Source organism: Lactuca sativa, chromosome 3, assembly GCF_002870075.4.
Source record: "Lactuca sativa cultivar Salinas chromosome 3, Lsat_Salinas_v11, whole genome shotgun sequence".
In the NCBI taxonomy this organism is placed as follows: Eukaryota; Viridiplantae; Streptophyta; class Magnoliopsida; order Asterales; family Asteraceae; genus Lactuca; species Lactuca sativa.
In genome coordinates, this window is record NC_056625.2 from 285276904 (window position 1) to 285348992 (window position 72089).

A 72089-nucleotide genomic window follows, 5' to 3' on the forward strand; every position below is an offset into this window, starting at 1 on the left:
GTCAGGGTCGTAAGAGGCTTTGCTATTCGGGAGAAGTTCTGAATGAACCTACGGTAGTAGCCAGCGAGACCTAGAAATTGGCGAATTTCTGTAGGTGTCTTTGGTGCTGACCAGTTCTCAATGGCTTTTATTTTGGAAGGGTCCACGTGGATTCCTTCTTCGCTAACCACGTGTCCTAAGAATTCGACCCTTCGGATCCAAAATTCACATTTCGAGAACTTCGCATAAAGTTTCTCCTTTCGTAGTGTCTCTAGAGCTTGTCGTAGATGATCACCATGCTCCTTCTTACTTCGGGAGTAGATCAGGATGTCATCAATGAAAACGATGACGAACTGATCTAAGTAAGGTCGACATACTCTATTCATTAGATCCATGAAGACTGCGGGCGCATTGGTTAATCCGAATGGCATCACCACGAACTCGTAATGTCCGTAACGAGTTCGGAAGGCTGTCTTCGGCACGTCCTCCTCGAGCACTCGTAACTGATGATATCTGGATCTCAGATCAATCTTGGAAAAATAGTTCGCCCCTTGCAGTTGGTTGAATAGATCATCTATGCGTGGCAGAGGGTAACGATTTTTGATCGTCAACTTGTTGAGTTCTCTGTAGTCAATACACATACGGAATGATCCGTCTTTCTTCTTAACGAACAAGACCGGTGCTCCCCAAGGTGAGAAACTTGGTCTTATAAAGCCCTTGCTGAGCAGTTCGTTAAGTTGACCAGAGAGTTCTTGCATCTCGGCTGGTGCTAAACGGTAGGGCGACATGGCTACTGGGGTAGCTCCTGGGACTAAGTCTATTCTGAACTCGACTTGTCGTTGTGGAGGTAACCCGGGTAGTTCTTCTGGGAAAATGTCGGGGAAGTCGCTCACTACTGGGTGGTTCTTTAGTTCTTTCGTTTCTAGGTTCGTGTCAACGACGTGAGCAAGAAATGCATGGTGTTCTTTGCGCATATATTTATGTGCTTGAATACTAGATATAATGCGAGGACTCGTACCCGGTTTGTCGCCGTAGACTATAAGAGTTTCGTTAGACGGGAGGTTTAGTCGGACTGCTATCTCGTAGCACATGATGTCGGCGCGATGAAGACTTAACCAATCCATGCCGATAATAACATCGAAACTTTTTATCGAGACCGGCATAAGGTCAATTGGGAATGAATGGTTATCTAAGGTTAGAAGACAACCTAAGTATATGCTATTAGTACTTTCAGTTTTCCCATTGGCCATTTCTACTGTGAATTGTTCATTAAGTGCGTGTGGTTGTTGATGGGTTTTGAGCATTCTAACACTTCCTAAGTGTACATGCAACCCTAATAACCTTGGATCTATGTTTGTCTAATTATCATGCAAAGTTGAATTCCAAGGTTATATTCCTATCTAGCATACATGGGGAACAATTTTAACTTGAATCATAGATAGAATAACTTACCTTGTTGTTGCTTGTGTTCCTTGAAACCTTGTGAGCCTAGCACCCCAAGTGTGATGCCTCAAATGCTTCACACAACACCAAATACTCTTGGAAAGACTCTTGAGATAACACACACTTCTCAAAATCGGCCAAGCCCTCTTGTTTCCTTAGTAGTGCCGATTTTTGGTGGAGAATATGCTTCTTATATAGTGTTGACACATCTAGGGTTACACCATGTAAACCCTAATGTGTCATGACTCTTCATTTCCATGACCCATGGGTTTGTAACTCCCATGGAGCATCCATGGAGCATCCTATGGGTAGAACCCAACTTGATAATCCATGGAGCCTCTTAGCCCACTATACAAGATATGGATGATTTACATAATCAACCCATATATTTAATTAGTTATCCTTTGATCACTTAATTAATTCCAAATTAATTCTTTGATCAACTAATCAAATAATATTATTAATATATTAGAACTTATAATATATTAATAATCTCCAAGTGTTATTTCTCTCATTTAGTCTATCCAATTGCATGGTGTCATGCAACCCAAATGGACCATGCCGGGTCGGGTCAAGTACAAGCCCGAAATAGTTATGGACTTAGACACCTTATCCAACAGTCTCCCACTTGGATAAGTCTAATAACTATATCTCTAGTACTTCAGGAACCGACCGGCAATCGTAGCTCTTTCAAGGTTTCTCGGAACTGAGAAGATGATAGTACGCCATTTAAGATAAGTGATCATATAATCCTCCGTTCTAGATATCAGCCGGACAAATACATGGAACATTGTCTTGCTTATTGTCCAGCATTTGTTTCCCGATTTCCGATTTGTTTGACATAGAACTTAATTGAACACATCAACTTAGTTCTGACCGGGCCCGGTACATGGGTCAAAGAAGGAACAGATAAACTTCGACTCATATGTTTGTTCTACCACTCATTGAATTACACACAAAAGTACGTTTTATAACATCGAGTTACCAATGCGGTTTCGTACAGTCAATGCATAACCAACTCGTAAGTAACAAATCATATCTCTAGGTTTGAAGACTTATATGATATTACCGTCTCACGATCACTCGAGATAGAATTCCATGAAGTGATTCCAGTGAGCGTGGGTTGAGTCCAATGCTCAGAACTTATGAGCACTCATGATTGTTGTAGCCTTGTCCAACACCTTGGACATCTACAACCCATCATGACAGTCTTGATTCATACCTACTTCCGACATATGACCGACTGTGGAGGTTTGAATAATATGTTACACCAAACAAAATTATTCTGGAAGTCAAAACATGCAAAAGAAATATAGTAAACGATTGACAAGAGATAGCAACACTTTACTCATAAATAAAACACCTTTTATTCATCATCAAATGTCAATTACACTTTACAAATTTCTGGGTTATCTAACTACTAAAACTTATATCATCCTTCAGCCCTATGCTCCGAGCATGCTGGAGATGCTTAACCCTACTCAGTCCCTTCGTGAGGGGATCTGCTGGGTTCTCATCCGATGATACCCTCTTTGCCACGAGGAGTCCTTCTTCGATCCGATGTCTAATGAAATGGTATTTTCTGTCGATGTGTCTGGATCTCCCATGATCCCTTGGTTCCTTGGCTAAGGCAACAGCACTTTCACTATCACAGAAAATTTCCATTGGCTCTTTAATAGCTGGTACAACTCCAAGGTTTCCAATGAAGTTCTTCAGCCATATCGCTTCCTTTGCTGCTTCACTAGCTGCAATATACTCTGATTCACAAGTAGAATCAGCCACTGTCTCTTGCTTGGAACTCTTCCAAGAAATTGCTCCTCCGTTTAGGGTAAAGACCCAGCCCGACTGAGAGCGGAAATTATCCCTATCAGTCTGGAAGCTAGCATCACTATACCCTACAACTCTCAAGTTATCACTCCCACCGAGGGTAAGGACCCAGTCCTTAGTCCTCCGTAGGTACTTGAGGATATTCTTTACCGCAGTCCAGTGTGCCTTGCCAGGGTTCGCCTGATACCTGCTAACCATGCTCAAGGCAAAAGCTACATCGGGTCGAGTACACGTCATAGCATACATGATCGATCCTACAGCCGAAGCGTAAGGTGTTCGACTCATTTCTGCTATCTCAGCCTCAGTGCTAGGGCTTTGTGTCTTACTCAACCTGGTGTTACTCTGGATGGGTAACTCTCCTTTCTTGGAGTCCTGCATGCTGAATCTTTTCAGCACCTTATCCAAGTAGGTACTCTGACTAAGTCCAATTAGTCTTTTACTCCGATCTCTCAAGATTCTTATCCCTAGAATATAGGCAGCTTCACCAAGGTCCTTCATAGCGAAACACTTCCCAAGCCAGGACTTTACTTCCTGCAGGGTTGGAATGTCGTTTCCTATGAGTAGTATGTCATCCACATACAATACCAAAAAGCTAACTATACTCCCACTAGCCTTGACATACACACAAGATTCATCTTCACTCCTAGAAAAGCCAAATTCCTTGACCTTTTCATCAAAGCAAAGATTCCATCTGCGAGGTGCTTGCTTCAATCCATAAATGGATTTCTCAAGCTTACACACTCTATTAGGGTACTCGTTGCTGACAAAACCCTCTGGCTGACTCATGTAAACATCTTCAGCCAACTTCCCATTAAGGAAAGCGGTTTTGACATCCATCTGCCGTATTTCATAATCATGAAACGCAGCTATGGCTAACAGAACCCGAATAGATTTAATCTTGGCTACCGGAGAAAAGGTCTCATCATAGTCCACTCCAGGAATTTGAGAGAAGCCCTTTGCAACCAGTCTAGCCTTATAAGTGTGTACTTTACCATCCATGTCGGTCTTCTTCTTGAAGACCCATTTGCACCCTACTATCTTACGACCTGGTACATTCTCAACCAAGTTCCAAACTTGATTGTCATACATGGATTGTATCTCGCTATCCATAGCCTCTTTCCATTTAGCAGACTCGGGGCCTGCCATGGCTTCCTCGTAGCTGTTAGGGTCATCTTGACTTACTAGTGTTTCATCACTAATAAGTGTCTCACCTTCTGCAGTAATATGGAATCCATAATAATGCTCAGGTGCACTCCTAACTCTCGTGGAACGTCTCAGAGGTACAGATTTGTCAATTGGCTCAACAGGAGTTTCCTCCTCAAGTTGAGGGCTAGAGTTTGAAGTTCCTTCACCGCTTGATTCTTGAATTTCTTCAAGATCAATTTGCCTCCCACTGTCTCCTTGGCTTATAAACTCTCTTTCTCGAAAGACTCCTCTTCTTGCTACAAAGACCACATTGTCACTAGGTCTGTAGAAGAGGTAACCAAAGGAATGCTGTGGGTAGCCGATGAAAATACACCTCTCGCTTCGAGGTTCGAGCTTATCATGAGTTTCGCGTCTCACGAAAGCCTCGCAACCCCAAATCTTGATGTGGTCTAGTTTAGGTACTTTACCAGTCCACATCTCGTGAGGAGTTTTGGCAACTTTCTTTGTAGGGACTAGATTGAGGATATGGGCGGCAGTCTCTAAGGCATACCCCCAGAATGAGATTGGTAGCGTAGCTCGACTCATCATGGAACGAACCATATCCAACAAGGTTCGATTACGCCTCTCAGCCACACCATTCAACTGTGGTGTCCTGGGAGGTGTCAATTGTGAGACTATCCCACATTCCCTTAGACAGTCGAGGAACTCTGAACTAAGATACTCACCACCACGATCGGATCGAAGCATCTTAATGTTCCTGCCCAATTGATTCTCGACTTCCTGTTTAAATTCCTTAAACCTCTCGAAAGTCTCTGACTTATGCTTGATCAAGTAGACATATCCATATCTACTATAATCATCAGTAAAAGTCAAATAATAACGATTAGCATCCCTTGTGGCATGTTTGAATGGTCCACACACATCCGTGTGTATAAGGTCCAACAAACCTTCACCCCTCTCACATGAACCTTTGAAGGGTGACTTTGTCATTTTTCCAAGTAAGCATGATTCGCAACTATCATCTGACTTTAGGTCAAACGACTCCAAGACTCCATCCTTTTGGAGTTGGCCTATGCGTTTCTTGCTTATATGTCCAAGTCGACAATGCCATAATGATGCTTTATCCAAGTTATTATTAGTAGAATCAATACACAAAACATTATTTCCCAAGTTATCTATAACAGATACAGCTTCATACACACCATCACAAGGTAATGCTTTAAAATAAAAGACATTATTATAGAAAACTTCTATAGAACCAACTTCATTATTAAATGAAAAGGTAAACCCTTGTTTGTACAAATCATGAAAGGAAATAATATTTCTTGCCATTCCTGGCGAATAACAACACTTATTCAAATCTAAACTAAACCCACTACTTAGCGATAAAGTATAAACTCCAATCTTGGTAACAGGTATAGCTTTCCTATTCCCCATGATCAAGTTTATCCTTCCTTGCTCCACATCCTCACTTCTTCTTAGTCCCTGCAAGTCACAACAAATGTGAATACCACAACCGGTATCAAGGACCCAAGAATTAGAATGGGGTGACTTATTAGAAATGATAGTGTAAATACCTGCATGGTTGGGTTTAACTTTCCCATCCTTCACATCTTGCTGGTATTTTGGGCAGTTCCGCTTCCAATGAGCTTTTTCATGGCAATAGAAGCATTCAGCCTCTTTTGGGTCAGAAGAAGGAGTAACGAAACCTTTCTTGGTTCCACTTGAAGAAGAGCCATCAAGGGTCCGAGCCTTGGTACCCTTAGAAGAGCTCTTTCTCTTCCTCCCTCGATTCTTCCCGATTGCCAAAACCGGAGTAGAGTTTTGAGTAGGAGTGATAGCAACCGACTTCCCCTTAAGACCTGTTTCTGCGGCCTTGAGAAGTCCCTGAAGTTTGCTGAGGGTGACTTCTTCCTTGTTCATGTGATATGTCATGCGGAATTGATCATAGCACGATGGTAAGGAATGCAAAATAATATCTATTGCAAGATCCTCTGGGAAGTTCACATTAAGCTTCAGCAAACGATCCACATACCTTTGCATTTTCTGCATGTGGCTCGTGACGGATTCCCCGTCCTTCATCATGGTTGTTATCATGGAGCAGATGATCTCATACCTCTCTTGTCTTGCACTTTGATGGTATCTTTCCATCAAATCTTGGTGCATGTCATAAGGGTAGAAATCTTCATAAGATTTTTGGAGTTCTGCTGTCATCGTGGCCGTCATGATGCAAGCCACTTTCGTAGCATCCCTTTCATGTGCCCGAAATTCAGCGATCTCCTGAGGAGTTGCAGTGGACTCATTAATCTCCTTAAGCTCCTTGTCAAGGACATATTCTTTGTCCTCGTAGCAGGTAATCATCCTGATGTTTCTGATCCACTCATTGAAGTTGGATCCATCAAAGGTGACTTTCCCACACAGGTTCATAAGGGAAAAGGAGCCATTAGGATTAGAGCCAGAAGCATTGTTGAAAGACATCTGAAGGAAGGAGGGCAAGATTAGTTTAGATATCAGAGAGTCCTTAATAAAACACCCAAATGTAATATTAAGGCTAGGATCCAATCACAATATAATATAACTTAGAAGAGGTATGCCGTAATCTAAGCTATATCATATTTGAAAGGTAGGTGAATGACGATTCACCAATTTCCACCACGAAAACCGCAATATTTTAGTATTAGGTTTTTGAATGGTTCTTAGAAATTCCTAGATTCTTTGAGATTCAATGAACTTTTCAAAGGCATGTTTCAATCTCGAGTGTGCCCTCCAAGTTTTGTGACTGGGATACCGAGGATCACAAAACGAGGTGTGAAGTAACCATGCAAATCACTTGGTACCCTTAAAGTTTATCACTCAATCGATGTGCCGGTTAACCACACACGCTCCATCGATACTATAATAAACCCTAAGTCACCCTTTACCTACCTTGTTAAGTCCAAGTTAGTGTGCCGGTTAACCACACACGCTCCACCAACGACTTAATCAAAGTGTAAAGTGTAATTTCATGGAATAGCACCTTATTCACATTTTTCCTAAAGTAACTAAGATTGGGAATTTAATAAAACATTTAGTTACTTTATAATATTCATCATACTTTGAATGAGAATTAATAAGTCCTTGTCTTACCCGTTCGGCTAACGACCCTCCACCGATCAAGCAAGCGGTGGGTGAGAGTGGACACCCATTAAGTCACCATTTTATAGGCAACAACCTTATACCCACCTTATAGACCGGCTTCGTGAATGAGGCGTACTAGCGGTAAGACGACTTTGTTCTTATACATATATATATAATTATTAAATCATAATAATATAAGTATAAGGGTTGAATTTTAACTTTTAAAATTCTAGGGGTTGGAACTAAAGTTTTAACTTAACTTTACTTGTTCCAAAACTTGAGGGCAAGTTTTGTAAACTTTCAAAACTTTTCATTTCTTGTAACTTATGAGTTTAATAGAGTAATAAAATGAGGACTTTTCATTTTTCTAACTCTTGTGTTCTTTTAATGGTTTTTTTAATCCAAGAGACTTTTGGTTTTCCATAACTTGAGGACAAGTTATGGACTCCATTAAAACACATTATGATCATGAATTAATCTACCACATAGGTTACAAATAATTCCTATGATCATCTAAACATCATAAGAACAAGAACATGAATATGAACACTTTCAAGAATCAAAATCACATTTAATCTTTGTAATTTTGATAACTAGTTGTTGTAAATGAGTTAGAAAAGACATTACACCTTCTAAAATAAGTTTTCAAGTACCAAAACATTTTAGGGTAATGATTCTAATCCATTTCCAGCAACACAAGTCGAAATTCTGCACTCTGTCGACCCTACTCGCCGAGTGCATAAACCTACTCGCCGAGTAGGTTGAAGATACACGTGAACTCGTCGAGTCCTCCCCATGGACTCGCCGAGTCCATCAGTCAGACAGCAAGATTTTCGACTTTCTTCAACTTTTAAGCACAACTAACAAACAAACAAGCCTAGGCTCTGATACCACTGATGGGTTTTGATCATTCTAACACTTCCTAAGTGTACATGCAACCCTAATAACCTTGGATCTATGTTTGTCTAATTATCATGCAAAGTTGAATTCCAAGGTTATATTCCTATCTAGCATACATGGGGAACAATTTTAACTTGAATCATAGATAGAATAACTTACCTTGTTGTTGCTTGTGTTCCTTGAAACCTTGTGAGCCTAGCACCCCAAGTGTGATGCCTCAAATGCTTCACACAACACCAAATACTCTTGGAAAGACTCTTGAGATAACACACACTTCTCAAAATCGGCCAAGCCCTCTTGTTTCCTTAGTAGTGCCGATTTTTGGTGGAGAATATGCTTCTTATATAGTGTTGACACATCTAGGGTTACACCATGTAAACCCTAATGTGTCATGACTCTTCATTTCCATGACCCATGGGTTTGTAACTCCCATGGAGCATCCATGGAGCATCCTATGGGTAGAACCCAACTTGATAATCCATGGAGCCTCTTAGCCCACTATACAAGATATGGATGATTTACATAATCAACCCATATATTTAATTAGTTATCCTTTCATCACTTAATTAATTCCAAATTAATTCTTTGATCAACTAATCAAATAATATTATTAATATATTAGAACTTATAATATATTAATAATCTCCAAGTGTTATTTCTCTCATTTAGTCTATCCAATTGCATGGTGTCATGCAACCCAAATGGACCATGCCGGGTCGGGTCAAGTACAAGCCCGAAATAGTTATGGACTTAGACACCTTATCCAACAGTTGTTGCTTAAGCATGCGAGCAAATTAGTGGTTTACGAAGCTTCGCTCCGCTCCACTATCGAACAGAATGCATGCATAGGAGTTATCAAGGAGGAACGTACCAGTCACCACTGTCGGGTCAGCAACTGCCTCCCCGTGGCCTATTGCTAGTACCCTCCCTGCTCCTCCAGCATTCCTCGCCTTTGGGCAGTCCCTTTTAAAGTGGCCTGCTTCGCCACATCCATAGCAAGTTGGGCTCACGCCAGAGCCAGGAACTTGGGAGATCGGTTGCGCCGGGAACCTACAGAATCGGACGGTCTGTCCTTTCCTGTGGCAGTTAGTACACTGCATTTCACGGCAGGCGCCGTTGTGGTGGAAGTTGCATTTGTTACATTTCGGCAAACTTCCAGAATACTGCTTCCCCGGAGCAGTAACAGCAGTAGGGGCTACCGCAGCATGTACTGCTATGATTTGCTGTTTCTTTGAAGCACGCTGCTTCTCCTTCTCGTCCCAGAACTTCCGCTTGTTGCCAGCGGGTTTAGAGGGTTCCGGGATGGCTAGGGTGGTTGTTGTTGCAGGGGTCTTGACTCCATGGTCAATAAGTCTTTGTGCCAATCGCTTGGCACTGTCGAAGGTAGCAGGGTTGGATGCTAAGACATTCCCCTGGTATGGAGGTACTAGCCCCCATACATACCGTTCAATCTTTTTCCCTTCAGTGGGAACCATGTTGGGGCATAGGGCCACCAGTTCGCTAAAGCGGGCAGTGTAAGCGATCACGTTGGTGCCCTTCATTGTCAGATTCCAGAGTTCATGTTCCAACTTCTGGACTTCGCCCCTAGGGCAGTACTCCTCAGTCATGAGGTCCTTCATCGTTGCCCAGCCCATGTCGTTAGCCACGACGAGAGTTAGGGCTTTGACGTGGCCGTTCCACCACGTTAGGGATTTATCCTCAAAGGTGCATGCGGCATATTTCACCTTGAATGTTGCAGGGCACGAACAGATTTCGAAGACTGATTCAGTTTTCTCGAACCATTGTGAGAGAGCAATGACTCCGCCGGTGCCATAGAAAGGCTTCGGCTTGCAGTTTGTGAAATCCTTGTAAGAGCACTCCCTGGAGCGCACTGGGATTTCAACTGGGATAGATTCAACAAGGGTTCCACCTCTGCTAGCATCCGATGAGTGATACTGAGCCATGGCAGTTGCCACTGCTGCAGCTACGACAGCATTCAGGGCTGCAGTATCGATGATTGCAGGTGGTGGAGGCAGTGGAGGTACAGGATTATTCCTATTTCTGGGAGACTTGCGAGGAGGCATCCTTCAGCTATAAGTTTATAAAAACAAGAAGGATGATAAGAATCAATTTGTAAGCAATGTGAGAGTGACTCATGGACTAATTACCCATAGCCCAACAGTTGAATGAGTGTTAGAAATCACAATAAGAAATGTAGTAGGAATACACAAGTGTACAAATTTTTCCCACAGATTAGGTAGATTTCAATAGTACGGGTATTACTGATGTAGTAAGTTTAAGGAAAATCGACCGAACAGTAGGTCTTCCATCATACCATAAGGACAATACTGACAGTCCTAGATTCCTAATTAGAGTACTGAAAGTTAGGAATATTTTACAGACAAGTGCTACTTAGAGCATATAGGTTCAAGGCTATCCCTAATTCAAAAGACAGAGATGTACTAGACATCATCTAATGGCGATGGGAATTCCTCGGGCGATCCCTGAGGTCGGACACTTGGCGAAACACCTCTTGAAGGTGTCGGTCCTGAGCTCTCTGATGAGCTCTAAGTTCCACGACCACAGCTCGGGAGGCAGCCAGCTGTTGTTGTAGAGTTTCGTTGGTTCTCCGGGTCCGTTCCATGTCCTCTTCGAGGCGGCGAATGCGGACTGTATTGACACCTGAATTGGCATCAATCTCCATGACCCGGTCGATGGCTGCTCGAATCTGCTCGTCATTACGAGCTATTCTGCGGATGATTACCGGCAGAGCTCTATCAACAGATCCACCATCGCTAACATTGTAGAAGGTTCGGTCCCCAAAGTATGGTAAGGGCTGACCCTGCTCATCACTCTAGCGATTCAGATTGTTTGCCCACATGGGTGTAGGACCTGGAAACGCTGGTCGAGGGTTGTTGTTCGGGGCTTGACCTACTAGCGGTAGGTTGTTGACTTCAGGCTCGGAGTCAGATCCATCTGAAAAACCTTCTGCGAGGTGATCATCCAAAGGGATTGGATGATCATCTTCGGGCTCTTCATCGATCCACCCGACATTGCCTTCATTGGGAAAGTACGGGTCGCCATGATGAAATCCAGCCATCTAGATCTACGCGAGAAGAGAGGTTTAAGAATATAGTATACGTGTAACTAATAGCAGAAAATACTCCTATAGTATTTTAAGGTTAAGTTCTACTGATCTTCTTGTGGTATTGTTGGTAAGTTTTTAGACTTGTTAACATATCACAACCATTCTAGGGCATATGCTAATCACTCCTAGGACCAACATAGTTGATCAGGCTATGCCATTCCCAGGACTGACCATACATCCCCGAGCTCACTTGTGATATTCAACAATCGTAATACTTTTGTTCTTGTCATTGTGACACTGATTTTAGTATGAATGCAAACTAGTATACTTAATTAAATATTTTATTATTTACAGTATAGACTCTTGGTCAGAGTGTTTTAGTCCCTTTTGGGTTTATAGATTAGTATATCTTTTATGGGTTGATATACTTGATTCACTATAAACAATGGTGTGATACCAATCTGTCTCACCCCAAAACCAAGAACGGCGGAAACGTTCTGGGGAGGAGGATGTCATGTATAGTATCACAACACAGTAAATGTAAATAAGCAAACAACATCATCCATTGCATTAAATATATAATTTCAATACAAGTGTTTTGTACAGTTATAGACACCAAAAATAATGTATAACAAAATAATATGAGATGAGTCTTGAATGCACTCCATCTTCTCAAAAGCTGGCCTCGGTACCTGTCTACTGATGACCTGAGAATACAAGTTATTTTGAAAGAGTTTATCAGCATTAAGCTGGTGAGTTCATAAGTATTTTAGTGCCAAGGTTTCTTGTAAAAACGTTTGAACCTGTCTCAATGTATAAGTTGTAAAAATGTAAGTAAATGTTTGAAAGTGTTTGTAAAAGTTTGAATCACTTTGAAAATCCTATATTTTCTATAAAAGTAACCTTCTACCAAGGCTAGGCTGTTTTGTAAACTTTTCTGTTGTAAAGTGTGTGATTTCCCAAATATAACTATCATTTGTTAAAATATAGCTTGTACATTAATGCTTAAGTGAGATTATCACTAAAATATGTAATGGGTAAATCATTGAAGTACTGTAGCTTTGTATAATAAGACTACTGCTGTACTAAATACTACTACCTTAAACCGGATTTATATTAAGGTATATTGTGATTAATTGCACCATGCTATCAACTGAAAATCAACGACATAATGAACGGTCGTAATAAGAAATGACGTTTGGCACCCGCAGACCTGCAGGTCCGGCTGTAGCTAGCAACAAGGTGTAGGATAGTCAATCCAGTATAGATCTATACGCGAACTCATGCTCTCCCTCCAAGAGAATTCTGGCTACAACTCGGGCCATGACATTTAAGGCATGCCCGATACAGTGGATCACAATTATTACGTATTTATGTATATGTATTGTTTCTCGTATATCTGTATATGTATTGTTTCTCGTATATCTGTATATGTATTGTTTCTCGTATATCTGTATATGTATTGTTTCTAGTATATCTGTATATGTATTGTTTCTAGTATATCTGTATATGTATTGTTTCTAGTATATCTGTATATGTATTGTTTCTAGTATATCTGTATATGTATGATCCTGCGTTACCTCGATGGTAACCAGCTAATGATGTACTGATGAGTATGAATATGGAAGTACTTTTATGTCTATATATGTATATATGATGTATAAGTAATATTGAAACGACCTTCGGATGGTCACCCGAAATCCCACCAGACCACATCTCAAGGCGCGAAAAGGAAATAGGGCGGATGGCCTTCCTAGGTCCTTTAAACATTATTTATACATCTATACATATATGGGCATGCAATTGAATATATAAAACATAAGTAAGTTTTCATAAAACATTTGAAGCATAAATATTGTATCAAGAGGAGATCGACTTGATGTCGATCTATAAAACAATTTAAAGGCATAAGTAAAATAAAACAGTTCAAGTATAAGAAGCATTTGTTTAAATCACAGTCTATAAGTAAGTTTGGATAGTAAAACAATTTGTAAAACATTTCAAAGTGAAGTAGATTGAAAAACAGTTTGAACAGTGGTAAAAATCGTTGTTTTCCTAGTTATTAATCACATGTGATTAAATACAATCACATGTGATTGAAGCAATAACTTATAAGTATTTGACTTGTATTCCCCCCCCCCCATAAAGTGTTATAAAACATTTAAAATCAGTTCAAAGGTTGATTCAAGGGGTATGAACTCACTTGTGGTGAGTCGTTTGAATTGCAGTGTCGGCTACCGTGCTAGGTGACAAACGGAGACTGGTTTACATGTACGAGCCTAGTTATCATATAATAAGCATATATATAACTAAATAGATATATAATAACTTAAATAAATAAGTTAAGACACTTAGAAAACATTTAAACACTTTTATGAGTGTTTAAGGTCCAAATGGTTGCATCTAAGCTGCTACGGGACGAGGCAAAAGGGTTTGAAACATCAAAGGGCCTTGTATAGGAGTTCACCACCCAACAAACCCCACACCTTGGAGTTTACGGCCGTAAGCTCATAGGTTTATGGTCGTGCACTCCTCAAATGGTGTTTTTGGGTGTTTTGTGGTGCTATCTTGATCCTAGAGCACTCCTAGCTTTATTGGAATAACACATGAAGTAGTTTAAGGCTTTAGAACACCCCATATGGGAGTTTACGGCCTAAGGTCCTTCACCTTAGAGTTTACGGCCGTAAACTCTAGGAATTTAATTGATTTGAGGCACTTAGACATCAAGGATTGCTTTCATGAATTTATCTAAGGCTAATGGGGACAAGAGACACACTTTGGTGCCTTCACTTGGAGTTTACGGCCCAAGTCATGTTCCTTGGCCATGAACTCCTTTCAAGGAGTGGTTTAGATGTGTTCTACTACCCATTCTAGTCCCAAGGGTGCAAGTTAAATTGTCTAAAGGCTTAAGGGTTGCTTGGAATGATTTTTGTCCCACAAAAAGTGGTTTACGGCCCAAGAGGAGTTCTTGGCCGTAAACTCCTAGAAACTTATGGTTTTTATGGGCTTTTGATGTTCTAAACAAGCACAAGTACTAGTAGTTAAAGTCCTTAAGCATTTGGGGAAGATTTGGGGCACTTTAAGCCCTTGAAAAGGGGTTTACGGCCCAAGGGAGTTCCTTGGCCGTAAACTCCTAGAACTTATGTTTCTTGGATGATTTCTAGGCTACAAAGATCATACTCTAACCCCTAAACAAGTTTTCTAACAAGGAATCGGGACTAGGAAGCATTTATGTTCCATTTTGGAGTTTACTCCCCAAGAACGTTCTTGGGCGGTAAACTCCCGGATCTTGTAATCTAAACATGTTTATTGTTGTTAATAAGCATTAAACAAGTATTGAAACACATATAGAAAAGTAGACTCACAATCTGGGATGAAAACCCGAAGATCCGTCAGAGAGAATATGGCTTTTCTCTATTTGGAATTGTAAATAATGAATTAATTTCATTCAGAAACTATTTATAGTCCTGGAATATTTTGGCAGAAAATATTTTTATTCCTGGTGTTGGACTGTAACATGATGAAACTTGAAATGCCCAAGTTTCACAAAACCAGGAGTATCCACTCTCCTGATATTATCTAAAACATAAACCCTAATGTACACAAATTTGTTCGGAAAAGCTTGAAAATCACAGAAACTGAACTAGCTTCTATTGAATAGATGAGGTTCATACATTTGGAAATTTCAGGTTGTCACATAGAGTGAGTTAGCCTTCCTAAGTCCTTTAAACATTACTTATATAGCTATACATATATGGGCATGCATTTGATAATATAAAATCATAAAAGGAGTTTTGTAAAACCTTTGAATAAGATTAATATCTAAGAAAAGATCGACTTGATGTCAATTTATAAAACGGTTTGAAAGTATTTTGTTTGAATAAATAGTTTAAGTATAAAGAAAACCTTTCTTTGAAATACATTTGTATTAGAGTTTGAAAAGAAACATACAGTGTATAAAGTAGTTTGATAAAGAGTTTTAAACATATAAAAATGTTTAAGCAAGTGATTTGAAGAAATCTATTTAGTAAAACAGTTAACGTATAGTAAATCCATTTGCATGCTAGTTATTAATCACATGTGATTGATATAATAACTAGACATGATTTAACATCTATTCCCACCCCCTAAAGCATTTAAAAACATTTAAAACATTGATTAAGGGGTATCAACTCACTTGTAGTTGATGGTTTGGATGTATTGACTGACGTAGGATGCTAAGTGTCAAGTGAAGACTTGTACACACACAAGGATCCTAGTTAACATATAGTAGTACATATATGTATCCAATTAGTCTTTAAAAAACTAATTAACAAAGTCAAGACATCGTAGGACATGATAAACACTTTATATAAGTGTTTTAAGTGCTAAGGAGTGCATCTAAGTGTTATAGGACAAAGCTATTGAGTTTAGGGTTCAATAGAACCCCCTTTCATAAGTTTAAGCCCTAAAGACCATAACCCATTGAGCTTAAGGTCATAAAGCCTTGAGTTTATAGCCGTAATCTCATAATCTTTTGATCATTTGTTGGTTTGAAGCCTCATAATTCCTTAGAAGTGTTTCCACTTGATGTATAAGCCTAAGGAATAAGTTAGGGCACCATTTCCCTCCTTTGAGGGGTTTACTGCCGTAAGACCATTTCCCTTTCGGTTTACAGCCGTAAACCCTTATGGACCATGGTATTTTTGTGTTTTCAAGTCCTATACACATTAAGGTATGAGTGTAGACTAGTTTCACAAGGGAAGGAAGGGACTAGGGCACACTTTTGGCCCCTAAAGAAGGGTTTACGGTCCAAGGTGTTCTTGTGCCGTAAACACCTTTGATCTTGGTGTTTCCTCGTGATTTCATGATCTAGTGATGTGTAACAAGCTTTAGAATACACAAGGGTAAGAGTACTTAGATTAGTGAAGCTTGAAATGAGCCAAAAGTCCAAGAACACTAGTGTGTGTTCTTGGTGAAACTAGAAGAATTAACCTTTTGGAACATTTTCACGAATGGATGTGTGTTAAAACACTAGATTAGGTGATATACTAACTTGAAAGAGCTAGAAATACACACTAGATTGAAGATCGTGAAAAAAACGGGGATGATACATGAGAGCGTTTGGGAGTTTACTCTTGGAAAGGTGGAAAAGTGATTTAAAAGGCAAAGCGTCACTTATATACCCCCTTCCTTTGCGTTTGCGGCCGTAAACACCATTGTTTAGGCATCCACACTATTGGTGCTAGGCTCTAAAACTCAAAGGAATCAACTACAACTACAAGGTAAGTATTTCTACTAGCTTTATTTGATTCAAGTTCCCCATGCCATGCTAGTTTGGATATGAACCTTGGAAAAATAATTATTTTCATGTATCTTAGACAAACATAGATCCAAGGTTTATTAGGGTTGCATGTACACTTAGGAAGTGTTAGAATGCTCAAAACCCATCAGTGGTATCAGAGCCTAGGTTTGTTTGTTTGTTATTTGTCCTTAAAAGTTGAAAAAAGTCGAAAAGCTTGCTGTCTGCCTGATGAACTCGCCGAGTCCATGGGGAGACTCGCCGAGTCCACTTGTATCTTCAACCTACTCACCGAGTAGGTTCATGCACTCGGCGAGTATAAGCCACAGAGTGAAGATTTTCGGGTTTAGTTGCTGGAAATGGACTAGAAACATTACCCTAAACTGTTTTGGTACTTGTAAACTTGTTTTAGATGGTGTAATGTCTTTGCTAATCCATTTACAACAACTTGTTATCAAAATTACAAACGTTTATGTGTAATTTTTGACTCATGAAAGTGTTCATATTCATGTTCTTGATCTTATGATGTTTAGATGATCATAGGAATTATTTGTAACCTATGTGCTAGTTTAATTCTTCATTAGAATGTGTTTTAATGGAGTCCATAACTTGTCCTCAAGTTATGGAAAACCAAAAGTCACTTGAATTAAAACCATTAAAAGAACACAAGAGTTAGAAAAATGAAGAGTCTTCATTTTTATTACTCTATTAAACTCATAAGTTACAAGAAATGAAAAGTTTTGAAAGTTTACAAAACTTCCCCTCAAGTTTTGGAACAAGTAAAGTCTTGATTAAAACTTTAGTTCCAACCCTTAGAATTTTAAAAGTTAAAATTCAACCCTTAAACTTATAATATTATAAGTTAATAATATATATATATATATATATATATATATATATATATATGTATAAGATTAAAGTCGTCTTACCGCTAGTACGCCTCATTGACGAAGCTGGTCTATAAGGTGGGTATAAGGTTGTTGCCTATAAAATGGCAACTTAAGATACCCTTTGACCTCTATAAAAGGCTGTGAAACTGCATTGACACCATAAAATGTTTTACAAAGAATTTTCTTGTCCTTTATTTTGGGGAAAAGACATTCGTACTTGCCTTATACAAGCCTTGTACTCGCCTTAGTATTTTGGTATGATAAACTACACTAATCTACTTATTCCTTACTTCTTAATCTTCCATCGAAGAGTTATTTCCTTTCATCGTTTTTATTTATAATCGATAAAATAATTTAAAATAACTTCATACAACTTACTAGACCCTTCCTAACAATTTATGCCATATTCTCGCTAAAAATCTTTAGACAACTTTGTTTAACTTAACACTTTTCTTCAAAACTCAATTTAACTATTATTGGTTTTAAACTTGCTATTTCAATTTCATTTCAAACTCATTTGAATGGAAAGATATGCTTTTAAGGGCATATAAACCATTTAAAACCTTGATTACCATTTTGGCACGTATTCGAAAAACTTAGAAAAATTTTGTTTTATAAAAGTGTTTAGAGTCTATGCTATAAAACTTAAACATATGACATTGAAGTTCATATTATGCGTAAAAGCTTCACCGGATCTTTCAAACCACTTTTGTTTTGATAAATTTAACCGCTTTCTCATTTAGACATTGTAATTTACTTAAATGTGTTTTCTTGTAACCTAGTGTTGTATTTTTACAACTTTCTAATCCAAATGTGTTTACAAGACATCACTGATGCTTACATTTCAAAACACACCTTATTTTTTTATTTTATTACAAATTAGTTTTATAATCTCTGAAGTTTCAAAATTTACAACAATGCAAAACTTAGTGTTTACTTTTAAACTCCCAGTGACGCACTTTCAACAAATGTAATTATTCATTTAAATATACCGAGTTTCACCTTATCCATTTTAGCCATTGTTGTATTCAAGCCTAAAAGGTCAAAACTGGCGGATTTTTAATTAACAGTTGTAGTACTTCTTTTTCACAAATGGAGTTTAACACAATAGATAACTCGTGAATTTCTACATTTCTATGTAACCATCGAAATACATCAAGGGTTAAAGTTGAAATATATCTCAACCTAAGATTTAGATCTACTTACGTATATTATCCTTAAAATTTTAACTATAGCAATCACTGTCGCCGCTACCTTCATTTTCTTTCCCCCAAACTTGAATTCTCGCTCTCCTTCTGATTTTAGATCTCCTACGCCCATAATAATGACATTATACATTGTCTAACTTTATTTCTGTCTATTTTGCTTCTCTAAATATATATTCTTCGAATTTATCATAAAGTTTCAAGCATAAAGGCGATTAATATACAGACTAGAAGTCACCTTGTGTATAGTCGTGGACCATTTAAGGAGTTTACGGCTGTAAAAAAGGAGTTTACGGTCGTAAACTCTCATGTACGCTTTCCTTAAGTGATTTGGTGGTCCTAGGTTAAGCACAAATGTTTCTAGTCCAAAGTACAAGTCATGGAAGGAAGTTAGGGCACCACTTGACCACCTTATAGGAGTTTACGGCCCAGGAACCATTCCTTGGGGGGTTTACGGCCGTAATCTCCTAAGGGGATGGTTTCTTTCATGTTTAAGGTCCCTAACACAAAGGTGGATGGTTCTAGACATTATTCCAAGGTTTAGGAGGTGTTTAAGGGGCATCTTAACACCTTAAAAGGTGTTTACGGCCTAAGAAAGGGTGTTTATGGTCGAAGCATGTTATTGGGCCATAAACTCATGTTTACCCCTCAAATGTTAAGGTTTTGGTGTTCTAAGTCCAATCTTGTAAGCCCTTAAGTCATATCTAAGCTCCAGAAGTGTTTTGGAAGGGTTTTGGGGCTCCAAAACCCCATTTAAGGGTGTTTACGGTTTGGGATTGTTCCTGGGCCGTAGACACAAGTTCTTGGTCCTATTTTATGATTTAAACACAAATTTGAAAGCTAAAAATGTTATACTATGAGCTAGGATGGGTTACATACCAAATTGGAGCTTGAACGGGGTGATTTTTGGATCAAAGATTGAGTTTGTAAAGAGAGAGTAGTGAGAGAGTGGAAAAGCCTCAAATGAGGTCCACTCAGCTTTATATATGGTTTGATTTTGAGGCTCGATGGAAATCTACCCGATACTGACATTAAACGAGGCTTATGGTCGTACCCGATTTAGTTGTCGTAACCGGACGTGGTTGTAACCAAAAACTTTCCAATTGAGTATCGAGGGTGTTTTCACGCGTTTCTAATGTGTTTGGACACTCATGAAGTCAAGATAAAAGTCTCAAATTAAATAACCTAATTCAAGATGTAAACGGAACAATTCGATAAAGACAAGTTTTATTGACGGAAACGGGTTACAGTGACGGAGTAAAGTTCGGGTTGTCACATTATCCCCCCGTTAGAGGGAATTTCGTCCCGAAATTCAAACATTAGATACAAATCTTGGATTTGGAAAGAGATACGGATACTTCTGCTTCACCGAATCTTTGAGCTCCCAAGTGAATTCAGGTCCCTGCTTGGCATTCCAGCGAACCTTCACTATCGGGAGGCGGCTTTGTTTCGTACGTTTGATCTGTCGATCCATGATCTCGATTAGTTCTTCCAGGTTGTTCAGGTTTTTCATTGATCTCAGTCTCATCAAAGTGATTACTAGGGTTTCATCAGCTAGGCACTTCTTAAGATTTGAGACGTGGAATACCGGATGGATGCTGCTAAGTTCTGAAGGTAGTCGGAGTTTGTAGGCTACGGGATCGATCCTAACTAGGATCTCGAAAGGTCCTATGTACATCGAGTTAAGTTTTCCGCGATTTCTAAAGCGCATCATGCCTTTATAGGGTAAGACCTTTAACAGGACACAATCTCCAACAAAAGGATACACCTTTCTGTGTCAGACTGGTTAAGGGTTTGGCGATTCTGGAAAAATTCTGGATAAACCTGCGATAGTAGCCAGCGAGACCCAAGAATTGACGGATTTCTGTGGGTGTCTTCGGTGCCGACCAATTCTCTATCGCCTGGATTTTGGACGGGTCCACATGTATGCCTTCCTTGCTTACCATGTGACCAAGGAAAGTGTTTAGACCGAAGGACATCACTACGATTTCTTAGTGATCATATCGAGTCCTGATTGTCGTCTTGGAAACGTCATTCTCGTGAACTCGTATCTGATGGTACCTTGACCTAAGGTCTATCTTCGAGAAGTAGCTGGCTCCCTGAAGTTGATCAAAGAGGTCATCTATTTGAGGAAGAGGATATTGGCTTTTGACAGTTTATTTGTTCAACTCGCGGTAGTCCATAACTATATTTGGTATGTACTTGACCCGAACAATTTATGGATAATCTTTTGAGAATAGTATAAGTTATGATTTATTAATATATTATAAGTTCTAATATATTAATATAAGATCATATTATTTAATTAGTATTGATCTATAATTAATCTAGGAATAACTTAGAGATCAAAGATAATACTAACTAAATATGGGCTTCTGTATTTATATAGTGTGGGCTAAGGCTTATTTGGAATGGGCTAGGCTTACATGGAAAAGTCCATGGATACTCCATGGAGCTTTAACCCATGGATCTCATGGAAATGAAGAGACATGGGTATTAGGGTTTACATGGATGTAACCCTAATCCAACACACTATATAAAGGAGGCTTTGGTTCTTGAAATCACACTAGTTGACACTTGTTGAGGTGAGGGCCGATTTCAAGATAGTAGTGACTATTCTCTCAAAGTTCCAAGTTTGTGGTGATTTGTGATTTCCATTTGAGGCATCCACACTATTGGTGCTAGGCTGTAAAACTCCAAGGAATCAACTACAACTACAATGTAAGGATTTCTACTACCTTTATTTGATTCAAGTTCCCCATGCCATGCTAGTTTGGATATGAACCTTGGAAAAATAATTATTTTCATGTATCTTAGCCAAACATAGATCCAAGGTTTATTAGGGTTTCATGTACACTTAGGAAGTGTTAGAATGCTCAAAACCCATCAGCGGTATCAGAGCCTAGGTTTGTTTGTTTGTTATTTGTCCTTAAAAGTTGAAAAAAGTAGAAAAGCTTGATGTCTGCCTGATGAAATCGCCGAGTCCATGGGGAGACTCGTCGATTTCACTTGTATCTTCAACCTACTCACCGAGTAGGTTCATGCACTCGGCGAGTAGAAGCCACAGAGTGAAGATTTTCGACTTTAGTTGCTGGAAATGGACTAGAAACATTACCCTAAACTATTTTGGTACTTGAAAACTTGTTTTAGATGGTGTAATGTCTTTGTTAATCCATTTACAACAACTTGTTATCAAAATTACAAAGTTTTATGTGTAATTTTTGACTCATGAAAGTGTTCATATTCATGTTCTTGATCTTATGATGTTTAGATGATCATAGGAATTATTTGTAACCTATGTGGTAGTTTCATTCTTGATCATAATGTGTTTTAATGGAGTCTATAACTTGTCCTCAAGTTATGGAAAACCAAAAGTCACTTGAATTAAAACCATTAAAAGAACACAAGAGTTAGAAAAATGAAGAGTCTTCATTTTTATTACTCTATTAAACTCATAAGTTACAAGAAATGAAAAGTTTTGAAAGTTTACAAAACTTGCCCTCAAGTTTTGGAACAAGTAAAGTCTTGATTAAAACTTTAGTTCCAACCCTTAGAATTTTAAAAGTTAAAATTCAAGCCTTATACTTATAGTATTATAAGTTAATATATATATATATATATATATATATATATATATATATATATATATATATATATATATATGTATAAGATTAAATTCGTCTTACCGCTAGTACGCCTCATTCACGAAGCCGGTCTATAAGGTGGGTATAAGGTTGTTGCCTATAAAATGGCAACTTAATGGGTGTCCACTCTCACCCACCACTCGCTTGACTGGTGGAGGGTCCTTAGCCGAACGGGTAAGACAAGGGCTTATGAATTCTCATTAAAAGTATGATGAATATTATAAAGTAACTAAATGTTTTATTAAATTCCCAATCTTAGTTACTTTAGGAAAAATGTGAATAAGGTGCTAATCCATGAAATTACACTTTACACTTTGTCTAAGTCGTTAGTGGAGCGTGTGTGGTTAACCGGCACACTAACTTGGACTTAACATGGTAGGTAAAGGGTGACTTAATATTTATCATAGTATCGATGGAGCGTGTGTGGTTAACCAGCACATCGATTGAGGGGTAATTTATTAAGGGTACCAAGTAATTTGCATGGTTACTTCACACCTTGTTTTGTGATCCTCGGCATCCCAGTCACAAAACATGGAGGGCACACTTGAGATTGAAACATGCCTTTGAAAAAGTTCATTGAATCTCAAAAGAATCTAGGAGTTTCTAAGAACCAAATTAAATATTTTAATATTTTGACTTTGGTGGAAATTGGTGAATCGTCATTCACCTACCTTTCAAATATGTTATTACTTAGATTATGGCATACCTCTTCTAAGTATAATATATTGTGATTGGCTCCTAGCCTTAATATTACATTTGGGTGTTTTATTAAGGACTATCTCTATATCTAAACTAATACTGTCCTCTTCCTTCAGATGTCTTCAAACAATGTTGCTTCTGGCTCTAATCCTAATGGCTCCTTTACCCTTATGAACTTGTGTCGGAAAGTCACTTTTGATGCATCCAACTTCAATGAGTGGATCATAAACATTAGGATGATTACCCGCTACGAGAACAAAGAATATGTCCTTGACAAGGAGCTTAAGGAGATTGATGAGACCACTGCAACTCCCCAGGAGATCGCTGACTTTTAGGCGCATGAAAGGGATGCTACCAAAGTGGCATGCATCATGATGGCCACGATGACAGCGGAACTCCAAAAGTCCTATGAGGATTTCTACCCTTATGAAATGCACCATGATCTGATGGAAAGATACCATCAAAGTGCACGACAAGAGAGGTATGAAATCATCTCCTCCATGATAACAACTCGCATGAAGGATGGTGAACCCATCACGGGCCACATGCAGAAAATGCAAAGATTTGTGGACCGTTTGCTGAACCTAAATGTGAACTTCCTTGAGGAGCTTGCAATAGATATCATTTTGCACTCCTTACCTTCATGTTATGATCAATTCCACATGAACAAGGAAGAGGTCACACTCAGCAAACTTCAAGGACTCTTAAAGACCACGGAAAGTGGTCTTAAGGGTAAGGCGATTGTTACTCCTACTCCTACCAACTCTGCCCATGTCCTGGCAATCGGGAAAGGACGAGGGAAGAAGAGAAAGAGTTCTTCGAAGGGTACCAAGGTTAGGACCCTTGATGGCTCTTCTTCAAGTGGAACCAAGAAAGGTTTCAGCACTCCTTCTTCTGACCCAAAAGAGGCTGAATGCTTCTATTGCCATGAAAAGGCACATTGGAAGCAGAACTGCCCAAAGTACCAGCACGATGTGAAGGATGGGAAAGTTAAACCCAACCATGCAGGTATTTGCACTATCTTATCTAATAACTCACCCCATTCTAATTCATGGGTCCTTGATACTGGTTGTGGTATTCATATTTGTTCTGATTTACAGGGAATAAGAAGAAGTGAGAATGTGGAGCAAGGAAGAATAAACTTGATCTGGGAAACAGGAAAGCTTCACCTGTCACCAAGATTAGAGTTTATACTTTATCGCTAAGTAGTGGGTTTAGTTTAGATTTGAATAAGTCTTGTTATTCACCAGAAATGGCAAGAAATATTATTTCCTTTCATGCATTGTACAAACAAGGGTTTACCTTTTTCATTTAATAATGAAGTTGGTTCTATTGATGCTTTCTTTAATAATGTTCTTTATTTTAAAGCATTACCTTGTGATGGCGTGTATGAAACAGTATCTGTGGTTGATAACTTAGGAAATAATGTATTGTGTATTGATTCTGTTAATAATAATAACTTGGATAAAGCATCATTATGGCATTTTCGTCTTGGACATATAAGCAAGAAACGCATAGGCCAACTCCAAAAGGATGGAGTCTTGGAGTCATTTAACCTAAAGTCAGATGATAGTTGCAAATCATGCTTACTTGGGAAAATGACAAAGTCACCCTTCACAGGTTCTTGTGAGAGGGGTGAAGGTTTGTTGGACCTTGTACACACAGATGTGTGTGGACCATTCAAACATGCCACAAGGGATGCTAATCGTTATTATTTGACTTTTACTAATGATTACAGTAGATATGGATATGTCTACTTGATCAAGCATAAGTCAGAGACTTTCGAAAGGTTTAAGGAATTTAAACAGAAAGTCGAGAATCAATTGGGCAGGAACATTAAGATGCTTCGATCCGATCGTGGTGGTGAGTATCTTAGTTTAGAGTTCCTCGACTATCTTAGGGAATGTGGGATTGTCTCACAATTGACACCTCCCAGGACACCACAGTTGAATGGTGTAGCTGAGAGGCGTAATCGAACCTTGTTGGATATGGTTCGTTCCTTCATGAGTCGAGCTTTGCTACCAATCTCATTCTGGGGGTATGCCTTAGAGACTGCCGCCCATATTCTTAATCTAGTCCCTACAAAGAAAGTTGCCAAAAATCCTTACGAGATGTGGACTGGTAAAGTACCCAACCTAGACCAGATCAAGATTTGGTGAAGGAAGTTCAAACGCTAGCCCTTAACTTGAGGAGGAAACTCCTATTGAGCCAATTGACGAATCTAGACCTCTGAGGCATTCCACAAGAGTTAGGAATGCACCTGAGCATTACTATGGTTTCCATATTACTGTGGAAGGTGAGACACCTATTAGTCATGAGACACTAGTAGGTATGAATGAGCCTAACAGTTTCACGGAAGCCATGGCAGGCCCTGAGGCTGCTAAATGGAAAGAGGCTATGGATAGCGGGATATAGTCCATGTATGACAATCAAGTTTGGAACTTGGTTGAGAATGTACCAGGTCGTAAGACTGTAGGGTGCAAATGGATCTTCATGAATAAGACCGACATGGATGGTAATGTACACACTTATAAGGCTCGACTAGTTGCAAAAGGTTATTCTCAATCTCTGGGAGGTTATTATGATGAAACCTTTTCACCAGTGGCCAATATAAAGTCTATTAGGGTTCTGTTAGCCATTGCTGCATTTCATGACTATGAAATGTGGCAAATGGATGTCAAAATCGCTTTTCTTAATGGAAATTTGGCCGAAGATGTTTACATGGTTCAACCAGAGGGTTTTGTCAGTACAGACTACCCCAATAGAGTGTGTAAACTAGAGAAATCCATTTATGGATTGAAACAGGCACCTCGCAGATGGAATCTTTGATTTGATGAGAAAGTCAAGGAATTTGGCTTTTCAAGGAGTGAAGATGAATCTTGTCTCTATATCAAGGCTAGTGGGAGCATAGTCAGCTTTTTGGTACTATATGTGGATGACATAGTACTCATAGGAAATGACATCCCAACCCTGCAGGAAGTAAAGTCCTGGCTTGGGAAGTGTTTCGCTATGAAGGACCTTGGTGAAGCTGCCTATATCCTAGGGATAAGGATTTTCAGAAACAGGAGTAAAACTCTAATTGGACTTAGTCAAATCTCCTATGTGGACAAAGTGTTGAAAAGATTCAACATGCATAACTCCAAGAAAGGTGAGTTACCCATTCAGAGTAATGCCATATTGAGTAAGACACAAAGCCCTAGTACTGAGGCTGAGATAGCAGAAATGAGTCGACCACCTTATGCTTCAACTGTAGGATCGATCATGTATGCTATGACGTGTACTCGACCTAATGTAGCCTTTGCTTTGAGCATGGTTAGCAGATATCAGGGGAACCCTGGCAAGGCACACTGGACTGCGGTAAAGAATATCCTCAAGTACCTGCGAAGGACCAAGGACTGGGTCCTTACCCTTGATGGGAGTGATGACTTGAGAATTGTAGGGTATAGTGATGCTAGCTTCCATACTGATAGGGATAATTTCTGCTCTCAGTCGAGCTAGGTCTTTACCTTAAACGGAGGAGCAATCACTTGGAAGATTTCTAAGTGGGAGACAGTGGCTGATTCCACTTGTGAATCAGAGTATATAGCAGCAAGCGAGGCCGCAAAGGAGGCTATATGGCTAAAGAACTTCATCGGAGACCTTCGAGTTGTACCAGCTATAAAAGAGCCAATGGAGATTTTCTGTGACAGCAATAGTGCGGTTGCCTTAGCCAAGGAACCAAGGGATCATGGGAGATCCAGGCACATTGACAGAAAATATCACTTCATCAGACATCGAATAGAAGAAGGAATCCTCGTGGCAAAGAGGGTATCATAAGATGAGAACCCAGCAGATCCCCTCACGAAGGGACTGAGTAGGGTTAAGCATCTCCAGCATGCTCGGAGCATAGGGCTGAAGGATGATATAAGTTTTAGTAGATAGATAAATTATGAAATTTGTAAAGTGTAATTGACATTAGATGATGAATAAAAGGAGTTTTATTTATGAGTAAAGTGTTGCTATCTCTTGTCGATCGTTTACTATATTTCGTTTGCATGTTTTGACTTCCAGAATAATTATGTTTGGTATATCATATTATTCAAACCTCCAAAGTCGGTCATATGTCGGAAGTCGGTATGAATCAAGACTGTCATGATTGGTTGTAGAGGTCTAAAGTGTTGGACATCGCTACAACAATCATGAGTGCTCATAAGTTTTGAGCATTGGACTCAACCCACGCTCACTGGAATCACTTCATGGAATTTTATCTCGAGTGATCGTGAGACGGTAATATCATATAAGTCTTCAAACCTAGAGATAAGATTTGTTACTTAAGAGTTGGTTATGCATTGATTGTACGAAAACGCATTGGTAACTCGATGTTATAAAACGTGCCTTTGTGTATAATTCAATGAGTGGTAGAACAAACATATGAGTCGAAGTTTATATGTTCCTTCTTGGATTAGAAGCTGATATTTGGGCCCCTCGATGATTTTGTTTTGACCAATGTACCGGGCCCGGTCAGAACTAAATTGATGTGTTCAGTTAAGTTCTCTGTAAAATAAATCGGACATCGGGAAACAAATGTTGGGCAATATGTAAGACCATGTTCCATGTATTTGTCCGGCTGATATCTAGAACAGAGAATTATATGATCACTTATCTAAAATGGCGCGTTCTAATTCAACAGAGTTTAAAGAGCTACGATTGCTGATCGGTTCCTGAAGTCATACTTGCAACTATAGTTATTATACTTATCCAAGTGGGAGACTGTTGGATATAGTGTTTACGTCCATAATTATATTTGGTATGTACTTGACCCGACCTGGCATGGTCCATTTGGGTTGCACTTCACCCGAACAATTTATGGATAATCTGTTTAGAATAGTACAAGTTATGATTTATTAATATATTATAAGTTCTAATATATTAATATAAGATCATATTATTTAATTAGTATTGATCTATAATTAATCTAGCATTAACTTAGAGATCAAAGATATTACTAATTAAATATGGGCTTCTATATTTATATAGTGTGGGCTAAGGCTTATTTGAAATGGGCTAGGCTTGCATGGAAAAGTCCATGGATACTCCATGGAGCTTTAACCCATGGATCTCATGGAAAGGAAGAGACATGGGTATTAGGGTTTACATGGATGTAACCCTAATCCACCACACTATATAAAGGAGGCTTTGGTTCTTGAAATCACACTAGTTGACACTTGTTGAGGTGAGGGCCGATTTCAAGATAGTAGTGACTATTCTCTCAAAGTTCCAAGTTTGTGGTGATTTGTGATTTCCATTTGAGGCATCCACACTATTGGTGCTAGGCTCTAAAACTCCATGGAATCAACTACAACTACAAGGTAAGTATTTCTACTAGCTTTATTTGATTCAAGTTCCCCATGCCATGCTAGTTAGGATATGAACCTTGGAAAAATAATTATTTGCATGTATCTTAGACAAACATAGATCCAAGGTTTATTAGGGTTGCATGTACACTTAGGATGTGTTAGAATGCTCAAAACCCATCAAATAAGTATGATGTTGTTCCATGTATTTGTCCGGCTGCTATCTTGAACAAAGGATTATATTATCACTTATCTAAAATGGCACAACTTAGTTCCAAGAGACTTTTAAGTGCTATGATTGCTGGTCGGTTCCTGAAGTCACTATTGGATAAGGTGTCTAAGTCCATAACTATATTTGGTATGTAATTAACCTAATTTGTCATAATCCATTTGGGTTGGATGACATCGAAAAAATTCGGATAGACTTTTGTGAGAAGAGGATATTTATGATTTATTAATATATTATAAGTTCTAATATATTAATATGAAATCATATTATTTAATTAGTATTGATCAAGAATTAGTTTGGAATTAATATTGTGATCAAAAGAGACTAATTAAATAAATGGGGACTGATTTGTTAAATCATTCATTCATATAAAGTGGGCTTATGATCCATAGTTCTTCATGTCGGGCTAAACCCATGTGGCAACCCATGGATACTCCATGGAGGTTAAAACCCATGGATCATGAGGAATGTGGATAGTCATGAGTTACATGGTGTAACCCTAATGAGCACACTATATAAAGAAGTCTCATACTAGCAAAATCGGCACCTAAGATACACAAGTGAGGGCTAGCCAATTTTGGTGCAATATAATCTTCTCTCAAGTTATTCCAACTATTGGTGGTGTTGTGTGAAGCATTTGAGCCATTACATTATGGGTGCTAGGCTCACGAAGTCTTAAGGAATCAATGCTACAAGAAGGGTATGCCATTCTACTAGAATTTTGTATTACATATAACCCATCATATGCTAGTTGGGAAGAAACCTTGGAAAATGAAAGTTTTCTTGTATGATAGAGATAACATAGACCCAAGGTTTCTAGGGTTGCATGAACACCATAGGAGTGTTAGAATGCTCAAAACCCAGAAGTAAGCCCATTCAAGGCATGATGGCAGGAATGGAGAGGAAGTTATTGTTTAAGTTGGGGTTCAGAGGATGTTGAATTCAAGTTAGAGATTGTTAAATGTGACTTGAACATTTTGTGAATTCACATGGAGAATTTGAGTTATATGGAGCACTTGGAATTCATGGAGCAAGTGATAAAGGAACGGGTCACTTGAAAAGGGAATGGATCTTATGACAAAGGAATAGATCAAGTGACAAAGAACACATATTCTAAAAGGAGGCATGCAACACCTAGGTGTTGAATACAGAATATTGGTGATCGATGTGCCATCTATGATATAGATGTTTTGTCTTTATCTTGGATGCCCTAATTTGGAGACAAGGTGTGCCACTTAGAAGCAAGGTGTGCCACTTTGGGATACAAGTCTGCCATTTGTGAAAGAGGTATTGCAACTAGAAGGAAGATGATCCAACTTGAAGGAAGGTTCACAATTTGTGAAGAATAACATCTTGGAGGAAGGTGTGACACCCATAGAAAAGGTGTTCCATTCCATGCATAAGATGGTTCATCCTTTTCCAAGGTGTGCCACTTGAGTTCTTTGATATGCATGATATCCCTGATGTGCCACTTATGTTGTAATATTCACTATGATGCTCAAGATTGTCTAAGGATACTCAAAAGTTGAAAATGCTCAAGGATTGTTGCGTGGTGTAGCACTATAATGGTTTACGTGTCATTGTGCTCTTTATGTGTCAATCTTCCATCAAGAGGTGCCACTATGGATCTTGATTTACCCTCCTGTACCATGATATCTAACTATAGATCATTGTTGCACACCATTCATGGGCCTATAGGACGATGGGCTTCAACCATTTTGCTTTTAGGTATGATCCCTTCACTATAAATAGGGATTCATGCTAAGTTATTTGAAGTTTCTTTTGTTTCCTTAGTGAGTGGAACGAACCTTTACTGAGTTGTACTTGTAATCTTTGTTTGAGAACTATGTGAATAAACCAAACTCCCATCCTGTCCATGGAAGTAGGTCAGCTTTACCGAAGCATGTAAATACTATGTCGTGTGTGCTTTTAGTTTTGTGTGTTATGTGCATTACTTCCTAACAAGGTCCATCAATGCTTGGCAAGTGGCATAAGATTTTTTCTGATACTAGACAAGCATCTTCTGGCTTTACGTCACACTGAAAAAACTCTTTTTATTACCATTTATAAAAAATAGTGTTAGTCATATCTTATATATAAATAAGATTCAAATATTTAAAATAAATTATATTTATTTTTAGTGAAGAATCCATTCCTTGAAGTTGGAATATGCATATCTTGTTTGTAAGATAAAAATGAGAATGTCCTAGATTAGTTTTATTCAAATCATATTTTAGTCTAAAAGTGTTTTGTTTTAGATCTTATTGTTTAGAAAACCATTGATGTTTATGCTACAATTCTATTAATGTATCTGAGTCATGAAATACAATTAATCATTTTTTAATATGAATATGATTATTTAGAAAAATGTTGAAGTATATATATTTATTGAATCATTTAACTAAAACATATATTTACTCAAACTAAATTTAAAACATAAATTATAAAAAAATGTTTTAGAATACAATTCTTTTACGCTCAACACATAAATAATGAACTATAATTATTCAAGTTTGCAACTTTTTCTTCTTGGTGCAAGTGTAGCGCAAACTTGCTTGTTCTCAACCACTTACCTTTCTTGAATATTTGTAACATGATTACAAATATCAGTTTATCACTTAGTATCAAATACTTGAGTCTTATATGAAACGTAAAAGTTCTATCATATAGATATCTAAATAACTTACATTAGACTTCTCATGTAGAGTTTCCTCAAGAAAAAATCCCTTCCAATGACTAATAACAATAACATGACGAACATGAAATCGTGATTTTGGATAGTTCCTTCTCGATCATCTCAAGCGACTTAAGAAACTAAGAGAAAAAAATATTGTACAAAATATGTATGTTTTTTTTAAACATCATATGTTTTTTCTTGAGAAAAATTATAATCAAGGTCATGGCCTATTGGTGAGGAACGGGACGACCAAAATTCTCCAATTTATTTTGATGATTTGTAGTGAACCTTAATTGAAATTTGATGCTTTCACATTCCTTCCTTATAAGCTTTATTATTGCCCGAACTATTTTCAAGTGTTCGACCTGTTGAAGGTAATGAAATGTGTATGTTGGATATTATTCCTTTTATATATCAGCTCAGATACCGATTGTTGGAAATATAAAAATCTGATCACTGCGACAAAAGGCTCGGTTACCGGTCACTGTGTGATAGATATATAAGTTTAAGATATAAGATGTAAATATATATAAAGAATAATAATTGCGGAATAAGTATAAATATGAAAGCTATAAATGACTGAAAGCTATAATAATATAAATGACTATATTTAAATGACGTAAAGCTATAAATAATATAAATGACTGTATTTAAATGACATAAAGCTATAATAAAATATATATATATATATATATATATATATATATATATATATATATATATATATATATATATATATAAGTATATAAATATATATCAAGTAGGTTCGTCAATAAATTGACTGAACTGGACTCGTGGAACGACTGGTCGATATTTGTTCTCTTGGAAGGACCGGTCGATATTGGGACTCTTGGAACGACTGGTCGATATTTGTTCAAAGATCAATCCGGTATTTGATAAGTAGTAAAAAGTTCATTTTCATGTAAAATGGATTGTTTACAAAACAGTGCAAAGTACACGAGTCATGTATTTGTATACGGGTATCGGGTGTTTTGAGGAGATTTGATGAGGTTGGAGTGGGTATTTGGAGGGTGTTAGGAGGTGGAATAAGGTTGTAATTTTGGTGGTGTAAGGCAGCAAAGATGGTGAAGTTGAAGGAGCTTTGGGTGGTGATGGATGTAGATTTTCGGAGTAAATCTCTCTGGATAGCCAATTCTCTCTCGCGTCTCTTTGGGGTTTCCCGTGGTCAAAATCGTCCACGAAAATTTCTAGATGTAGGTAATGTCCTGAAGAATTCATGGTGAAAATCTCCCTAGTAGTATTTTGGCTGTGTTGTTCTCGCTTTTTTTTTTTTCTAACATGAAGATTCTGAACTCAAAAACAGAAATCTCTCTGGATAGCCAATTCTCTCTCGCGTCTCTTTGGAGTTTCCCGTGGTCAAAATCGTCCACGAAAATTTCTAGATGTAGGTAAGGTCCTGAAGAATTGATGGTGAAAATCTCCCTAGTCTTTTTGTGCTTGTACCGAGCCCAGTTGTCTTCGTTTCTGACTTGAAGATTCTGCTGTCGAAAAACAGCAAGTGGTGATGGTTGTGGTTATTTGAAAGGGGTTTTTTTGGAGGAGGTTTAAGGATGGTATTTGGAGGGTGTTAGGAGAGTATTTTGAGGTTGTTTGGAGGTTGGAATGAGGTTGATATAAGGTGGTGAAAGTTTATGAAGATGATGATGTTTGATGGGTTGAAGATGAACACCTTGAGTTTGAATGAAGAAGATGAAGATGGTTGATGATGTTCTTCATATTTGGTTGTTGTTGATCTTGATGTTCTTGGTTATCTCCAGGGATGAAGGTTGAGAGGGTGTGGTTTTACAAAGGAAAATTCACTATAACATATGAATCTCTCTTAGTCTCTTCTATTCTCTCTTTCTAACACACATTACATACACATGTATATATATGAGAAACAAATATCTTGTAGTAGTGCACTTGAGTGGTTTTTGAAAGAGTTGGCTGCAAGTTGATGTAGAGTAGGAGGCAAAAAACGTGGGTGTGGGTTTTGCTTCACATTTCCATTACTTTGTTGACTATTACTTGTTGACTACTTCCATTTCTTGACTTTTCAATATACAACATATATATATATATATATATATATATATATATATATATATATATATATATATATAGATATATATATAATACATATATATATATATATATATATATATATATATATACATATATATATATATATATATATATATATATTGTTGAAACTGTTTAGTCACACATTTGTGTTTTCGTCATTCGCGTGTTTTCGTATTTTCCGTTTTGATCACGCATTCATGCAACCTGAAATAACTGATAATATTTGTTAGATTGTATAAAAACAGTTCATCTTATTTCAATGATGGTCACATACAAGCTTACATAAGAACATTTTTCAACAATTTCCCCCTATGTGATCATTGCTGAAATAAGGATAGGTATGATATAATCATATTGACAATTTAACTTTTGAAGATTCGAGATAAAAGATTTGTCAATAGATAAGATATATATAAAACCATAGCAATTGATTTGAAAGTTTGTGACTTGGTTTAACATATCTTATGTAAAAGATTTTCAGAAATTTGTTTCCGAATCAAAGTCTCGGGTTCGGTTATCAAAGGGTAGCCATATATGTATCTAAAGAAATTTCTTAAGATTTTATAGCATTATTAATGACGACAAGTGGTCTAACAGGTCGATTCAGATGAACGCTCATAGGTATAGCTCACACTTCACTTGGGTGTCTGGTTGTTCTGGCAGCAGAACAAGTTAATGATCACTAAAAATGAGTGATATCTCTCTCTGACGACTCACACTCATATTGGAGGTGTTTAGCTATGCTTTTCCTGAAAGTCACTTAGTATCATTATTAGATAATCAATCACGTAAGACTGGTTTCGGCATTACTCAGTGGGTTTCTTCATTCATGCCATTAACTTTCACTCTCTCTCCGTCGGGAAATACATGTAGAGGGGTTTAGCAATTTTCATAGTGCAGTTTGCAACTAAGAACTTTCATTGATGAAGGCTACAGTATCCCGGGAAATCCATTGTTGTTGCAGCTCTTCCTTGATGGTATCCTTTTTTTTTTTTTTATCAATATCGATTTTTGTAAAAAGATATTTTGTTTTAGCATCGAGAATTTGCTACATTTTAAGAAAAATTGGATTTTTGAGAGTATCTGTCTTGCGGGATTAAGATATCCTTTTTTGTGAAAAATGGTTTAAAAAACAGATCAAGGGATCTTTTGATGTTTGTTTTGAAATAACCATTTGGTTAAACTTTGTTTGAAAATACCAAATGTAGAGTTTTTGTTTTGTTTGGTATTTCTTTGGTGAATGATATGGCTTTCTTGTTGATTCGTCTTTATCTTGATTCATCTTTGAAGATTAGATGTGGATAGATCTTTGTTTATCTTTGATAAGTGATTGTTGAAATCCTTTTTGTTTCGTCTTTTGTTGTTGATGGATCACGGGATCTCAAGAGTTCATTTTTGGTTGGCTTATATCTAGGTGGGGATTGGTGGCATAAAAGACAGTTTGTCTATTATATAAGAAATGAATGTATCGTCCCTGGTCATTTTGATATCTAAGAAAAAATGAGACTATGACAAGGTATAATCGGATATACCTTATAAGCAATAGTGACACACCTAATCTCACAAGAAATGAATTCCACAGTGATATAGATTGACGAGGCACGAATTCTCACATGGGTTTTTGTTTTCATCTGAACCTCCTAACCTTATGTCCCTTGATTGTTTAAAATCATCAATAATGAAATAAAATCGAAGGAAATAAAGTTATATACATTATGAAAAGTAGGAGATTTGAACCTTCACTCCAATTGAGAATCAATATGACTTAAAATCTTCATCGAGCATAAGCATCTGAAAATTAAGTCAAAAGACGATTAATCACAAGGTTCTATAAAAGCTTATTATGGCAAGTATTTTATTCTATTTTTGAAGATTTGTTTTTCTGAATGTTTTTGGAAATATTGGTTATCTGAATTTTTTTGGTATTTTTGAAAAAGAAAGCAATTTTCAAATGTTTTTGAATTTTCTTTTTGAATGAAAGTAAACACACTTTTGTACAAACAAAAGTTAAAAGTTTAAGGATGGATGTTATCTGGATTTAACATTCCTAGACGGCCTAGGAAGTATTGAAACTTTGTTTCATCGAGAGCCTTAGTGAAGACATCGGCAATTTGATCTTCGGAGTTGATGAAGTGTAGTTCGATATGACCCTTTTGAATGTTGTCTTTGATAAAGTGATATCGAATGTCGATGTGCTTTGTCATGGAATGGTGAACGGGATTGTGAGAAATGGCAATTGCACTGGCTGAGTCACAAAATATGGGAATTTGTGAGATTTTGAAGCCATAGTCATGCAGTTGAGTTTGCATCCATATGACTTGTGAGCAACAGCTGGCGGCAGCGACATATTCAGCTTCTGCTGTTGATGTGGATACATAAGTCTGTTTCTTTGAAGTCCAACTCACTAGTCTACCTCCTAAGAATTGACAGCTACCAGATGTACTCTTTCTATCTAGCTTGCATCCTCCGTAGTCTGAGTCGGTGAAAGCGTTTAGCTGAAAATCGGATTTAGCTGGATACCAAAGGCCGAGTTTGGGAGTGCCTTTAAGGTATTTGAAGATACGTTTCACAGCAACTACATGGGATTCCATAGGATTTGCTTGGTATCTAGCACACACACATGTAGAAAACATGATGTCAGGTCTGCTGGCAATGAGGTATAAGAGTGATCCAATCATTCCACGATATCTTTTCTGGTCAACGGGTTTCCCATTTAAGTCTGCATCAATTTTGTATCCAAAAGCCATTGGAGTTTTTGCGGTATTTGATTTGTCCATTGAAAAGCGAGTGAGTAGGTTTTTGACATAATTCTCTTGGTTGATGAAAATGCCATCAGTTGACTGTTTGATTTGAAGTCCGAGAAATGTAGTCATCTCCCCAATCATGCTCATTTCGAATTTGCTCTTCATTAGATCTGCAAACTTAACACTTAAAGATTCATCAGTAGAACCGAAAATAATGTCATCAACATATATTTGTACGATTAACAGATGTTTATTAAATATTTTAGGAAAGAGGGTTTGATCGATTGAACCTCTTTTAAAACCTGATTCTTCGAGAAAGGTTGACAACGTGGCATACCCGGCTCGAGGTGCTTGTTTCAAGCCATAGACAGCTTTCTGTAATTTAAAGCTGTGATCTGGAAATTTGGGATCTTCAAAACCTGGTGGTTGTTGGATGTATACTTCGCGATCTATCTCTCCGTGTAGGAATGCACATTTAACGTCCATTTGGAATACTTTGAAGTTCTTATGCGCAGCATATGCAAGAAAGATACGAATTGCTTCAATTCGAGCAACTGGGGCATACGTTTCATCGTAGTCGATTCCTTCTTGTTGTGAATATCCTTTGACTACAAGACGTGCCTTGTTTCGACAAATGATTCCTTGATCGTCAGTCTTGTTTCTGTATACCCATCTTGAACCTATAACAGTAACATCGGGTGGAGTAGGAACAAGATTCCATACGTCGTTTCTTTCAAATTCTGCTAGCTCTTCTTGCATAGCTTTTACCCAGTCTGGATCTTTTATAGCAGAATGTATGGTTTTGGGTTCATTTGTGGATAAAAAGGCTCCAAATAAACATTCATTTGTGGATGCGGCTCTAGTTTGAATGGCTAAGTTGGGATCTCCGATGATTTGGTCAGTTGAATGATTTCTGGTCCACTTTATTAAGCGATTCTCTTCTGCTATAATAATTGGAGTTTCAGTATCCCATTGTTCTTCTCCAGGAGTTTCATCTTGGAATAGGTTTGAAGGTTCCCCCATAAATGATGCATTGGGGTTGTTTTGGCTATTTGGGGATTGGGCATTTAAAGGAGGATTTGGTGTTTGTTCTAAAGAGGAAGTATGTGTTGGTGGTTCCCCCTCGAATTGATCTGCATCATTTTGGTTTGTTTGTGGAATAACTTCACTGGGTGTTCCTGTAGGATCAATTAAAGTAGTTAGAAGTTCAGAATTGTAAGCAGTTTTTGGTTGTTCAAAAAGTAAATCAAGATCGATTTCAATGTCTATGTCAGGAGAAGGTGTTTGTTGAATTGGATTTTGAAAAATATTTTCAATCATTTTTGAACCAAAATGTTCACGATCCAATTTCCTGACATAAAATTCATCGAAATGAACATCGGTACTTTCTTCAATTACTCTGGTACGTTTGTTCAGTACTCTATAAGCAGCTGAAGAAAATGAGTAACCAAGGAAAATTCCTTCGTCCGACCTTGATTCAAATTTTGAAGGGTGATCTTTATTGTTCTTTACGAAGCATCGACAACCAAAAATATGGAAAAATTTGATGTTTGGTTTTCGGTTGTTAATGACTTCATATGGTGTTTTATGAAGATGTTTATGGATTAAGGAACGATTTTGAGTGTAGCAAGTTGTGGCTATTGCTTCTGCCCAGAAGTATTGTGGCAGATCAGCAAAGATAAGCATTGATCTTGCAGCTTCACATAGAGTTCGGTTCCTTCTTTCGACAACACCGTTCTGTTGTGGAGTGTATGGGGCTGAGACGTTATGTTCAATTCCTTTGTCTTTGAGAAATGAATCTAGAGTATTGTTTTTGAACTCTAAACCATTATCACTTCGGATTCTTCGAACAGGTCATTTCAGCTTCAGCTCGATTTGTTTGATGAAGTTGATCATCTCTTCAGGTGCTTCTGATTTTAGTCTTAAGAAAAAGACCCAAGTAAAGCGCGAGAAACCATCAACGACAACAAGAATGTACTTCTTCCCTTGTATGGTTTGGGTTTTGGCAGGGCCACAAAGGTCTATGTGCAACAATTCTAGTGGTTCGGATACACTAGATTTTGAGATGATTTTGTGAGTGGATCTGGAAAGTTTTCCTTTTTCACATGCGGCACAAAGAGTTTCGTTATCAAGCTTCAGGAGTGGTAGCCCTCGAACAAGATCATCGCCGATTAATTTGTTGATGTACCCAAAGTTTAGATGGGAAAGGCGACGGTGCCATAACCAACTAATATCTGCTGGGGCTTTAGATAGCAGACATATATCGGGTTTACCGTAGATAAGATCCATGTCAAGTGGATACATATTTCCGGCACGGTCAGAATCAACTATAACATCTTTTGTTTTGGCATCCATGATCAAGCTTCGTTGTTTGGTGAAAAGAACTTCAAGATTGTTATCACACAGTTGAGAAACACTGATGAGGTTGTGTTTCAGGTCATCGACGAAGGCAACTTTCTTTATGGTAAAATTACCATTTGTTATGTTTCCATAACCTTTGATTTTTGCTTTCATGTTGTTTCCGAAGGTAACATCTTGATTGGTTTGTATAGGTTTGAAGTCACGTAAGTAGTTCCGGTTTCCTGTCATATGCTTGGAGCAGCCACTATCAATATACCATGTATCATCATTGGGTTTTCCAGCATTAAGTACCTACAATCAGACAGAAAGTTTAGGTACCCAAATCTGAATGGGTCCTGGTTTGTCAGTTGTTATTTTGGGTGCTTTGCTTGATGAATTTCTTTTATCATTTGACTTCACATTATTGTAATGGTTTGGTTTATGACAATGGAATGGTTGAGGTTTGATTTGATCTATTAAGTTTACCCAAAATGTGATTTGTTTTTGAAAGCCTGTGGGTTGATAAGATCTGTGATTTGGTGAAAGATATCCTAGATGTGAAGGTTTGTTTGAAAAGTTTTCTTCATATCTGGGATGTGATGGGCGGTTTTGAAAAGCTTTTTGATGATGATGGTTTGAAACTTTCTGATGTGATGGTTTTTGAAAGTTCCTTGAATGATTAAAAGTGATATCTTGAAAGCGGTTTTCAAAAGGTTTTGGAAAAGGTTTTGGTTTTTGTTTGGAAACCTGTTTATGAGGTATGACGTAGGGTTTAACTGGTTTCTTTGGTTGGTTTTCAAAAATGTTTGGCATGATAAGTGGGGTTTTGGTGACTTGAATGGATTTTTTGCTTGTTTGTTGTTTCTTGGAGTATTTTTGTCCCAGACTAGTTTTTCCAACAATTGATGAAGTCATTGTAGGAAAAATAGTTGGTATAGAAGTACTACCATCCTCATAAGAGGAATTTTCTCCATTCAAAAAGTTTTTGAGTTTAGTGGTTCCATCGGTATGTTTGATTTGGTGAGTTAAAGAACTTGCAGAGTTTGTTTCAGAATTTACAACTCTTTTGAAAGACTTTTTGGAAACACTGAAAGCAGTATCATCTGGACTACAGTTGATAACTGTTTCGTCATCTGAATCTTCCTCATTAAGAGATGTGAAAAGATCTGGTAGAGTAGATTCAGATTTTTCACAATTCGTCATGTTTTCCTGTTCTGCTTGTTCAATTTCAAAGGATTCTCTTCCAATTCCTGGTCTATAATTCGTATCAATTTTGCCAGTTCCTAAGGTGTTTGCCTTTGTGAAAATATCATCACTTAGTTTTCTAGCAACTTTGATAGAATCCATATTCCATATCAGTCTTTTATTCTCGGTTTTAAGAGAATTGATTTGTTTTAAAGAATCAGTCAGTTTTTCATTTAGAATATTGTATTTATCAGTTGATTCTTGAAAGTCTTGTTTCAACTGAAGGATTTCCATTTCTAAAACATCTTTTGTTTCAGAAGAAATGATTGACTGATCTTTTAGTTCCAAATCCCTTTTCTGAATTAGGGACTGATTTAATTGTTCCAAGACGTGATTATAATCTTCTGATTTTCTTTCAACGTCTCTTTCCAATTTGCTTTTAGTTCTTGTTGATTCTCCAAATTTGAGTTGCAAGGTTTGTAACTCAGATTTGCAAATATCATAATTGACCATTGTGTCATGATATGTTTTGAGATCAGTTTCCAGACTAGTCTCAATTTTGGTTATGTGGGACTCAAAAATTGTTTTGGAAAAACCAAGTTCAGAGATCATAGACCATACCTGTTCTATGACGTTTGGAGCTCTTGAAGGTATTTCAACACCAGCTACGAAGCAGAACTTTGATTGTGTTGGTTCGTGTTCAGCTTCGTCATCAGAAGTTGGCCAGTATTCCACACTTGGTTCATGGATTGCCATCAATGCTCTTTGCTTTTCTTGGTTTTCCAGTTTCTTCAATTCATCGGCTCTTTGAGCATAGTATGCTGAGTCTTTGATTTTGGTTTTGTTTTTGGCTCGACATTCTCTGGCATAGTGATTTGTTCCTTTGCAGTTGTGACAAATGATCACTTCTTCATCACTATCATCCTTTTGACTTTTAATCGGAAGTCTTTCAGGTGTTTGAGTTTGGGCTTGTTGGGAAGGTTGAGAATGGTTTTGTTGGAATCTAAAATTTTGGTTGTTTTGAAAACCATTGTTTTGATTGTTGTAACCTTGATTTTGGAAACCTCTATTTTGATTTTGAAAACTATTGTTTGGATTGTGATTATGACCTGAGTTGGGATCGTTTTGAAATCCCTGGTTTTGAAAACCTTGGTTTGAGTTATTTTGGAAAGAAGGTCTTTGAGAATTTTGTCCAAAGTAAGGTCTAGGTTGAAAACCTGAGTTGTTTTGACCAAAAGATGGTCTTGGTTGAAAACTTGAGTTATTTTGTCCAAAAGATGGCTTGGTTGAAAATTTGGTCTAAAATTTGATTGACCATGATTTGGGATAAATCTCTGGAGATTTGTGTTTGCAACCAACGCACACAGTTGTTGATAATCTGCTTCATCATTTGAATCAGACTGGAAGGCTTGGTTTTGAAAAGATGTAGTCTGATTAAAATGATTAAAGTTTTGATCATTGAAAGGTGTTTGGTTTTGAGAAGTTGTGGACACAAGTGCAAGTGGTCCTCCAAAAGCTGCAATGGTTGGTGGGTCAATCGAGGATTCATACGATTGAAGTTCTCCATACAAATCGTACAAAGATTCGGTATGAATAGCTGGATTTCCCTGAATAATGAGTTTAACCATTTTCCAGCTTTCGAACAGATTGTTTAAAAACTTGAGATTTATCTCGTGTTGTGTCTTTTTGATACCCAAATTGTTCATTTTAACCATAATCAAATTGAACCTATCATGAGCATCATGGATGGTTTCTGATGAAAGCATTTTGAAATTATCAAATTCATTCAAAACAGATGTTCTTTTGTTTCCGATGATTCTTTTATTTCCACAAAAACGATTTTTCAAATTCTCCCAAATTTGATTTGCGGTTAACAGTATAATGTCATCCATTTGACTTAGAATACTGTGAGGTATTCCAGAAACAAGTTCCTTTTTGGCTTGGAGTTCCAACTTTTTTGTAATTTCAACTTGAGTGGCTTGATTTGTAGCAAGAGTAGCCATATTTTCTGGAGTAACATATGTTCCTTCTACACACTTCCAGACATCTTCATTTATAGCATTAAGATGAAGATTCATACGGCCAACCCACGAATTATACTCTTCAGGAATAAGTATGGGTGCCCGTGAACCAGATCCTAAGCTATTTGCAATGGAGACAGAGTTCATGTTGGAGTAATTTGCCAAAGACATTTTTTTTTGAAAGGATTTTGAACAAGTGATATTAAAATGAAATTTTTAAAGAAAAGCTTATGGAAGGTTTATAAACGCTATAACCAAAAGTTTTTCGACAAAAATTTCAAGGTAAAACACACAAGCTCTGATACCAATTGTTGGATATTATTCCTTTTATATATCAGCTCAGATACCGATTGTTGGAAATATAAAAATCTGATCACTGCGACAAAAGGCTCGGTTACCGGTCACTGTGTGATAGATATATAAGTTTAAGATATAAGATGTAAATATATATAAAGAATAATAATTGCGGAATAAGTATAAATATGAAAGCTATAAATGACTGAAAGCTATAATAATATAAATGACTATATTTAAATGACGTAAAGCTATAAATAATATAAATGACTGTATTTAAATGACATAAAGCTATAATAAAATATATATATATATATATATATATATATAAGTATATAAATATATATCAAGTAGGTTCGTCAATAAATTGACTGAACTGGACTCGTGGAACGACTGGTCGATATTTGTTCTCTTGGAAGGACCGGTCGATATTGGGACTCTTGGAACGACTGGTCGATATTTGTTCAAAGATCAATCCGGTATTTGATAAGTAGTAAAAAGTTCATTTTCATGTAAAATGGATTGTTTACAAAACAATGCAAAGTACACGAGTCATGTATTTGTATACGGGTATCGGGTGTTTTGAGGAGATTTGATGAGGTTGGAGTGGGTATTTGGAGGGTGTTAGGAGGTGGAATAAGGTTGTAATTTTGGTGGTGTAAGGCAGCAAAGATGGTGAAGTTGAAGGAGTTTTGGGTGGTGATGGATGTAGATTTTCGGAGTAAATCTCTCTGGATAGCCAATTCTCTCTCGCGTCTCTTTGGGGTTTCCCGTGGTCAAAATCGTCCACGAAAATTTCTAGATGTAGGTAATGTCCTGAAGAATTGATGGTGAAAATCTCCCTAGTAGTATTTTGGCTGTGTTGTTCTCGCTTTTTTGTTTTCTAACATGAAGATTCTGAACTCAAAAACAGAAATCTCTCTGGATAGCCAATTCTCTCTCGCGTCTCTTTGGGGTTTCCCGTGGTCAAAATCGTCCACGAAAATTTCTAGATGTAGGTAAGGTCCTGAAGAATTGATGGTGAAAATCTCCTTAGTCTTTTTGTGCTTGTACCGAGCCCAGTTGTCTTCGTTTCTGACTTGAAGATTCTGCTGTCGAAAAACAGCAATTGGTGATGGTTGTGGTTATTTGAAAGGGGTTTTTTTGGAGGAGGTTTAAGGATGGTATTTGGAGGGTGTTAGGAGAGTATTTTGAGGTTGTTTGGAGGTTGGAATGAGGTTGATATAAGGTGGTGAAAGTTTATGAAGATGATGATGTTTGATGGGTTGAAGATGAACACCTTGAGTTTGAATGAAGAAGATGAAGATGGTTGATGATGTTCTTCATATTTGGTTGTTGTTGATCTTGATGTTCTTGGTTATCTCCAGGGATGAAGGTTGAGAGGGTGTGGTTTTACAAAGGAAAATTCACTATAACATATGAATCTCTCTTAGTCTCTTCTATTCTCTCTTTCTAACACACATTACATACACATGTATATATATGAGAAACAAATATCTTGTAGTAGTGCACTTGAGTGGTTTTTGAAAGAGTTGGCTGCAAGTTGATGTAGAGTAGGAGGCAAAAAACGTGGGTGTGGGTTTTGCTTCACATTTCCATTACTTTGTTGACTATTACTTGTTGACTACTTCCATTTCTTGACTTTTCAATATACAACATATATATATATATATATATATATATATATATATATATATATATATATATATATATATATATAGATATATATATAATACATATATACATATATAATACATACATATATATATATATATATATATATATATACATATATATATATATATATATATATATATATATATATATATATATTGTTGAAACTGTTTAGTCACACATTTGTGTTTTCGTCATTCGCGTGTTTTCGTATTTTCCGTTTTGATCACGCATTCATGCAACCTGAAATAACTGATAATATTTGTTAGATTGTATAAAAACAGTTCATCTTATTTCAATGATGGTCACATACAAGCTTACATAAGAACATTTTTCAATAGTGTACTTCAGTTCATTTATCATTATGTATGCCAGAGGATGTCCAACTTATTTTCCTAAAGAATGGAGGCATAGTATCAAACATTTTTCATGAAAATATCAACTGAATCATTGAAATGTTTAAAAAAACTTTGTGAGTAGCCTCAGTTATAGGAGTTATAGCAGGAAGAAGTATGTGATATACATAAGTATTCCTTTCATATTTGATATGTAACACTCGAATCCTAGGTATGAATTATATTTTTAATTATGAAATTTTGATGGTCACGACGTGGGGAAGGGATCATCATGTCGTGGCTTTCTGCTAGATCGCGTTTCTCATTTAAGTGGTTGTCCTGGTGTAGTGGCTCATTTTTTTGGAAAACCGTAATCTCTAGGTTTTATGTACTATTTAGGGATGTGATGGCTAAGGTTTCCTCCACCCTTAACGTGCATCACCTCCCAAAGCACCCATGTCAAACCCTAGGTTCCTTTCGTAATTCTTGGCTCGCTTTTCGTGTCTTTCTGATCTTGGAAGGAACAATAAGGAGTTTTTGTGCATCTTCTAGAATTATTTAAGTCTTCAAGTTTCCACGTATTTGGCACTCTTCTTAGATCTAGGTTTTGGTTAATGTTTTGGCTCCTTTTTTGGATTGGATGATTTAGATGAGATAAATTTTGCAACTTTATAGCTCATATTGGTCCCTTGGTCACCATATCATCTGGATCTAGGAGTTGTTTGAGTTTGGGGATTCATGCATCAATTTTAGGTCATTTTATCTTCATTTTGACCTACTGGGATAAGAGGCATGCATCGGTAATGCATGTCCATAAAGTTTGCATTTTTCACAGCCACTAAGGTTAAAAGAGGTATTTTGTATAATTAGAACTGAACACTTAACAGATTGAGGGCATAACCAAATAAGCTACCTTTATATAGTTAGTATGGTGTGACGGTTAGATGGCCATGAGGTGGAGACTTGTCTAATCACAACTTATTTGTCAAGACTTTTCCACGACATGGTGGCATGTTTGTGTGACATCCCCAAATTCACGGCCATAAAACACCGTTTTAGTTTATGAATTTAAAATAAAATCAGAGTAAACCTTTGATTAAAGATGTTAAGGAATTTGTTCTCAAAAGAAAATATAATAAAAATTTTATCAAATCATTTCTTAAAGAAATATATTTTCCATTCATGTTCCTAAACAGATAAAAAGCATAAATAGTATATTATAAGCCTCACAACATTTATTACATCTAGTTGTCTATAATACAAAATCTATCGTCAAGTCATCCAACTACGCTCTTGCCACTACCAGTAATACAAAAAAAATGAGTGGGTCAGGCTTCGGAGCTGTCACACCCCAAAACCGGAACGACAGAAACGTTCGGGGGTGGAGAACGTCATGTTTAGTATCACAAGACATGGATCATAGTAAGCAAAGTAATGAAAAACCATTTCATTAGAAAGAAAGTGTTTACAATGTGTGTGTTCACAACACGTAGAGTACATAAGCAAATAACAAAACAAGACTTGGAGCTATATTGCTCCATCTTCTGAATTCCCAGCGCGAGTACCTATCTATTAGTTCCCTGAGAATATAAGTTATTTGAAAGAGTTTATCAACAATTAAGCTGGTGAGTTCATAAGATTTTAGTGACGTACGTAAGTTGTAGAAAGTTGTTTTAAAATGTAGTTGAAAAATGTAGTAAGTTGTAAGTTATGTTTAGAATAGTTCGCATGTTCCTCCAGAAAATCCTATATTTCTTGCTTTGATGAAAGCTAAGTAAGAATGACACTACAATCCTTTCTATGAGTACTAAATGGATACAAGTTATATAAAACTCAAAGTAAACAAGCAATCAACTGTGTGTATCTGCCCTAAGCCTAGAACCAAACAAGGAACAGGGAATGAGGCCGATGACATACATCCCATTGGTTGTTAGATCCTTTTTGTATGTAACCCTGGTGTATTCCATTGGTACTGACGGAGTTAACTATAATAGTTCCTTTATAGTTTATGAAAAGATTCTTTAAGAAACCCTTATTTCTTAATATAAAAGAGTAAACATAGTGATTCCTTCTATAACCACTTAGTTCATACTAGCTATATATAATCTAATATCGAGCAGATAGTTAATTGTGTGAATCTTCCCTAAGCCCACAACCAAACAAGGAACAAAGAATGAGGCGGAAGGCACATATCTGACTACCTATTGGATATTAATTATATATAACCTTTGATGTACAAAATAAGGTATTGTAGAGTTAACTAACGAAGGTCCTTTAAAAACGATGGTTTAATAAAATGGATTAAACCCTTTACTGGTAAGTTTCTAGTTTTGTATACCCAAAGTTCTTATTTGAAAAGTATGTTTTGTACTAGAAAGTTGTGCATTGAATTTGTGTCCTTTGACCTAACCCATACCTGATACCCGTTTATGATGACTTAATGTATACGAAACATAAATATAACTAATATCGAATGGATAATAGGCTAGGTGAATTCGCTCTAAGCCCACAACCAAACAAGGAACAGGGAATGAGGCAGAAAGTATACATCCTATTACCTATCAGATATTATTATTATATACCTCTTAATGTATACATTAAAAAATCATAAGGTTAGCATTATGGTCCCTTTCTACTGAATGTACTACACCCGACTGTTATGTTTTTCATTTGAATAGAAGTAAGTTTTTCCCTAGTTTATAACCATCTTGACTTGAAAATAGTTTGCATTAACTTTCAAGTGGAACTGTCACTTTATGAAAGTAATGGGAAAATATAAGTACTCAATTGTCTAATGAATTGACATTCTGACATACTAATTACCTTAAAACATATTTACTTTATTAAGGTCCTAATGTGAAGGCTAGCTCCTATACTATACGCTCTCCCTGTCAAAAGATTCTAGGAACGAAACGTGACTTCAGCAAACGAGTTGCTAGGCCGTGTAATTTCACACTAAGGTTATGTGATCATGTATACCCAAATAACTATCACCTTTTGTTTAGAACAATGTGTTTTGATTCATTGGTATAACCAGATCCTGTAGTTGTCCCATGCTATAGCACCTTATTATGTTTGTTCTGTTATAGTATCTTAGTATGTTCATTCTGTTATCATGTATTGTATCTTCCTCCCTGTTTCTCTTTATTGTGGGTTCTCTTATGCTATCGTGTATTGTATGTAGTATGAGCTGAACATCTAAAGTATACCTATTATAGTTTACTAATGTTTTACTCGAACTATTATTGAAAAGACTCATTTTACTACTAAGTTATGCTTGTACTTTATAAATGGAGTTTTGCTAAACTAAAAAGTAACATAAATTTAAAAGAATTTTTGAAATGTTTTGATTGCTTATTTAAGGCATAAGAAACCTTTGAAAGATGTTGTAACAAACAACTACACAATTATCAATTGTGTTCAACTTGTATTCCCCCTTAAAAGCATTTAAAACAGTTTAAAAGATTGATTACGGGTTATGAACTCACCTGATGTGGGTGAATCAAACGAATATGTGTGTAAGGATGAGAAGCTCCACGAATTAACTCCTGAGACTTAACGAGTCCTAAATGACATATAATGGCATATATTGACATAAATATGGCGTTTAGAAGCAACCAAATGCAAGGAAACACCTCACTAGACAAGGAAACACTTTACCCAAGTGTTGGAATCACATGTGATTTAACAAAGGGGAGTGTATGGCCACTTTGAGGAGTTTGCGGCCATGCGTGTGCGGCTAGGGAGTGTACGGCCGCACACTCATGGTAAAGAGTGCACAATGTCGTTTTCCAATGGTAGGGAGGCTTGCAGGACTTATGCACATCAAGTATTGAAGTTGGAAAGGCACATTTGGAGGCCCTTAAGCACTAAACAAAGGGGTGTACGACCATATGGGGTGTGTGTAGCGGGACACTCCTTGATGAACTTGGTTTGGACGTTTTCTATGGCTCATATCTAGTAAGTAACAAGCTTAAGGGATGGTAATCACGATATGGTAGCTTTTAGGGGCGTTTTGAGGGGTGTACGACCACACCTGTGTGTGCGGCCGCACATACCATATGATTATGAGTTCTGGGCCTTTTCTAAGACTAAATCAAGTAGTATAAACAAGATTCGAGCAAAAGGGGAAGAGTACTTTCATTCTTGAAGATCTAGGCTGAAAATCGGATGCTAGTTGAGAGAGAAATCGAGTTCTAGACTTGGGAGGGTGAAAAGGAATGAAAGAAGGTTGAGATCTATACTTATACACGTGAGTGTGCTGCCAGGAGAGGGGTATGTGGCCACACACCCATGTATGCGGCCATACACTCCTTTACTCAATTTTGGTGCTTTACATGTACGTGGTCCAATCCTTTACTCAATGATTGAATGTACTGAGCTTTGAACCTTTGAACGGACTCTAAAGAAGGCTAAATGATAGCAAGAACGTGTCTGACAATTAGTCGAGTTGACGGACTGAGCTTTCAAAGCAAAATTTTCAAGGTTGTCACAGGAGCCTGGTGAGCATATAGGGTTCTGAACACACAAAAAATAAATTTATTAATTTCATCAACCAACAATAATTTTATTAATTTCATCAACCAAAAATAACCCTGATTACCCATTCCTGTATTCCTCACTTTACTTCCCTAAAGTATATATTTATAAGGGACCGAGTCTGAATATTTTCATAGGGGTGACCGCACTGCTTCGGGGGTTCCTCAACTATTTATTTCAAATAAGGCAACCAATGGGGTGACAACACTGCTTTCCTCAGCACTTTATGTCAAATAAGGCAACCAATGTGGTGACAACACTGCTTTCCTCAGCAATTTATGTCAAATAGCTAATGGGTTGACAACAGTGATTTCCTCAACAATTTATGTCAAATAGGCATGAAGTCACATCGCCGCCAGGGTTTATACAACAGACAATAAGTCCCTGGCTATCAAGGTACTAAATCCATAGCTACAAACTTACATCTATACCGTACTAAATTCATAGCTACCGACGTACATCTACACCGTACGTTCATCATTGATTCTTTATCTACCCACGTTTTACCCAACATATTTGTAGGTGTAAAATACATATACATTTTAAAATTTGTATAAAACATTCTCTCATCTATCCATGTTCGACCCAACATATTTGTAAATAAAGTATATATACATTATAAATCATTTTAAACATGTATAAAACATTCATTCAATATCCTTCTCAAACAAACAAACAACATATATACATATAGCACATATTTTATATAAAATACTTCATATCTATGCGTAAGGTGAAAGTTACTATACACACACTTGATAAGACGATGATTGGACCGCACTTCGTCCCTTAAAACAATATAGTTTGATGAAACCGAAATATTTTCTCAAAAAACAGAGCTTCACGCGGGCAGAGTTTCAGCTCGAAAAACTCTTTTTCTCAGAAACTTCGACAGGTTAGAACATATTCGTTATAACTCGGATTTCAGAGTTCTTTATATCTCCGGAGTCCTTGTTTCAACCACTACAATTTTCTTCATAGATATCAGCTTTATCTATATTTATTTTCGACGCTTAATTTTTTCCTTAATCATAATAATTAAGTTTAAAGCACATAATTCATTCTTGTTACTTCAAAACGAATTCTGATGGTCGACCTAGACTCTTATATCATCATTAATGCTTTTAGCCCAAAAACACGGGCGTTACAGTTCTCTCCCCTTTAAGATGATTATGTCCTCGAAATCATACAATGACAAACAAATGCGGGTAGTGACTCATCATGTGACTCTCCGTTTTTTCCTATGTAAGATTTGGCCCTATCGCATGTTTCGACCGCACAAGCACTAAATCGACCATCTTGTGTCGCAACTTCATAGTCTTACGGTCAATGTAACGCCCCGTTCTTAAAGTACTTATTTATGAGTCCCTAGGATTTAAGAGGAAGGGTATTTTCGTCCTTTTAGGGGAAATGGGTTTCATCCGAGAAGGTTTCGGACTAGGGTATGTATCTAGAAGCGTAGGGCTTCTCGCCACCTTTTCGTGGATATAAATTTCTTCGAAAACAGAGCTAGAATGAGGGAGTTATGACACCTTGAAGATATTGGCATTTATGGCCCTTAATGGAAAAGATTGACAATGTAAGCCATGCATGCATGAGACATGCGTGGGTACCCCCATCGTAGGGTGGGTTACGCCCAACGTAATGAGTATATGGACACAGGTGCAAGGTCGATTACGCCCAGCATACTAGAGGTACGCCCAGCGTACTCTCAGAGTCTTAAAACTCTAATTTTAAGGGCAACCACTATTTAAGGAACATAATAGTTCCCTCCTCAGCCTCCATAGACACTCTCTTACCCTCAGAAACCCTAGATATCCGTCTTACCTCCATTCTTGGGTGTGCTTGGTGTTGGAAAACTTGGCTTAGAAAAGGAAAGCATAAAGGAAGAATGGAGAAGTTGTCAAAGAAGGAGTGGAGCGGCTGGAACTTATAGTTCTGGAAAGACATCATCCTTTGTAGCCTATCTGAGGTATAAAGCTTCTTGCTTGACATTTATATTGAATAGATATATGTGTTGTGAGGTAGTGACACCATTCTTGTCCCAAAACTCCTCATCTTGATGCATGTTTCGAGTTGGTCGAGATTATCTGTCCTTTCAGACCTTAGGAGAGGTCTTGAGTGACAAAAATGAGGTCCCAAGGGCTGTGGTTGTTCCATGTGTGAGATAAGTAGGTCTTAATGGATTAAGACCTTGGGTTAAGACATTTATAGACGTCCCAAGAAATAAAGTTTCAAACATTATGAATCCTAGGTATATTTGGCCTATGGATCTGAAGTTTGGACTTAAGAGATTAATCCACTAAGAACCCATGAGGATTTGAAGTCAGCGAGATTACGCCCCGCGTAATCTTATGTACGCCCCGTGTAGTGATTATGAGTCCCGATTCCAACTCGTGAACTTTGAGTTACGCCCAGCATACCAACAGGGGTACGCCCAGTGTACTCCCTCTGTTGAGTTCTTCGTTTTAGGCCTTTAGAGTTTGGGTTGTTATTGGGCCATTAGTGGGCTTGAGAGCTTATCTAGTGATGGGCCTTTCATATTTTGATTGTGGGCCTTGGTTATGGACGACATTGATTTAAGGGTAAATTGGTCAATTTACCCTTGGAAGGATATTGTGTTGGGTCTAATGGTTATTTTTGCTGCTTCGGATAGTTTGGGATTTTCGGTGAGGCGGTGATTCGAGAATCTGCTTCTTCAGTTCAGAGTTTCGGTACTTGTGAGGTGAGTTATCCTCACTATATCAACAGGGTCTAAGGTCCCAAGGCCGACCCTTTTATCGGACTGAGATCTGGGTATCGTTGTTATGTTATTATTTTGCTATGTTTGCATCCTGGTAGTTAGGATGGTATTATGTTAGAGACCTGGTTAAGGTCGGTATCCTGGTATATAGGATAATGCTATGCTAGTGACCGGTTAGGTCGGTATCCTGGTTAGGAGGATGTTATGTTATGTGATCTGTTAGATCGGTTGATTGAATGTAAATTGTTATATGCTTGAATGTTTATGTGTACATGGTTGTTGGACTGGGGTTGGGTTGAGGCGGGTCCTGCTTTGTGTTGTAGGCCAACATACCCAGGGCGGATCGGTTGTTCCGAAGGCCCAACGAGCGGTCCGGATAGGCTGTAGGCCCCAAGAGGGCGGACCAGACGTGCCAAGGCTCCGAGAGTGGACCAGACCGACTGAAGGCCCGGTGCGGGTGGACCAGTCATCTTGTAGATTAGAGAGTGGATCAGGTGGATTGAAGGCCCGATGCAGGCGGACCAATTACACTGTAGACTCGATATGTATGGCTAGACTCGGAGGGTGGACCAGGTGGACTGAAGGCCGGTGTGGCGAACCAGTCACACAGTAGACCCCAAGTGCATGGTTGTTCTGTGTTTTGATATGATATGGCATGTTATGCGCGTATGGTATATGTGGTTGGTATTTTGGGGGTATCTCACTAAACTTTCGGGCTTACAGTTGTGGTTTAATGTTTTTTAGGTTCTTTAGGAGACCGTGGAAAGGCAAAGGTGTGATCGTACCGCTCCTAATGATTATGTTTTATAATGTGATTCTGGGAAGACTCTGATAATAATTATATTGAAAACCTTTTTGTAATAACATTAAGAAAATGGGTTGTTTTTGAAAAGATAAAATTGGTTGAAATTTTATGGTCGTTACAAGTTGGTATCAGAGCCTTGGTTTGAGTGAATTGCAGGAACATTCGTGTGAATCCAGTCTCAAATCAGGGAGAGTTTTTAAAAGAGAATTTAAAATGGTTTCCAAAATAACTAAAAGGAGGACGTGGAGGTATGACCAGCCAGAGCCAGTAAGTAACCCCAAAATACCATACATGATATTTGTTTTTGAGCTTTGATAGAACAGCACACTAGTATTAGGCTAGAGATCTTCAGGATTTCATGATAATGTTGCCTGATTTATGATGCCTGCTAGACTAGGGTTCCTCTGTGGGAGATTTTCGGTGTACCTCTAGGAGTGAGGGTTGAGCGCTTGTTTTGTATGATTTCACTAGGGTGTTGTGGTAGTACTTAATACAAATATGGGTAGGTGTGGAAGGTAGTATGGGCCCATACTACTGAAAGTATAGGACCCATACGCATATCAGGGAAACCATGACCTCTAGGGTTGGGTTGGTAGTTGGTTCCCGGGATAGTAGGAAGTATATGAGATCTTGTGGTGTTTATTTTCAGTATGGTGGTTACGAGACATGTTGGGAGCGGATACGGGTTGGGATCGGGCGCAGGAGAGGGAGGCCAGAGCGGGTCAGTACCGCCCGAGGTTATTGGTCAGATGAGCACAGGAGAGTTGGACGCTAGGATCCGTGAGATCCTGCACGATGAGGTTGTTGCATTGTTCCGGGCTGAGTTTCTGGAACTGTTCGGGTCGATCAAGACCGCTATGATTGAGTATTTCGATGAGCACTATGCGTCTCTCACAGAGACGGCTGCCGCGGTGGCTACAGCGGTTGTAGCAGTGGCAAGGGGGAATCGGTCGAGGTTTTCAGTATCGGGACTTCGATAGTACGAAACCTCCTACCTTCGATGGGGTGAAGGACCCGATTGTTGTAATAAGATGGTTGTCGGACGTGGAGGGGTGTTTCTTCATGTGTTCATGCCCTGCTGATCAGAGGGTGAGGTGTGCTCTGAACCTGTTGAGGCTCGGGGCGAAGGATTGGTGGAGATTAACCACGAGGTCATTTTTGGATGTGCAGAGAGCTACGGTTTCATGGGAACAGTTCCGGGAGATGTTCAGCACTCGTTATGTTCCACGGGTTGAGAGGGAGAGATTAGCTCAAGAGTTCCTGGATCTGAAGCAGGATTCGGAGTCGGTGACGGAGATCACCAGGATGTTCATTGAGAGGGCGATGTTTTGCCCTGAGTTCGCTTCGGAGCAGGCTCAAATGTTCCAATATCTGAGTATGCTCAAGAGGGATATCAGACAGTTTGTGTCTACGCAGATGTGCGAGACCTTGTTGGAGTTGCAGGAGGCCGCCAGGCGGCATGAGTTGGAGATTGAGTTGCAGTTGCGAGAGCAGAGGCAGGCACCGGTGCAGTCGCAGCCGGCGTCGAAACGGTCAAAGATTGTTGATTCTAGATTTGGAGATCAGAGCAGTCACCCTTGTGGGAAGTGTGGGAAGGGTCACACCGGAGTTTGTAGGTCTGGTGGTGCATGCCACAAGTGCGGAAAGGAGGGGCACTATGCGAGGGATTGTCGGCAGGCAGCCCCGGGTCGGGATTTGAGGATTTGTTATCATTGTCATCAGGTTGGGCACTTGAGGGTCAACTGTCCACAACTTGCTGCAGGACCAGTGCAGGCTCCAGCACCGGCCACATTGAGGATTACGGGTGGAGGTCAGGGTGGAGCGAAGCCCCCATGGGCTCAAGGTCGTGCTTTTCATCTTATAGCAGAGGAGGTCAGGGCAGTGCCGGATGCAGCTGTGGGTATGTTTCTTTCTTGATGTCTTGTTATTTTATGATTATTGCGGAGTATTTTTTTATCTGCTAGTCTCGTTGTGTGGTTTTTAGTATTGTATTCGTTGATTTTTGGGGGTTATGGTATGGTTATGGGTTTAGTGTTGGGAATTTCGTTGGTTATCATTCATGAGGGTTATTAGTGGAAATATGGCGTTTGGTCTGAATGTCGGGTAGCATCTGCAGTCGGAGGAGTGGTTAGCTGAAGATCGAGTTTCTTTCAAGCCCAGGATGATCAGTGTTGATATGTGATTTTGTGAAGGTTGCTCGTGCTAGTGGGAATCAGTTCGTATGTAAGTGTTTGTGTTGTGTAGGGTTGTAGAGGGAGGTTGGTGATGACGACCGGTGGTTGATAGTCAGTGCTCTAAGTGGGGGTGAATTGGAGAATTCTCCGGAAGATCGATGAACGCGAAAGGTTGTTTAGTTGCGTGAGATTCAGCAGTGTTTCTGTCAGCCAATGGTGTAGGCTGGTATGAGTAAGTGGCAGGCGTGCGGGGCGGGATAAAGTGTTGGATTAATGTCTAAGTCCATAACTATAATTGGTAAGACTTGACCCGACCCGGCATGGTCCATTTGGGTTGCATGGCATCATGCAATTGGATAGACTAAATGAGAGAAATAAGACACTTATGGTTATTAATATATTATAAGTTCTAGTATATTAATAATAAGAATAATGAGATTATTTAATTAGTATTGATCAAGAATTAATCTAGGATTAATTAAGTGATCAAAAGAAGACTAATTAAATATATGGGTTGATTGTGTAAATCATCCATACTTGTATAGTGGGCTAATGCTCCATGGATAATCAAGTTGGGCTAAAACCCATAAGATGGTTCATGGATGCTCCATGGTGTATTTGAACCCATGGATCCAAGGAAATGGAAAGCCATGACAATTAAGAGTTTACCCTAATTGTAACACTATATAAAGATCACATTCTTGGGAAAAATCGGCCACTAGAGAGAGTGAGAAAGGGCTAGCCGATTTTCATGAAGTGTAGTTTTCTCTCAAGTCATTCCATGTGTATTTGGTGTTGTGTGAACCATTTGAGGTGTCACACTTGGGGCACTAGGCACTCAAGCTTCATGAAGACTTTCTACACCAAAGAGGTATGTATTATATCTTGCTATAGTTATTGTTTTGTATGCTAGATTAGGATAATACCTTGGAAGTTCTTATTTGCATGTATAATAGAGAAAACATAGATCTAAGGTATTTAGGGTTGCATGTACACTTAGGAGTGTTAGAATGCTCAAAACTCAACATAAAGACCTAGGGTGATTGATTGTGGAAGGCCTGGAATCGGGTCGGGATTGAGTATGTTGGATGGAGATAGAGTTCAGAACCCCTAGAGGGCTAGAACACTATGAATGGGAGAGTTTCCCGGAGGGATAACTCGGAATGATGAATGCTAGTTGAGCGGTCCAGATAGACTAGAGGCCGGTAGGCGTACCAGTCAGGCTGAAGGCTCGGAGAACGGTCCAGCCAGGCTGAAGGCCTTGGAGGGCGGTCGAGATCTGCTGAAGGTTCTGAGAGTGGTCCAGATTGGCTGAAGTCCTGGTAAGGCAGTCCAATCATGCTGAAGACTCTGCATGTTTTGATAGATCGGTACGAGGAAGTGGATTGAGTATGTCGCGATGTATTAGCATTAGAAGGTTTGGCCCCGGGTATTGATCATGGTGGGTGGAAGGTCGAGCATGGACTTGTGAGTCCTTGCGGGCGGATCCAGAGCATGTGTGGTGCATAGGATAGCGGTTATGCTATAAGAGAATGGTGTAGTATTGGGTGAGCGTCGTGGCACTTGTGGTAGTGTCAAGGTGGCCAAGTGGATTTCCTTGGTAAGGGAAAGGAAAGGAATGTAGCTCTGAGAGGGAGTGTAAGTTCACGGAAGTGAAAGCAGTAGTGCAGAGTTATGATTGGGGTGTTCCAATCATGGTTGATGAGCAGTGTGTCAGCGGCTGTGGTATGGAATGACATCCGGGTTAAATGTTTGCTGAGGCTCGGAAGGAATGCAGGGATGCAAATCTTGGATTTCCAGTTTGATTTTGATTTATGTGGTGGAAATTCATCCTGGGGGATGTTTGGAGGTTGTCAGTGTATCGGGTTTTGCCAACCCAAAGATGCTAGAGTCGGTTCAGCATGGGTATGAAAATGCAGCGGAGAACTCTTGGGAGTTGCTCTGAGGCTGAAGGATGTGTCATCCTGTAATCATGGAGTGGATAAAGTTAGGCTCAGACCGGGAATTCCGGTGGTTTATGGATTTTTCTAGCTCGTATGTGTTGAGCCATTGTTGTGTTAGGAGCGAGTGATGTATCATGTAGTGGTACTGTGACAACCTGAAACTTCTAACCCATGTAATTGATCTATGTTTCAGCACTAAAAACTTGAGTTAATTGTCTTTTATTAAATATTGTGATTCCATATTGGGTGCTTTAGACTTAGTATAATTTAGATATGAGTCTTAGGAAGAGTTGGAGAGTGTTTAGTATCATAAAATCGGGCCAAAACACACCAAATAAGGTGTGTGCGGCCACACACCTGTGTGTACGGCCAGACACCCAACCGAAAACACCCTCAACCTCACACCCAATTCAATTTATGGATGGATACCTCTTCATTCATTCATTTAGATGTTCTATTCCCTCTCTCTAGTTTCTCTCTCTAAATCATCAACTAAGAACACTTGGAAGGCTTCATAATCATGATCTACTTCATCTTCAAGCTAAGTATATTGGTAAACACTTGAATCCCAAGCTTAAAACTCATTATGTTCATCATATTCATCATCCCATGAAGGTGTACGGCCGCACACCTTCATATGGGGGCAGCACACATTCAAAACTCCCAAGTATGAAGAGCGTACACTTCAAAAATAAACATATGGACTCAAATGAGGAGTGTACGGCCGCACACCCCTGTGTATGGCCGTACACACCCTCTGTACGGCCGCACACTCTTGTGTGCTGCCTCACACACACTCCTGGCCGCACTCCCCAGCCGCACACTCATTTTCAAGACCATACACCCACTCTAATACCCATTTTGGCCCTAAACTTGCATAAATCATTAAGTTTGGATCATAGGACACTTATTCTTAGTAATTCCAAGCCATAAGGATGTTTTCCTATCATGTTTAGTCATGGAAAACCTTAGTTCTAACTCATTTATGTGTCATCACATGAAAAATAGGGGCCATAGGAGTTCAGGGCATCCGTTGACACTCGATCTCTATATTAAGCGGTGAGTTCATACCCTTACCCTTTTTCACTGTTTTTAACTACTTTCAGGGGGGAACACAAGCAAAGTACAAGGGGTTTCTTGTACTCAAAACTTGTTTTCATGTATGTGTTTCACATTTTATATGCTTTTATCACTGATCGTTACAACCGATAATCGTTTGTACATGCAGATCACGTCAACATATATTTGTGAAATGAAATTTAAACTGTTATGTTTTACATATATTTCACAAATGATTTTCCACATTTTATCAGTTAAAAGCATGACATTGAATCTTTGAACATAGAACTTGTACACTGTTTTGTCGTCGGTAACACTCCACAGAGATACGCCAGTGGAGGATTAGCATATTATTACTAGTAAATTTGTTAGTCCTATATGATTGGAGACACGTCCTCGGTGAACACTCCACAACGATACGAGAGTGGAGGACTACACCCGTAACCAGAATCTCTGGGTTTAGAGAGCGTGACTTGAGTGTATAGATCTATACAAGGCTGACTACCCCACACCTGGCTGCTAGCTACAGCCGAACCCAAATGGTTCAAGGGTGACGAAAGTCATAAGGTGATGTGGACTACTTATTGCCATATCTAGTCTGTCGTATGGTTATGGAATTCGCAATTAGGATATTAGTGATTTACTTAATAGAAATAATGAATAACTTAACACATTTTACAAGATAACCAGGTTTCAGAATACATCTTTTCCATTAATAACCAACATTCAGGAAAGTATGGGGATTTCCTGGGAAACGTTTAGATAACTAGAAAAGTGTAACAAAACGGATAACTTTACATCTGTTACAATTGGTAAAAAAACACAATCAAGAAAGTATGGGACTTTCCTGGGGATACATTGGTACGTAACCAGAACAGTATAACAAACCATATAACATAACTGTACATTTTCACAAGAGTAAACGTATTTTCAGTGTACAACTATACTTTACATGTTGAGAACAAAAACCAATCTTTTTAAGAAAATATGGGATTTTCTTGGTGTATGTAACATTTTCAGAAATAGAAAGGAAACTTGAACACTTTCACAAAACAAAAACCGCTGATGAACTCACCAGCGTTATGCTGATTTTCAAACCGCTTGTGTTCTCAGGTCAGCGTTAGAATAGGTACCCGAAGATCATTTTGTTCCAGGTCGGAATATGCAGAAGACTTCTCTCGTTTTGTTTATATATACTATGTATCACAACTGTACAACTTACTTTTGAAACAAATGTAAACTTTCGTATATGTAATGTAATGGTTGTTTTACTTTATTTACTATGTGCATTGGATTTGATACTCAACATGGAGTCAACCCCGGAAATGTTACCGCCTTCGGTTTTTGGGGTGTGACAGATTGGTATCAGAGCCCTTGTTTATAGTGAATAAAGTATACCAAACCTTACATGGTATAAAACTATAAACACTAAAAGGGCCTAAGTGCTCTGAATTAAAAGTATCTTCAAACTATAAGTATTTTAAAAAGTATACAAGTATACCGAACCATCGAGATCCATAACTACAAGTAGAACAAAACATAAGTAAATGGGATTTGTGTGCCACGGTTAAACCTGGGCAGTTATGTAGTCGTGTTTATGATCAATATAGTCTGGCCAACTATATTCATTCGGGACACGACCAACATGTGCTTGGGAGTGACTGTGGTATGCTGCATGGCTAAAACTTACCCTAATACCACAAACATTGAGCCAGTGTCGTAGCGAATCATGAAATACGATAGGTGTATTTCTCAAGCCAATCCTTCATAGAAATCCCCATTCACGTATAGATCCTTGATCATTCCGTTAGCAATAGTTTACCTGCTTTGATAACTCTTTCCTGCTTTATCGCTTATTCGAAATATATATCTGTCATATCTCTCGATTCGATTCAGATGACTTATCTTCCTCTTTTTCTTGATCTTATTAGATCAAGATGCCTCCCAGAAAGAGACCCAGCTCCAAGACCAACAACCCTACGCCACCACCTCCTCCTGAAATTGACCCCGTGGTATTTTAGGCAGCTGTTACCGCCGCGGTGCCAGCTGCTATGTCTCAATTAAACACCCGTGGTTCTGGTGGTTCAGGAGGTGGTACTCAAACTCAGGATCAAGAAAGCAATCAGGGACACCGAAAGGAGGGTTCCTATAAGGATTTCATGAATGCGAAACCAACATCCTTCGATGGCACTGGAGGTGTCATTTCCTTATCCCAATGGTTCGAGAAAATTGAATCCATCTTCGAAATCTGTGCCTATGCGGAATCTGACAAGGTCAAATTCGCAGCCTATACCTTTCTCGACAAAGCCTTGACTTGGTGGAATGGCCGAGTCAAATCTCTGACCCTACCCGTAGCCAACGCCATGGGCTGGGAAGTCGTGAAAGAACTCTTGATAGCCGAATACTGCCCCCGTGGTGAAATGCAGAAACTAGAGCACGAGCTCTGGAACCTGAAGATGAAAGGTTCTAACATTGCTTCATACACTTCTCGATTCAATGATCTCGCACTTCTCTGCCCGGGACTAGTCACTCCTGAAAGTAAAAAGATCGAGAGATTCATTTGGGGGTTAACTCAACTAACAAAGGGTCATGTCTTAGCTGCTCGTCCGGATACCTATGATAGTGCGAAGACTTTTGCCCAAACCCTAATTGATCACGGTGATGATGTCAAAAAAACCACTACCATTCCTGAGCCGACCAAGAGTACCGGTGAGAAAAGAAAATTTTGGAAGAAGAAGAAGGGTCAATCTTCCCAAGGGTCCTCCAAAAGACAGCAAACAGTAGCATTCCATGCTGCTACTACCCCCGTTGTTGTTGTTTCTGTTGTGGGATCCACAGCTCCAACTCCTACCAGCCGGTATGCTGGTAATCTTCCCCACTGTGACAAGTGCAAATACCATCACAACCCCGACCCCTGCCGAGAATTATCATGTACCAATTGTGGTAAGAAGGGGCACACGGTCCGATTCTGTAAAGCTCCGGCCCAATCGGGCAATCAATCATCTGGAGCAGGCGTTGGTCAAGCCTGCTATAACTGTGGAGAGGTTGGGCACTTTAAAAGGGACTGCCCAAGAAGTCTACAACCGATAACACCGAGAGAGTCCTAGCCATGGGATGGGAGGAAGCGGTCGCCGATCCCACTGTTGTCTCGGGTACGTTCCTTCTCGACAACTCATATGCTAGTATTCTTTTCGATTCGGGTGCTGAAAGAAGCTTTGTTAGTCATTCGTTCAAACATAACCTAAAACATAATCCCCAACCTTTAACTGAAACATTTACTGTTGAGATGGCTAATGGTGAGAAAGAAAGCGCTAACGAGATATTCGTAGGTTGTACCCTTACCCTGAACGACGATTCATTTACTATCGATCTCATGCCAGTTTCCATAAAGAGCTTTGATGTCATCATTGGCTTGGATTGGTTGAGTCCCAATCATGCTGATATCCTCTGTTTCGAAAAAGCCATCCGTTTCAACCTTCCTTTGGATCAAACTCTCATCATCTATGGCAATAAGCTCAGTTCCAATCTTCGTATCATTTCCTGTATCCATGCTCAAAAGCTCCTGCGAAAGGAGTGCATAGCGTTCTTGGCCCAGTTAATCAACGAGAAACAGGAAGTTAAAGACCTCGCGAGCATCCCCGAAGTCTGTAACTTTCTTGATGTGTTTCCCGAAGAGCTTCCAGGAATTCCTCCCGAGCGTCAGGTCGAGTTCAGTATTGACCTAATTCTTGGAGCTACTCCCGTAGCGAAGTCTCCGTATCGCTTAGCTCCAGCAGAAATGCAGGAGTTATCCAGCCAACTCAATGAGTTCCTCAGTAAAGGATTCATTAGACCGAGTTCCTCACCTTGGGGAGCTCCGGTATTGTTGGTGAAGAAGAAAGATGGATCCTTTCGGATGTGTATCGATTATCGCGAGCTGAACAAGTTGACCGTCAAAAACCGATATCCTCTTCCGCGAATAGATGACCTCTTCGATCCACTCCAGGGAGCCAATTACTTCTCCAAGATAGACCTTCGGTCAGGGTACCATCAGCTACGAGTTCATGAGAGTGATGTGTCAAAAACAGCTTTCAGAACTCGATATGGACACTACGAGTTCATAGTGATGCCCTTCGGTTTAACTAACGCACCGGCAGTGTTCATGGACCTGATGAACCGGGTGTGTCGTCCCTATCTGGACAAGTTATTCATCGTATTCATTGACGACATACTTGTCTACCCCATAAGCGAAGAAGATCACAAACAACACTTGAGGCTAGTGTTGGAAATCCTTAGATCCGAGAAGTTGTACGCGAAATTTTCCAAGTGTGAGTTCTGGATTCGGAAGGTAACTTTCCTCGGTCACCTGGTAAGCGAAGAGGGTATTCATGTAGATCCTTCCAAGATTAAAGCGATAGAGAATTGGTTGGCACCGAAGACACCCACAGAAATTCGACAATTCTTGGGTCTCGCCGGCTATTATCGAAGATTTATCCAGAACTTTTCCAGAATCGCGAAATCCTTAACCACTCTAACACAAAAAGGTGTACCCTTTTGTTGGAGTGATAAGCAAGAAATCGCGTTCCAGACGTTGAAGAAAGCGTTGTGCAGCGCGCCTGTTCTGTCCCGACCCAAAGGGACAGAGGACTTCGTTGTCTTCTGCGATGCGTCCAATCAAGGCTTAGGCTGTGTGCTTATGCAAAGAGGAAAACTAATTGCTTATGCCTCTAGACAGCTGAAAGCACACGAGGTCAACTATACCACACATGACTTGGAATTAGGAGCCGTAGTCTTTGCATTGAATATTTAGAGACATTACCTCTACGGAACCAAGTGCACGATCTTCACTGACCACAAGAGCCTACAACACATCTTTGATCAGAAAGACTTGAACATGAGGCAATGGCGATGGGTAGAACTACTCAGCGATTATGAGTGCGAAATCTGCTATCATCTCGGCAAGGCCAATGTGGTAGCAGATGCCCTTAGCCGAAAGGAAAGTTTGGTCCGCAAAGTGAAGAACTAGATGATGACCATCCATTTCAACTTATCCATGCAAATCCGAGAAGCCTAGTTAGAAGCCTTGAAACCCGAGAACGTTTCCATCGAAAGCCTTAAGAGGAATGGAAAAGAAACTTGAGATCAGGGGTGACGGAGTCTATTGCTTCATGGATCGGATCTGGATTCCAAAGTCCGGAGGATTCAAAGAGATTGTTATGGAGGAAGCACACAAGACCAGATACTCTGTTCACCCGGGTTTGGACAAGATGTACCTAGATCTCAAGAAACAATACTGGTGGCCAAACATGAAAGCTGAGATAGCTATATTTGTGGGCAAGTGCTTGACTTGCACCAAGGTGAAAGTCGAATATCAGAAACCCTCGAGTCTGCTCCAGCAGCCTAAGATACCTGAATGGAAATGGGAGATGATTACCATGGATTTTATCACCAAGTTATTCAAGTGTCCGAATGGGTACGATACCATTTGGATAATTGTCGATCGTCTAACAAAGTCCGCTCACTTCATTCCGATCAAAGAATCATTCAAGATGGAAAGACTCGCGAGGATTTATATCCAAGAGGTAGTCCGACAGCATGGTGTACCTACGTCCATTATCTCAGATCGAGATAGTAGGTTTACCTCTAGATTTTGGCACTCACTCCAAAAGGCTCTTGGAACCAAATTAGACATGAGCACAGCGTATCATCCTCATACCGATGGAAAAAGTGAGAGAACTATCCAAACCTTGGAGTACATGCTTAGAGCATGTGTCATTGATTTTGGAAAGTCGTGGGACACACATCTACCTTTGATCGAGTTCTCGTACAACAATAGTTACCACACCAGCATCAGGGTTGCCCCGTTTGAAGCCCTATACGGTCGTAAGTGCAGATCCCCTCTGTGTTGGGCCGAGTTAGGGGACACACAGCTAGCCAAGAGTCGAATCCTCGACAGTGCTCTCACTCATCCTAAAATCATCTGAGAAACCACTGAGAAGATCATCCAAATCCGAGAACGATTGAAAGCTTCACGAGATCGCCTAAAGAGTTATGCTGATAACCGCCGGAAACCTATGGAATTCCAGGTTGGAGACCATGTCCTGTTGAAGGTCTCGCCTTGGAAAGGCACGGTACGCTTTGGAAAGCATGGGAAACTTAACCCTAGGTACATTGGAACCTTTGAGATCCTCGCCAGGATCGGTCCGGTAGCCTATAAACTTCGTTTACCCCATGAGCTCAGTAACATCCATCCCGTCTTCCATGTTTCAAATCTCAAGAAGTGCCTGTCCGATGAAACCCTAGTAATTCCTTTAGACGAGATCGAGATCAATGAAAACCTCAATTTCGTGGAGGAACCGATCGAAATCATGGATCGAGAAGTCAAACGTACAAAGCAAAACCGCATCCCGTTAGTGAAGGTCCGCTGGAATGCCAAGCGGGGACCGGAGTTCACTTGGGAGCGTGAAGACTCGATGAAACAGAAGTATCTGCATCTCTTTCCAAATCCATGACTTGTATCTTGACTTGTATCTTAATTTTGAATTTCGGGACGAAATTCCCTCTAACAGGGGGATAATGTGACAACTCGAAACTTCTAACCCATGTAATTGATCTGTGTTTCAGCACTAAAACTTGAGTTCATTGTCTTTTATTAAATCTTATGGTTCCATATTGGGTGCTATAGACTTAGTATAATTTGGATATGAGTCTTAGGAAGGGTTGGAGAGTGTTTAGTATTACAAAATCGGGCCAAAACTCACCAAATAAGGTGTGTGCGGCCACACACCTGTGTGTACGGCCACACACCCAACCGCAAACACCCTCAACCTCACACCCAATTCAATTTATGGATGGATACCTTTTCATTCATTCATTTAGATGTTATCTTCCCTCTCTCTGCTTTCTCTCTCTAAATCATCAACTAAGAACACTTGGAAGGCTTCATAATCGTGATGTACTTCATCTTCAAGCTAAGTATATTGGTAAACACTTGAATCCCAAGCTTAAAACTCATTATGTTCATCATATTCATCATCCCATGAAGGTGTACGGTCGCACACCTTCATATGGGGGCAGCACACATTCAAAACTCCCAAGTATGAAGAGCATACACTCCAAAAATCAACATATGGACTCAAATGAGGAGTGTACGGCCGCGCACTCCTTTGGACGGGCGCACACACCCTGTGTACGACTGCACACTCTTATGTGCTACCTCACACACACTCCTGGCCGCACTCCCCAGCCGCACACTCATTTTCAAGACCATACACCCACTCTAATACCCATTTTTGGCCCTAAACTTGCATAAATCATTAAGTTTGGATCATAGGAAACTTATTCTTAGTAATTCCAAGCCCTAAGGATGTTTTCCCATCATGTTTAGTCATGGAAAACCTTAGTTCTAACTCATTTATGTGTCATCACATGAAAAATAGGGGCCATAGGAGTTCAGGGCATCCGTTGACACTCGATCTCTACATTAAGCGGTGAGTTCATACCCTTACCCTTTTTCACTGTTTTTAACTATTTTCAGGGGGGAACACAAGCAAAGTACAAGGGGTTTCTTGTACTCAAAACTTGTTTTCATGTGTGTGTTTAACATTTTATATGCCTTTAACACTGATCGTTACAACCGATAATCCTTTGAACATGTAGATCACGTAAACATATATTTGTGAAATTAAATTTAAACTGTTATGTTTTACATATATTTCACAAATGATTTTCCACATTTTATCAGTTAAAAGTATGACATTGAATCTTTGAACATAGAACTTGTACACTGTTTTGTCCTCGGTAACACTCCACCGAGATACGCCAGTGGAGGATTAGCATATTATTACTAGTAAATTTGTTAGTCCTATATGATTGGAGACATGTCCTCGGTGAACACTCCATAGAGATACGCGAGTGGAGGTCTACACCCGTAACCAGAATCTTTGGGTTTAGAGAGCGTGACTTGAGTGTATAGATCTATACGGGGCTGACTACCCCACACCTGGCGGCTAGCTACAGCCGAACCGAAATGGTTCAAGGATGAAGAAAGTCATAAGGTGATGTGGAGTACTTATTGCCATATCTAATCTATCGTATGGTTATGGAACTCGCAATTAGGATATCAGTGATTTACTTAATAGTAATAATGAATAACTTAACACATTTTACAAGATAACTAGGTTTCAGAATACATCTTTTCCATTAGTAACCAACATTCAGGAAAGTATGGGGATTTCCTGGGAAACGTTTACATAACTAGAAAAGTGTAACAAAACGGATAACTTTACATCTGTTACAATTGTTAAAAAAACACAATCAGGAAAGTATGGGACTTTCCTGGGGATACATTGGTATGTAAGCAGAACAGTATAACAACCCAGATAACATAATTGTACATTTTCACAAGAGTAAACGTATTTTCAGTGTACAACTATACTTTACATGTTGAGAACAAAAAACAATCTTTTTAAGAAAATATGGGATTTTCTTGGTGTATGTAACATTTTCAGAAATAGAAAGGAAACTTGAACACTTCCGCAAAACAAAAACCGCTTATGAACTCACCAGTGTTATGCTGATTTTCAAACCGCTTGTGTTCTCAGGTCAGTGTTAGAATAGGTACCCGATGATCATTTTGTTCCAGGTCGGAATGTGCAGAAGAGTTGTCTCGTTTTGTTTATATATACTCTGTATCACACCTGTACAACTTACTTTTGAAACAAATGTAAACTTTCCTATATGTAATGTAATGGTTGTTTTACTTTACTTACTATGTGCATTGGATTTGATACTCAACATGGAGTCAACCCCGGAAATGTTTCCACCTTTGGTTTTCGGGGTGTGACAGGTACTCAGTTGATAAGTGTGGTTATCAGAGGATGAGGCTGGTGATCGGCTTGAAGCGGTGGTCAGAAGACCGCAAGAAAGGGAAAGTTGGGTTTTGGGTTTCGATGGTTGTGTCTTGAGGAACCTGGTCTGGTGAATGTCTGGTGGTGCATTGCGGGAGAAGTTCTAGAGTCGAGTTGTCGCAGGCTTTGAGGGCGAAGCCTAATTTAAGTGGGGGAGAATTGTAACGCCCCGTTCTTAAAGTACTTATTTATGAGTCCCCGGGATTTAATAGCAAGGGTATTTTGGTCCTTTTATGGGAAATGGGTTTCATGCGAGAAGGTTTCGGACCAGGGTATGTATCTAGAAGGGTAGGGCTTCTCGCCACCTCTTCATGGATATAAAGTTCTTCGAAAATGGATCTAGAATGAGGGAGTTATGACACTTTGAAGATATTGGCATTTATGGCCCTTAATGGAAAAGGTTGACAATGTAAGCCATGCATACATGAGACACGCGTGGGTACCCCCAGCGTAGGCTGGGTTACGCCCAGTGTAATGAGTAAATGGACGCGGGTGCAAGGTCGAGTACGCCCAGCTTACTCTCAAAGTCTTAAAACCCTAATTTTAAGGGAAGCCACTATTTAAGGAACATAATGGTTCCCTCCTCAGCCTCCATGGACACTCTCTTACCCTCAAAAATCCATGATATCCATCTTACCTCCATTTTTGGGTGTGGTTGGTCTTGGATAGCTTGGTTTAGCAAAGGAAAGCATAAAGGAAGAATGGAGAAGTTGTCAAAGAAGGAGTGGAGCGGCTGGAACTTATAGTTCTGGAAAGACATCATCCTTTGGAGCCTATCTGAGGTATAAAGATTCTTGCTTGACATTTATATTGAATAGATTTATGTGTTGTGAGGTAGTGACACCATTCTTGTCCCAAAAGTCCTCATCTTGATGCATGTTTTGAGTTGGTCAAGATTATCTGTCCTTTCAGACCGTAGGAGAGGTCTTGAGTGACAAAATTGAGCTCCCAAGGGCTATGGTTGTTCCATGTGTGAGATAAGTAGGTCTTAATGGATTAAGACCTTGGGTTAAGAGATTTATAGACGTCCCAAGCAATAAAGTTTCAGACTTTATGAATCTTAGGTATATTTGGCCTATGGATCTAAAGTTTAGACTTAAGAGATTAAGCCACTAAGAACCCATGAGGATTTGAAGTCAGCGAGATTACGCCCCGCGTAACCTTATGTACGCCCCGTGTAGTGATTATGAGTCCCGATTCCAACCCGTGAACTTTGAGTTACGCCCAGCGTACCAAGAGGGGTACGCCCAGCGTACTCCCTCTATTGAGTTCTTCGTTTTAGGCATTTAGAGTTTGGGCTGTTATTGGGCCATTAGAGTTGGGGATGTGGCTGGACATTATGGATGTAGTGTTCTGGACTCTATAATTGTATGGACCTAGGATCTAGGCCCATTTAGAGAGATGGGCCTAATTTGGTAAATTGGGCCAATATTGGGCTTTGCTTCGGACTTTTGGTCATTAGGCCATTAGTGGGCTTGAGAGCTTATCTAGTGATGGGCCTTTCATATTTTGATTGTGGGCCTTAGTTATGGATGAGATTGATTTAAGGTTAAATTGGTCAATTTACCCTTGGAAGGATATTGTGTTAGGTCTAATGGTTATTTTTGCTACTTAGGATAGTTCAGGATTTTCAGTGAGGCGGTGATTCGGGAATATGCTTCTTCAGTTCAGAGTTTCGGCAGTTGCGAGGTGAGTTATCCTAACTATATCAACAGGGTCTAAGACACCAAGGTCGGCCCTTTTATCAGACTGAGATCTGGGTATCGTTGTTATGTTATTGCTTTGCTATGTTTGCATCCTGGTAGTTAGGATAGTATTATGTTAGAGACCTGGTTATGGTCGATATCCTGGTATATAGCATAATGCTATGCTAGTGACCGGTTATGTCGGTATCCTGGTTAGGAGGATGTTATGTTATGTGATCTGTTAGATCGATTGATTGAATGTAAATTGTTATATGCTTGAATGTTTATGTGCACATGGTTGTTGGACTGGGGTTGGGTTGAGGCGGGTCCTGCTTTATGTTGTAGGCCAACATACCCAGGGCGGACCAGTTGTCCAGAAGGCCCAGCGAGCGGTCCGGATAGGCTGTAGGCCCCAAGAGGGTGGACCAGACGTGCCGAGGCTTGGAGAGTGGACCAGACCGACTGAAGGCCCGGTGCGGGTGGACCAGTCATCCTGTAGACTTAGAGAGTGGACCAGGTGGATTGAAGGCCCTGTGCAGGCGGACCAATCACACTGTAGACTCGATATGTATGGCTAGACTCGAAGGGTGGACCAGGTGGACTAAAGGCCGGTGCGGCGGACTAGTCACACACTAGACCCGAAGTGCATGGCTGTTTTGTGTTCTGATATGATATGGCATGTTATCCGTGTATGGTATATGTGGTTGGTATTTTGGGGGTATCTCACTAAGCTTTAGGGCTTACAGTTGTGGTTTAATGTTTTTCAGGTTCTTCAGGAGACCGTGGCATGGCAAAGGCGTGATCGTACCGCTCCTCATGATTAGGTTTTATGATGTGATTCTGGGAAGACTCTGATAATAATTATATTCAAAACCTTTTTGTAATAATATTAAGAAAATGGGTTGTTTTGAAAAGTTAAAATTCGTTGAAATTTTATGGTCGTTACATTCAATGATTTCCTCTGGTTCCTCGATTAACCTCTTGTTTTCATCCAACCTTAATTCATAATTTGGAATTATGTCGAGAACTTCTCCTATGAACTTTCTCAAATAAGACACATGGAAAGTGTTATGAATATCTTCTAGTTCTTCTAGTAGTTCTAGCTTGTAAGCATGATTCTTAATCTTCTGAAGAACTATAAAAGGCCCAATAAACTTTGGACTCAACTTTCCCTGAAGTAGAACCATATGAGTCTTTGCACCAGCACCATCTACTTGCATTCAATCAACATCCTTTTCGGCGGAAGCTTTTCCTATCCCAGAACCACGTAACATACTCATCTTAGTCGGACTCGATTAGATATGATCGATGTGGTTGGAAAAGACTGATTTCTAATTCTTTATAATTTTCGAAACAATGGTAATGACATACCTGAATGAAATGGAACCAATTACTAGCTTCTTGGTAATCTTGTGACTTTCCCCGATCCAAGTGTGAGTTATGTGCTTACAGTAGTATAGGTCTCTACTACTATTCACACCTACTCATCCTCATTCCAAGTATTTTCTCGCGGTTTTCCAATTCTCCATACAAGAAAATCAAATAACCATTGAACACACCAGAAAACAAAAGAAAGCTTTACATAATTTCCTAAAAATGATTACATAGATGTTAAAGTAATCCTACATTATGCCTCTAACAAGCTATACCACATGTTATTACGACTGCTTCATATATGTTAAATTCCACATTCTTGATTCCTCGCGTTGTCACCTTCTTTGTCAAGGATTTTCTGAGATACTTTTTGGTTTTGGGAGTGCATTCTCTCTTACTGCTTCATTTTTTTTTCGGGAAGTCCCTACATAAATGCCCTGCTTCCCTACATCTGTACCACACCTTCTTAGTAAGTGTACACTCATCGGTGTAATGCCTGATTTCTCCACACTTGAAAAAAGTCAACTCCCTTCCGAAGTATTTATTTTTGCACTTCCCGCACCATTTTTCTTTGCCTCCTCTTTTTCCATACTTTGAGAACCTGTTGCTCTTATTGGACCTCAAAGACCCCCAAAAATTTCCTCTTCTTGCCAACTTCAACCTTGTTGGTGGTCCTGTCGTTCATTATTTCTTCAATAGACTTAGCAACCCAGATAATTGCCCCAAGAGTAGGTGCCATGTGTACTGGCACAGTAAGTTCGTCCTTACTTTGTTGAAGTAAACGTTTTGTCTCTTCCATCTATTGATCCAACATTATTCATAACATTTCCCATACTCTTACGATCTTGATTTTCTCTGATGCATCTGTTATTTCTGGTGCACTCTCAATCACTTGCGATTTAGACTGTGGGTTACCGTTTTCAAATCTGCTTTGAGTTCTTGCCGTTTTGATCTATACACCAAATTAGGCGAATTTATATCTTTATTCACTATAGACGTTCAAATATTCAATATCACTCTGAAGCGTTTACATGCTAGTTCTAATATCGTAGTCATATGCTTAGAATCTTGAATACATAGGGTTTCCAGATCCGGTCGGCAACAAACCATAGATCCGAACGAATAATTGCATATATGGCAAACATATAGCATTTAGCACATAAAAGCATTTTAGGCATGTTTCCTAAAATATACTAGTTCTTGTGTCTAAAATATGGTAGACACTTATCTCACAATTATCACTTAGCATTCTAAGTTTATATCTAGAAATTTTTCAAATTCCTTGTTCGCTTAAACTAATGCTCTCATACCAACTGTGACATCCCTAAATTGACGGCCAGAAAAGAACGATTTAGTTTATGATTTCAAAATAAAATCAGAGTATTCCTTTGTTGGGATACATTTTAATTCATTAAAATATTTTCTATTTTCATTTAGAAAGTATTTAGTTTCATCTAAGTCGTAATTACGGTAAATTAATCGAGTGCGACCACAAGCTTCGTCTAGCGTCAGTATCGGGTAGAATTCCACCGTGTCCCAAACTTTGAACATATATAAAGTTGAGAGAGCCTCATTTGAAGCCCTTCCACTCTGTCTCTACTTTCTCTCTCTACTCTCTCTCTATCTCTCTCTAAAACTCGAAATTAAGCCAAAATAATCCAAAACAAGCTACAAATCATCAAGGTAACTATCCTAGCTCCTAGTATAACACCTGTGGCCTTCAAATTCGTGAAAAATATGAGGAATAGAACCATAAACATGTGTTTATGGTCCTAGAACCTCCTTAGGCCGTGAACACATGTTATGGGGGGCTTTTGAGCCTTAAAACCCTTCCAAACCTCATTTGGATCCTAGATATGACCTAAGGACTTGTTTGCATGGACATGGAACACCTTGAACTCATCATTTGGGACATAAGTATAAGCTTACGGCCCAAGCACATGCTTGGACCGTAAACACCTATTCTTGGGGAGTAAACTCAATTTAAGGTGTTAGTATGCCCTTAAAAACCTCTAACAAGCTTCCATGAGAGTATAGAACCCTACAATCCTTCAAGAAATGCACCAAAACTTACACAAATGGAACAATCTTGCGTTTACAGTCCAAGAACATTTTTAGACCGTAAACTCATCTCCTTAGAACTTAAACTCATTCAATGGGTGTTAAAGTGCCCTTAACACCTTGTATGGCTTAGAAATGGGTCTAGAACTTAGTATGTTTAACTTTCAAGCACCAAAACCCATGAATCTTGGGCAAACATGAGTTTAAGGTAGTAAACTCGAGTTTAAGGTAGTAAACTCATGTTTAAGGTAGTAAACTCGTGTTTAAGGTAGTAAACTCGTGTTGAAGGTAGTAAACTTCCGAGGAACATCTTCATTGACCGTAAACTCTTATCCAAGGTCATTAAGATTCCCAATCACTTCCAAATCCATGGAATCAACCGTAGAACCTTCCCGTGTGCATTGTATGACCATTTGGCATCCAAGAACCCACCACCCATGAGTTTATGGCCGTAAAATCATGGGGATATTGTCAATGGACCGTGAACTCCTCAAGGAGTTTACTCTTGAAGAGTAAACTCCATATCTAGCTCCTACACATCCATAGATGCCACCCGGGTCACTCCGAACACTTGAATTGAAGTGTTTTCACGTCTCAAAGTGTATAATCATACTTCATAGGAACCTCACGCGTTATCAAGCCCCGATCTGACACTTAGCTTTCCAGACGACACGTTCCTCGACTGGTGAGTTCATACCCCTAC

The 72089-nt window shown here is 38.9% G+C and overlaps 1 protein-coding gene across 1 annotated transcript; it reads right to left on the reverse strand.

Moving 5' to 3' along the window:
- Positions 1-38120: 38120 nt before the first annotated feature.
- Positions 38121-41983, reverse strand: LOC128132950 (uncharacterized). Its single transcript, XM_052769968.1, has 4 exons — positions 41504-41983; positions 41157-41398; positions 39507-40794; positions 38121-38918 (listed from the first exon to the last, which is right to left on the reverse strand). The coding sequence occupies exons 1-4, from the start codon at positions 41981-41983 to the stop codon at positions 38121-38123; spliced, it is 2808 nt and encodes a 935-aa protein (XP_052625928.1).
- Between the last annotated feature and the right edge of the window lie 30106 nt (positions 41984-72089).

What these genes read in the sequence shown, in the direction of transcription:
- LOC128132950 (XM_052769968.1), bottom strand. Translation starts at nt 41,983, where the DNA reads ATGTCTTTGGCAAATTACTCCAACATGAACTCTGTCTCCATTGCAAAT. An exon ending in ATAGGTTCAATTTGATTATG is followed by an intron (nt 41,399 to 41,503) that starts GTTAAAATGAAC and finishes CTCATTATTCAG; the next exon opens with GGAAATCCAGCTATTCATAC. An exon ending in CTACAATGACTTCATCAATT is followed by an intron (nt 38,919 to 39,506) that starts GTTGGAAAAACT and finishes GTCTGATTGTAG; the next exon opens with GTACTTAATGCTGGAAAACC.